Genomic DNA, 72,089 nt, shown 5'->3' with positions numbered 1-72,089 from the left:
GTCTCGTTCTGGTTATTTGCCTGGCTTTTCATTTAATGATTTTGAATTCTGTGAACATTGTCTGTATGGTAAGCAAACACAGCATCCACATAAGCATAGAAGCAGTAGAAGAGATACACAGTTGGCACTTGTTCATAGTGATTTGTGTGGACCTATGCCTAACCTATCTCTAGGGGGAGCTTCTTACTTTATGACATTTATAGATGATTACTCGAGGAAAGTATGGGTTTACTTTCTCAAGCACAAGGATGAAGCGTTTAGTGTTTTCAAAACGTTTGTGACACTTGTGGAGAATCAGAGTGGCAAGAAGCTTAAATGCTTATGCACTGACAATGGTGGAGACTATGTTTCAAAGGCCTTTCAGGACTTTTGTGAGTCAAAAGGTATAAAACGTGAACTTACTGCTCCTTACAATCCTCCTCAAAATGGTGTTGCTGAGAGGATGAATAGGACCATACAAGAGAAGGTCAGAAGTATGTTGTCTAATGCACAGCTGCCAAATGGGTTTTGGGCTGAAGCTGTATCAACAGTTGTTCATCTTGTAAATAGATCTCCTAGCAAGGTTTTGCAGAAGGATTCAGTGCCAAAGATGGCATGGTCAGGCAAAATGCCCTCATACAAGCATCTCAGAGTCTTTGGCTGTGAGGCATATACTCACGTTCCAAAGGAATTTAGGAACAAACTTGAGCCAAAGAGTAGAAAGTGCATCATTCTAGGCTATGGTAATTCTGGTGAGATGGGGTACAGACTTTGGGATCCCGAATCCAGAAAGGTTGTCCGCAACAATGATGTTCACTTTAATGAATCCAAATATCATTCTAAACCAGAGAGGGTTGAGGAGATTAGAAGAGTTGTCTTCCAAGAAGATGGACCTACACGTGCAAGACAAAATGTCAGGGCTCAAGAGGAGCAAGGACAGGATAGAGTGGAACCACAGGTTGTGGCTGAGCCTGAGCCACCTATTGTGCGTAGATCTGGACGTGTCACGCGACCTCCTGATAGGTTTGTTCCATCTATGAACTATGTCATGTTGACTGATTGCAATGAGCCTTCATGTTACAAGGAAGCAGTGCAAACGAAGGACTCCGGGAATTGGCAATTGGCCATGCAGTCAGAGATGACAGCTCTGCATAAAAACCAGACATGGAAGCTAGTTAAATTACCACGGGGCAAAAAGGCTCTACCCTGTAAATGGGTTTACAGGTATAAGATCACCGTTCATGATATTAAACCAAAGTACAAAGCAAGGCTTGTTTCCAAGGGTTTTAAGCAAGAACAAGGCATTGACTTTGATGAAGTCTTCTCTCCGGTGGTCAAGATGACTACATTGAGATGCTTTCTTGCATTGGTTGCCATATTAGATTTGGTGTTGCACCAAATGGATGTCAAGACAGCGTTCTTGCATGGTGATTTAGATGTGGAAATTTACATGCAGCAGCCAGAAGGGTTTGTTGAGAAAGGCAAGGAAGATTGGGTATGCCAGTTGTTAAAGAGTCTTTATGGCTTAAAACAATCACCGAGGGCATGGTACCATAAACTCCACAAGTTTATGCTTTCTCAAGGCTACAAACGTAGTGAGTTCGATCACTGTCTATATACAAAGAAGGCTAAGGATAGCAGTTGGCTGATCCTTATTTTGTATGTGGATGACATGTTGATTGCTGGCAAGCAGTTGGAAGAAATTTCAGCTTTGAAGTCAAAGATGGCAAAATCGTTTGACATGAAAGACATGGGTGAGGCAAGTCATATACTTGGTATGCACATTGAGAGGGACAGATCAAAGAAGTTGATTTGGTTATCTCAAACAGAGTATATTGACAAGGTTTTGCAACGTTTGAATATGGAGAAGGGAAAGGCACTGAGTGTTCCATTGCCACCATATGTGAAACTTATCAAACAAGATTGTCCTGTGTCTGAGGAAGAACAGGCTGAAATGGATAAGATTCCATATGCGTCTGCAGTGGGTAGTTTGATGTATGCAATGCTTGCTACTCGCCCAGACATTGCATTTGCAGTGGGAGTAGTAAGTCAATACATGTCAAACCCAGGCAAGAAACATTGGGAGGCAGTGAAAGGAATATTGAGATACCTGAAAGATACAAAGAGTATGCGTATATGCTATGGGAGTCAGGAGCTAAGTGTAAAGGGTTTTACAGACTCAGATTATGCAGGTGACTTAGACAACCGAAGGCCTACGTCAGGGTATGTCTTTACATTGGCTGGTGGAGCAATATCATGGCGTTCTAGATTACAAGATTGTGTTACTCAGTCTACTACAGAGGCTGAATATGTTGCAGCATCAGAGGCATGCAAAGAATCAATTTGGATTAATCAACTAGTAACAAATTTGGGAATCAAAGAAGAGATGCCTGTGTTATATTGTGATAGTCAAAGTGCTATACAATTGGCTCGCAATCCAGTTTATCACTCAAAGACAAAGCATGTGGATGTGAAGTATCATTTCATCGGGGAAATGCTCGAGGATAAGCAACTTCAGCTTGTCAAAGTTCACACCACAGAAAATCCTGCTGATCTACTTACAAAAGGACTTCCCTCAGAGAGCTTTGCGCATTTTCGCAAGCAGTTAGGTGTAGGTTAGTACATCACTTCTCTACATCTCTTGTATATTAGCTTGTATAGTAGCTTCTCTCACACTTAAAGTACCACATTGGACTTTAAGTGGGAGGTTGTTGGGGTATAAAGCCCAATGTGGTCGCCCAGGTAAGTGGGCGGGCCGCCAGGTATGTACACATATTATTTTGTAAAAACCTAATAAGAACTCACTATGCTCTACACATTACAGTAGAGCGAGTTCACCATATCGTCGTGCTCTTCTTCTCGCACTCTCTCTCGCGTCGCACTTCCGCTCGTACTCCTTCAGTGGCATATATCATTTGATTGCCCAATGCTCTAATAATCCGAATGCATCAAGGATCACACCATTGAAATTAATTGAGATTAACTGAGCCGCCATCACAAAGTACACCGGTGGTACCAATAAATGTACTCACACGATCGATGCTCCAAAACCAAAATTATATTCTTGAAGAAAGAGACATGGCATCAATCGTCCAATCCAAGAAGAAGTAAACACGAAGGAAGATATCACAAAAGGTAACAAAGTCAAACCCCAGTTCAAAGACTAACATAGGTATTGGTGATGATTTCGTGTATATGAGCGACGCTGAAAATGATTCTCATTTAGGTGAGACCATGGAGACTAAACGACCATTAGAAAAGAAAAAAACAAGGAGGATCATGATGAACCACAATAAACATAACCCATGGAACATTGGAAGAAGATCAGAACTTACCCAAACCCTGTAGAGGAGATCGAGCGAGTCAAGCAATTAAGGAGTTTGGTAGATGAGACCCAAAGGGAGCTAGAACCAACACCTAGGTAGATCCAAATTACAAACACAATGTTTCCTACACAAAATCAACCTCACAAAGACCATAGACCACTAGCCATACCTAGTGTCGTCCAAGAAGAAAGCGACTTTAAGTTATTGGGAAGTAGGTGTACTCCTTCTTGTTGGAGATAATGTTTATAGAGGGATTAGCTGACCCTATTGAAGAAATGGAGATCCCATCTTCCCCATGTCAAGGGACTGAAGGCCAAAAAGTTTCATTAAATATTGCCAAATTGATGGATTTCATGGCTTCAAGATAGAACCACCATCATGTCTAAACTATATGGAGACCCCGAGCTATTCCTAGCACTTCGAGCTTTCCTCAATCGAGAACTAAAGGTCAGGTTACCACAGTTTGCACTGATAGATAGGTATAATGAAGTGATAATAGAGGAGGGAACCTTAGATCCACAACCCAACCTGAATGAGAACTTTGTTGTTGAAATACATGTCAACAAGTCAGGACATTACTTTGAAGGCAGTGAATCCAATGCGACCCTACCAATCACTACCAAAGGATTAATTGTGAAGGGAATCCTTGATGGTGGCACTGGGGTTAGCATTGTAACTAAACATTTTTGGGAATCTATGGGGAGACCTCATCTTGGGACTACAAACATACTGGTAAAGATGGCCAATGGGGCCTTTGCTAAACCTATTGTGATGCTAGAAGATCTCAAAATCAAGGTCCCTGGACACAAGGTAAGGCACACCTTAATTGTTATGGATTTTTCCCAGCACACTATGTCATCTGAAATGATCTTAGGATGGCCTTTCATGAGGGAAGAAAAAATGGTTCATGACTTGTCTAAAAACCATGTCTACTTACAGTTCCAAGACTCTGTCATTCGAGTTGATTTTGTGATTGGTCGAGCACATCCTCTAGGAAACAGATTTAAAATTGACCATCGATCTGACACCACAATTCACTCGGCCCCATTGCAGTATTATTACACGTGTAAAAAGGACACCGATGCTGGGGATGATTCCCCTTACATAGATGTCCTACCTGGAATGGTTGAGTCTGACAATGTGGACATGGTCCACCTAGCGGCAACCATAGACACTTGAGGAAATAGAGGGACGACTTGGGTAACACTTGAGGGGGATGAAGTGCCACAACTCGTACCTTTAAAGTTGATAGGATCAATGCATATAGCTTTTGATGACCTACGATGAAGGCTTGACTGGCATTGAAACCAATAGAGTCTCAGAAGACTATAGCCCACACGATTTGGAGTCGGAATCATCAGCTGAAATTGACTTTGAGGACCAGGAATCTAAGTTTAATATTGGTACAAATGTGGGGACAAACCATTCAAGGCTTAGTGGTACCCTAGATGACAATCTATCCTGGAGAGGAGAAGACACGAGTAGCAATTCATCTAGCGACTCTGCACTAGAGACCGACCATAATAAAAATTTAGAAAAGAGGAGTAAGCAATATAAGAGGTGATGATAACGAGCAAATGTACGTGTTAGGATAAATGAAAAGAAATCTACAACAAAATGGCTCCGTTATATGGAGGCATGTGCTGCTCATCGAAAGTTGGTAGATAATTGGTGTGAATACCTTCAAAGCGTCATGTGGTGCAGTCCACAAGCCATTGATATTACACAATTAGAGGCCATAGAGAAGCCAAAGTTGAGCCATATTGCAAGGAGATGCCAAAACCGAGAGTTAGCTCAACAACTAAGGAAAGTGGAAGCAAAATCACAACCCACAACACAACAAGATCCAATGAACTTACACCCATCATTTCAAATCCTACACCTTGGAGGAGCATAAGTTTGTGTATACAAAGGCCCAAAGAATACCTACTAATGGAAGTAATGGAGTCTATGATGGTCCAACGATAGTTAAAGAAATAGAGTTAGCGGACCCAGGTTAGGACTCCAAACCTATATTCATTGCCCAAGACCTGACAGACATTGAGGAATATGTACTTAAGGAGCTCCTAAAGGAATTCAAGGATATATTTGCTTGGACATATCATGACATTAAGGGCGTTCCACCTTCCGTAGTGCAACATACAATTCCAATGATTAGCACTGCTAAATCAGTCTAACAAATATCCCACCCGATGAATCGTAAGTATGCAAAGATTATTCAAGAAGAACTCAAAAATCTTATGAAATGTGGATTCATATACCCTATTGAGCACTCAGAATGGGTGTCTCCAATAGTTATTGTGCCAAAAAGGAATGGGAAATTTAGAGTGTGCATGGATATCAAGAAGGTTAATGCTACCACTAGAAGAGACCATTACCCCTTGCCATATTTGGAACATGTGCTTGAGAGAGTCGCAAGAAAGGAAGCTTATATCTTTTTAGATGAGTACTCTGGTTATAATCAAACCACAATTGCACTAGAGGACCAAGCTAAAACCGCTTTTATAACTAAACTCAGAGTGTTTGCATTTCGTTTTATGTCTTTTGGCTTAGCTAATGCCCTTGCTACATTTCAAAGATTAATAAACACTGTTTTTAGGGAATATTTAAGGGAGTTTTGTGAAGCCTTTTTAGATGACCTTTGTGTTTATTCTTCGTGGAAAGAACATCTATCATGTTTACAAAAAGTGTTTGAAAGGTGCAGATTGTATCGCATCTCATTGTATGCTTCTTTCAAATGCCATTTTTTTGGAATTAGGGTTGGAGGAAAACACACACAGCTTGGAGAAGACGAGGAGGCTTAAGGCACACAATAGAGAGTATATTACTTAGTGTGCAATGGAAAGATAAGTTATGTTTAGAGTGATGGGCATATATACAATGCACAGGGGGAAAAACCTCGAAGTGAGGGAAAAAATGCCTCGGCGGTCCTAAGTGTGTTCACACACTTCACTACCACATGTATATGGTAATAAATCCCCCTTGGAATGATGTGGTGGACAAGTGCTAGCACATAGATTAAAGGGAAGTGCCATGCTCTGAGGATATGATCAGCCCACAAAGGGGAGTAAGCCCAAAACTTTGCGGAAAGCTTCAAACTTCTCACGAGAAAATTCCTTTGTGAAAAGATCTGCAAGGTTGTCATGTGTTGGCACATAAGCCAAGCTGGTCTCGCCTGCTGAGAGCCTCTCCCTGACATAGTGGTAATTCACCTCAATGTGCCTTGTGCAAGCATGAAAAATTGGGTTCCTTGCACGCGTAGAGCTCTTACCTGCGGTTGCAATGCAACAAACACATTCGCAATGTGACAACCAGAGAGGGAGTAGGAAGCGCGAGAAGGAGAGAAGTGAGCGCCGTTAGCTCACGTTGTGTATTTCTTATCCAAAAACTTATTTAAAACTATCAAAAATTGGCTTTTATACCTTAGCCAAGGTTTTTGGGTGGTCAAAAGTAATAATCTGGAGTTCTACCAAAGCTGGGAATTGATTGGTTGATACAGTCTGGAAGCTTGTAGCCTCGGCTCATTAATTACAAAGTTTACCAAGAAAATAAGAGTTACAATATTCCCGATTTATCAAAATAATAATTGTTTTACAAGGAGAACTCCGAAAAATAGTGTCCGTGTTAGCTTGCTGCTGCTAACATTCCCCCCCTCCTCGCTTGTGTCATCCCTTGACACAGCTTTGTGGGTTGAATTAGTCTTCGGGTTGACGACGGGCGAGGCGGTCTTTCAGTGCTTCCATTGCTTTTTGGTATCTGATTTTGCGTTCTTTTTCTGGCACTTGCAAAAATTGCATGGTGACTCGGTTTTTCAGTTCCACCGCCGAGTATCCTACAAATCTTGATGTGAGGTTGCTTATCACCAATGCAAATATCTTCGTTCGCAAGGTGAAGAAGCCAGTGTAGAATGCCTCCTCAAAAGCGAGCATATTATGCGAGGGCAGGAACATGCATCAGGCATAAAATCCATAAAGAATTTCTTATGAGGGTTGCCCACTTAGATCATAGCATAGGCCTTTGTTCCCTTCCAAGAATGAGAGCCAGGGGACTCCTATCTGCTCAGGCGCATTGAAAGCCTGTATGCATGTGAGTAGCATTCTGCAGATCTTATATAGCATTGCACAGGAGAGATCTGGCAGACTCTTGAAGAATGTCATGGCGCCCGTTAGGGTTTTCACCATGTATTCTTATGTTGCTTGGCCTCTCTCTGGAGCTGGCAACCTGCAAAAATTGAGCCATGTTGGCCTCTTCTTCTGCAGTGCTTCATGTGCTTGCCATGTCCTTACTCGAGGTACACGACAGAATGTCGGATCTTTCTGTAGGGCCACAGGTGCTCTTGTGAACAGAATCAGGTATCTTGGATTCTTGTTCAGCCAGCTTAGCCTCCACTTCGGGTGGTCTTTATCTACGCCATCTTCTTGCATATCCTTGTATAGCCTTTCTTTCACCTGTAAGAGTTCTACCTTGATGAGAGGGTATGGCAGGGATTGTTGATGCCATTGAGCGTTGATTTGATTGGGAGTGAGTTGAGTGACGTTGACAGAGTGTAAAACTCTCAACTCCCAATCCATAGCGGCCTTCCACTGCTCATCCAACTCGAAGGTGATCTTTTCTTTCGGTGCGTCCTCTTCAGCCTTTGACAACTGGACCATTGGCACTGTATCTTCGTCTATAATTTGGACCTGAAAGTCTTCGTCACCACTCGGCTCTACTGTAGACTGCGTCTCAAATTTAGCAAATAAGACCGAGGGAATGTCAATTTGGGGCGGCTTTGAAGTGCCTGCCTCTTCCTGTGTATCGGGATTTCCATCTTTGAGGAGTTGATTCATTCTTTTCAGTTCTGCAATTTCCTTTAGGAGTTCCTCCTCTCTTTGGACCTGCATCAGTGCGCCAGGTCTCTGCGTTGTGACTATTCAAGCTTCAACTCCAGTTCTAAATCTTTGTTTTTCTTTTCAAGTGCCTTGTACACTTCATTTGTCCCCTTGATCGAGGCCACGGTTGGATTTTCTCTTATTTGCCGCAAGAAAGTGGCCTGATCATTGATTCTTTGTTCGGAATATTGCAGAGAAGCGTTAGCGACATCTAACTGTACTTGAATTTTCTGAGCTGACAGAGAGGTGGTAAGAAGTTCGTTTGTCACTTATGTCAGCTGCTCGTCTTTCACCTTGCAGGCATCAGATAATTTAGTGAGGAGGTCACCTAGCTCCTCCATTTCCTTCTGTTCTTTGTCCCTTGTTATCTGATGCTGTTCCGCTTCTGTCTTTAGCTCTTTTACTTGCCTTTGGAGATCAGTGATAGTAACCATTCTGTCGTCGAGCTCTCCTTGAAGAGCATCGATGACCATTTTGAGTTCTTTGGCTTTTGTACTGCGGTTGAAGGCTGCTGAGCAGAGTTTCTCCGTTATGATTTGCATCTGCCTTGAATACTCGTTTACTTGTAAAATCACTTCGTCATTGGACTGCAACTCCTCCTATATCACGAAATGTGATGTGCCAGAAGCCTCCTGTGTTGCTTCTTGTTGTGTTGTAAGTGCTGGTGATTCTATAGAGGTGGATGGTTGTTCTTCTCCTTGGCCATCCTGAGGCTTTGATACCTTGGCAGTTTCTGGCTGAGTGGAAATAATATGTGTGGTCTCGACCCTTACCGTTTCTTCGGTTGCACGCCTTTCTGCCTTTTCAGTCTCAGTTTCTTTCTCATGTGTAGTGGTTTGCTCTTTTTCTGTATCTACCTCTTTATCAGTTTCATCCACTGGCTTGTGAGTTTCCTCGGTTGCCTGCTCTGGTTCTGGTTCAGCTTCCTTTTCCTCATGTTGTTCGGCGTGGTCAAATTGTTGTGTAGCTTCCATTTGGTGGGTGAATTTAGAATCTTTCCCTTTTTCGGTCTCGGCTTCTACATTGGTCTCTTGGCTTGGCGGTGATGGTGGTGGACTAGGCATATGGGTTGGTCCCATTGGTCTCTTGGCCTGGCGATGATGGTGGTGGACTAGGCATGGGTTGGGTCCTATTGTTCCGGCAGCAGTGAGGTGGGTCACGGAGATGCCTGGCTTTGCTCTTGGGAAGCCACCTCCTCAAATTTCTTTGCCGCTTCTTCGGCCTCTTTCAACTTTAAGGCTTCTGCCTCTTGGTACATTCTTTCTAAATAGTCTTGTGGATTCTCGGCCTCTTTTCTCGTATGATGCTTTGTTCTAGTGAGGGCGAGCTTTTTGAAATGGGGCCTCTAAACCCAAACCAATGGGCCTACCCTCACAAAATGTTCGTAAAGAGGTACACACTACTTGGAGCACCACCTTCTTTTGGGAGTGGAGAAGGAAACCAATCAAAATAACACTTGCACTCACCCACTCAAGCAACACACTTTGAAAACCCCCTTACTCTATATACACTTTGGACACTTGAACACCATCAACGATTATGCAACCCAATGCCGTGCATCAAATAAAATATGCAATTTGTGGAATAGCATTCACCTTCTCCCCATAAGAATACCCATAATACATCCAAACTCCTCCTCTCTCAAGCACTCATTAAAAAATCATGCGCACAAGACTTGCCTCTCAAACACACAAGAGAATCACTTACAAACTAACACGCTTTGCATAGAGAGCTCATCTCCATCTATGCAATGCCATGACACAAATAAAATCACCATGAGAGGTAACCACATGCATATGTAATGAAGCAAAAGCGAGTTGGAGTGAGAAATTTCTTTAGACCAATTGAATAAGTGTGGAGAAACAAACCAATGGTAAATTGAGAATAGAACACTTACTTGATTTCTCGCACACCTTTTAAGGGCAGGACAGACGCTGGCTAACCATCACGAATTGCGACACTTGAAAGTTTTGAAGATGATTTAATGATCACTAACATAACCATGAGAGAGATCATGATGTATTTACAAGTTATTGAGGTGCTACAAATGATTTATTGGGTTGATGGAGTAAGAGATTGTAGAATAGAAAGAGTGGAGGATAGAGTTGCACTTCCTCCAAAGAGGAGGGTTAGGAGGGAGGATGTGAAAGAGAGAGAGTTGGGGTTTTCTCTACTATTGTTCACGAAACAACATGAAGTTGAAAATATAGGTGTGTGTCATTGAGTCTCTCCAAGGGGGCTATTTATAGTTGTGTAGGAGTGGGATTATGCTACACTTAATTAGGGTGAGTGATTAGCCCTAATTAAGTGTCCTTTGACCACTCATTGAATATTGGACATAAAAGGGACTATTTTTTCACCAAAAATATCATTTTAGACCGTGAAGGCTCCATAGGGGTGCATAATGTAGGTGGGCCCCACCATGAGGCCCTACGGGTGGCTCCTACGGGGTATCTCAACTTGTCTGTCTTGGCATTTAGAAAGCATCTTTAGGTTGGTCCCATCACATGCAAGTGACCTTGAACACTCATTGCTCTTCTAGAAGATGATTAGGGGAAAAATAAGATCTCACTCTCTTGATTTACTTGATTTACAGTTCCCTTTTGCTGCGAATCTGACAGATTTACACGATTTTGACCATAACTTTTTACTTGTAGCTCGGAATGACATGCTTCAAAAGGCAAATTTGACCTTCTCAACATGTTTGATATGAATTTGGACTATTCTTCAGGCCCATGCACCAAGGAATTCGGTTTGGAAGATCCACACTAGGCTAGGGAACCTTTTGCTTCCAAGTCTTCTTGTATGGGCCCTTTGCTTGTATGCATCCAAGGGGAATCATGCTTTTTCAAAAGGCCGTGATGCTTAAACAAATAGAGGAGGGCCCAATATTATTTTCTTGTGAAAAGAATATACAATTGGAGTCTTTTTGAAAAGAGAAAAACTATATATATATTCTTAAAAGATATTGGGCCACCTATGTAGGGGGCATAGAAGACTTGTAGAGATGGACCATAATCTTTGGTAAAGACAAGTGGAGAGTTGATTTCCATGGTAATTTATCTATATGGGATGGAAGATGGATATATTATTTTTCTACTTCTAATTCACAAGAGGTAAGAAAGTTTGGGGGTAGATAGTTGGTTATTGTATGCTTACTTTTATTTACAAAGCAAAAAAGAAAAGGGTGGTAATATAAATATATGACTAAGGTGACATTTTTGGGAAGAGTACAATGTATGTGTCGCCACAAAGGTTAAACGAAGAGGGGGAATTTACTCTAGATAACTTAATAGCGTAGAAAAATATATACACATATGAGGAAGAGGACGTTGAGTAGGCTCAAAAATGTTGCAAAAAGATGGTTACCATTTTATGCCACTCACTAGGTCCTTTCAGGCCTGTGGGTACCCACTTTTCTGGGTCTTTTCCCTATGGTTGCCTAGTGCACTGATACGCCTATTTTTCTCTTTCAAATCTTGCTTGTTTCTGAGTTGGCTCCTCTTGGTGGGCAGCCACAGCTTTCCTCTTCATCTTGTCCCTCCTAGCTCTTTTTTCTTCGTTGTCAGAGCTTTCACTACTGTGCCGCTCTGATGAGCTGTCATCTGATTCATCACCTGATTTAAATGATCTTTTACATGATCTTGTAGCTCTTGGAGAGGGTTGAGCTGCCAAGATCCATGTATTCTGATCTGGGGCAGGCAGTAGGTTGTCGGTCATGCCGATGGCATGATAGGCTATTCTTGTTAATACTTCTGGCGCGCGCAAGTATGTTATTTTACCCTCCTTCTTGGTGGCCTTCAATGTTGTCAAAACGTATTGCGCGTGGTCCACAGGCTGCCTTGTTGTTGACTTCAGAACTTGTGTAAAAGTGGTGGCCACAGCATGATTTGGTGTCATGTACCTTGGTGGCCTTTTTGCCAGGAAATGGAAGTGTTGATGGTACAGACGGGCTAGCTCTTCCACCTATTTATGGATGAGATCGGCGAATGTAGCCGCGGCTGTTTCCTTGGTAAATGTGCCCACTGTCTTCCCGTCTCTTGCCCGCATGGTCATCCCTTCAGTGGGGCAGTCTGAGTGCCTCTGACACAATATCTTTTGTAATTACAACCTCGACCTTGTTTCCTTGGTTGTCTGATATCTGGGCAGTTCCGTCTTCTTTGATTGTGGACAGAAGCTTGTAAGCTTTCTGAAAGTCCACTCAGCAAGGCTCTTGTTCGTAAAAATGTCGGAGCCCCAACCTGCGTTAGCCTCTTTGGTTTCTGGCTTTGCAGCTATATCATAGACCTCTTTAGGCAAGAGTTGTAACTCCACCTAATGCCCTTCTTCACTCTTAAACCTGCCAATGAAGACCGTGGTGTGGTGTTCTTCCATTTGTTCTTTAGAAAGGTAGGATGCTTTTGCGACCTTTACTGACTCCGGGTCCAGTTGATACGGGGGCAGTTCTTGCAGTTTCTCCTTTTGGTTTAACTTCTTCTTGGCCTTCTCCGCGGCTTGCATTGCTCTTGTTTAGTGAATAGAGTGCAAAGTTAGGAGATTTGTCGGATTTTTCTCTGGAATGTCTTTTTAGACTGAATTGCTAATAATCTGGTCCAAATTGCTTCAAATCAATTTTTGAACAAGCAAAGATGCATAAAATCATGCAAGGAACAATTTTGTATGGTGAAAACAAAAATTTGCAACCAAAGTAAATAATCGCAATTATTTACAGCTGGGAAGAATTTCAAATTTTTTGCAAACTTGGCTTTATAGGCTTGAAGTATATGCCAATTACATGCTCTGAGGGAAATATGGCCTCATTTGGATGCACATGTTGAAAATGGTACCAGATTTTGGCTTTAGATCTCTGAAACAATAAATATAAAGAAAATTTGAGATTTTGAAATCCAAATTGACTCAAAATTGGTAGTGGGCTTATCACATCATGTACTTTGGATATATGATGACAAAATATCCAAATTCTCCAATTTTGACCAAAAAGTAAATAATCGCGATTATTAATTTTTCTTCCAAAATTGACATTTTTTGGCATGCATTGGTTCTAGGCATGGTATAGAGCTTGGGTATGAATTATGAGATGATTTGGATCAAGAAAAGTTGTTCATAACCCAGATTTGGCTTTCAAAGACTTCTTTGCGTTTTTTGGCAATTTTGCAAGTAATGGGTGGTCATTTTGGCTCATACTTGATTTTTGGCATATAATAGGTGTGTACACATGATAGGTGAGGTGAATTGACAATTTCCAAGAAAAAATGATGCAAAAGTAAATAATCGTGATTATTTACTACAGTGCCAAAAACTTTGCAATTCTCACAAATTTTGACCTAGACATGTTTCATACACCTAATACAAGTCCTAAATTGAATTTGGTCAAGTTTGGTCATGCCGGCATCACTTTGTGCTCTGTCGACTATGAAATCACTGTTTTTTGTGATTACTCTGTCTGTTGGGTTGGTCGGTCAATTGTGAGGCTTGGGACTTGTCCGTAACATAGTCGTGAAGCTACTTGTCCAACTTTGGCTCATTTGGAGTCAGTTTGGCCTCGTATGTCGAATTTGACGCTTTGTAACCTTCGAGCCATTCTCCGCTTTTCGAGGGCTTTACTTGATGGATTTCACCAATCCACTCATATACATTTTATATGAGCCTCATTAGCAAGCCATCTGTGGAGTCGGGTCGGAATTCTGGCCTTTTCCAAAAACCCTAATTTCTCTACTGGGGACCCCCTTGACCCCATCTGAATGATCATCTGATGGTATGGAAAGGTTCTATTATGTTAGGGCATGCTATGGCTCAAGTCCCATCCAATTTGGTCAAGCTGGCAAGCCGCTATGGTCAGTTTTAGGTCATAGGTCTTCGTGCACTACTCGATTTCTAGGGTTTTTTCTAGGGCTTTAGACTAGGTACCGGCCGTACAAAATGAATCATTGATGAGTAAAGAACTTACCCCTCATGTCTCGTGTGAAACGGCGCTGAAAAAGGTCGACTGTGAGCTCCAGAAATGTCGCACGAAAGAGGCCGAAATGCTCTCTCTGCAAAGGCTCCAAGTAGAAATGAGGTGGTTTTAGCCTACCCTAGATATCTATACTTGGACTTCTCGAACCAAATTTCCCCAGATTCCCCTGTTAGTCCTATTAGGCCGTGAAATCTATGTTAAGCTCAAAAATTTGCAAAATCAGATTCTTGTAGCTCATTCTGCAAGAATTTTGCAGAAGTAGGCTTGGCCGCCTAATTTAAGCTTCCCGCTTCCATCTTCTGATTTTGTTGAAAATTTTTGTGCATGTCTGCCTTGTCTTTCTGATCACCATCATGTCTTTTGTTTTTCCATCTGAGCTTCCCTGCTATGTATTATTAATTTTTGACCTTTTTATTTGAAAAAATCAAAGAAAATAGAAAATTGCTCTAAAAAAGTAAAGTGAAAATCCAATAATTAGGAAAATCCCTTGAAAAACATAGATTTATTATTTTTTGTTGGATTTTTTCATTTTTGAGCCTCCTTATCAACAAAAATGATGAAAATTTTCCAAAAAAGGACTATTTTTTATGATTTTCTTATAGTATATACACTATTTACACTCATCAAGAAGATATTATTAGTGAATTTTTCCTTGTTGATGAATTATAAAGGCATTATTAGGTAATTTTGCAAAAAATCACACATTAACATGGAACTTTTTTCTCCCTCTTCAAACATTGCCCTTAATTACTTAGTACTTAGTACCCTTCCACCCCTCCTACATGGCGTTCTCTGGGATGACTGCGTGCATGGTTGAACAATTGTGTCTATGCATAGCCGTGATTGGCTCTACCATGATATGAAGATCAATGCAATTCAACTCAATATGTTGTGCAAGAGCTGGGTCTTGAGTGAATAACTCAAGGGTTTCCGATGTCGAGGTTTGCTACTGATGTCTTCCAAAGAGCAAATCTTGTAGCCTTTGTGCTCTCTATTTAATAGTACCATCAGGGTGTTTAAGCACGCTGATTGCTTGAGATGTTGGTAGCACATTAGACGGTTGTCGAGCTTTTTCTTGCCATTGATAGCTCGGTCTGCTTGGTGCATGGTGTTTGAGAGCATGTTGCGACTTAACTCGCCACTGTTTGATTGGTTTCACGTTGTGTGGAGAAGATAAGTGCTCCTTTTTCTTCCAAGCCTTTTTCATGTTAGGTTCCTTGTTCCTAGATGCTCGATTTTGTGCTCGAATCCTTGGAATTGTCTTCTCTTTCTTAGGTGAAGTTTTAGGCACCCAGATCTGATTTGGTTTATCCACAAGTTGTGCTTTTGGTACCCAAATTTTCCTGACTCCTTGCATGCTACTTGTAGCATTTGTTTGTCGAGGGAATGGAGAAGATTTGCTTTGTGAATTGGTCTTCTGATTGCATCTTTTCCATTCCTCCTTGCTTGGTGCAACTGGAACAATGAGTTGCCCTCCTTTGGGTGATAGCTTTAGCTAATTCGTATCCCAATCTGGTATTGCTTTGTATGTACGCATCCAAGGAATGCGAAGAATCATCGTCTCATTTATGTGTTCATCTGGCAAGTATACAAATTGATGCGGACATGAACATCCATGTACTATCACGTTCAAGTTGACTACTCCCAATGTTGGAGTTGGATTCTTGTTGCATCCTTTGATTGTCGTTATTCCTGCGGCGGTCAATGCTTGACTTGTTGCCTTCTTGTATGTGGAATAACTGACTGCATTCACTTTAGCTCCCGTGTCTACCAAAGCATTGGTGCTATGATTGTTGAGCTGTACTTTGATGCACAGATCCATTCCATCTAACCATTCGTCATCTGTTGAAACTACGTCTTTAGGTAATTCCCATTGTCGATCATCTAGTTCCAAAGTGTTGATGGGAATCGGTATGTGTTGCTTCTTGAGGGCATCTTTATGCTTGAGTAACCGAAGTCTAGCTTCCTCTTGAGCTTCATCAATAACCTGCTATCGCTTGATCTTCCTTTGTTTGGCTGCATGCATTCTCTCTAGCAATTCATTGGTTAGTGGCAAATTGTATTTCTTTAAACGACATCCACTAATCCAATTAGCCATTGGTTCACCATCTAGGGTTGACAATTTTACTGCTCCACTTGGAGATACATCTTCAATGATAAATGGTCCATTTCCCTTTTTCTTAAACTTGCGAATGTGTTGCTTAAGGGAATAGACTAGAACTAAGTCCCCTTTCTTGAAATTTTTTGTGATTAAGTGGGAATCAAAAAACTGTTTTTGTTTCCGCTTTTGTGCATAGATATGAGCTACGACAGTTAGCCTTTGCTCGTCTAGCTTTTCCAAATCTTCAAGTCTGTCTGACAATTCATGCCCAGTCCACTCAAGAGTCTCTGCTACCCTTAATGTCGGCAATAGAAATTCTATTGGCAATATGGCATCAAGACCATAAACAAGGTTAAAGGGTGTGGCATTTAGAGTTGTTTTGAATGAAACTCTATAAGCCCATAGAGCAGCATGGAGATTCATTTCCCAGTCTGTCCTTCCTGAACTAACCACTTTGGTCAGTGCTGAGCTAAGAATTTTATTCGTATGCTCAGCTTGTCCGTTTGCTTGTGGATGATAGGGAGCTGATTTGTTATGGATAACCATAAACTCATTAAGCAAATACTCTATTACCTCGTTGAGGAAATGAGTTCCCCGATCACTGACAATCTCTATTGGCAGTCCATACCTTACGAATACATACTCATATAAGAATGCATCAGTGGTTCTGGCATCACTCTTTTGGGTTGCTTCAGCCTCGGCCCACTTGGTCAGATAGTCCGTAGCTACAATGATATATTGAGCTTGGGTTCTGTAAGCAGGTGGCTGTATCGGTCCAACAAAATCTATACCCCATTTTGCGAAGGCTCTAGCCCCCATCATTGGTCTTAAGGACATGCTCTTTACTCGTGTTGGCATTTTTGCTCGTTGACAAGCATCACACCTTCAAACATATTCTTTGGCATCTGTAAAAAGTGTTGGCCACCATATGCCTGCCATCAAGATTGCTCTTGCGGTGGTCGACCTCCAGCTAATCCAACATGTGCTTGTTCTATAATCGGAATATACTTGTTTTCATTTGCACAAAGACGCAAATGTTGATCTTTACCTCTCCGATACAATTGGTTCCCAATGAGAGCATAGTCTCTTGCTTCCATTTCAATTGCTCTTTGACGGCGTTTACTCATATCCTCAAGAAATTCGGCTCGATAAGTAAGTAACGAGATAGTTACTCCACTTGGGAACATGTGACATTTGAAACAATGTTACATGAGAAATGGGTGGTTGTTTTTGACACTAAGGGCAATCTTTTACGAAAGATCTAACATCTCTCCTCATAGTCGGCCAAAATACCCCCAGTCTTAAGATTCGTTGCGTAGTTTGGTCTTTTGCAAAGTGAAGTCCTACTATGGTAACATGTGTCTGACTTAGGTATTGTTCCTTTTCTTCAGGGTTAATGCATAAAAGCAATATCCCGTCTCGATTTCTTTTATATAGCCTACTAGCTAGTAATTGATACATAGCCGATTGCTCGATTAAATCAATTGTGATAGGAAGTGGTGAATCCACTTGAGCTATTCTCATCAATGACACAATTTTTTCCGACCATCTAGGTATCATTTCCATGGAGAACAAATAGACATCTGGTAGATCATCATCTACCCCTTTTGGTGATTCCCCTGAAACAATCCTCGAAAAATGATCTACTCGTTGATGTGTAGTGCCTTTTTTTACAACCACAGTGAAATCAAATTCGAGAAGAATGATGAACCATCTCACTATTCTCCCTGTGTTGCATGGTTTGTTGACTAAATATAACAAGGCTTGGTGGTCCACAAAAAACACAAACTTGCTGGCTAATAGGTAATGTCTATACTTTTTAACGGCATAGATCATTCCTAGTCCTTCTCTTTCAGTGGTGGTGTAATTCTTTTCTGCCATGTTCAATTGTCGGCTAGCATACGCAATAGGAAAGTCAATTTTCCCATCTCCTGGTTGGGCTAGTATACAACCAATAGCAAAGTTTGAAGCATCTACATGTACGTGGAATACCTTATCCCAATCGGGTGCTTTCAATATTGGAGCTGAGGTGAGAGCTTACTTAAGTTCATGAAGGATTTTCACATGCTCCGGTCCATTCAAAGTGCGTAATCAAGCTATACATGGGTTTTGCAATTATAGCATACATGTAGATGAACCGTCGGTAATATCCACAATGTCCCATGAAGGCTTGTACCCCTTTGACTGTTGTTGGTCTAGGCAAATCAGCAATGACATGAATCTTTTCAATATCGGTAGCTATGTCATTTTTAGACACTATATGTCCTAGGAGTTTCCCTTGTCTTCCCATGAATGTGCACTTTTCAGGGTTTAAGCAAATCCTGTAAAGTCTATATTTCTCGAATACCTTTTTGAGGTGTTCAAAATGATTAGCTCGGATTGACGAATGTACTCATAGATCATCCATGTATACTTCCAAGAATTTCCGAAGATACTCTTTGAAAGCATGGCTCATCAATCTCTGAAATGTGGCTGGAGCATTAGTTAACCCAAACGGCATAACCCGATAGGCAAATATAACCCATTCTGTTGCAAAAGTAGTTTTATGTTGATCTTTTGGGTCTACCAAAAGTTGATTGTATCTCGAAAAGCCATCTAGGAAGCTGTAGGCTTCTTTTCCTGCCAGTCGTTTTAAAACATGCTCAGTTATCGGAAGAGGAAAGTTGTCTCTAATGGTAGCTACATTCACTTTTTTGAGATTAACACACACTCGTAATTTCCCATTCTTCTTAGTTACTACCACAATTGGAAACACCCAATCAGTGTGTTCAATTTCGTAAATGAATTCAGCTTCCTTCAGTTTTTCAATCTCTTCTTTGATCTTTCTGGGAAATGTTTCGTTATAAGTGTATGGTCTTTGTCTACTTGGTTTCGCATCATCTCTCATGGGTATAGTATGTTGACAGATTTCTGAATCAACACCCTTGAGATCCTTGTAAGACCAAGCGAAGATATCCCGGTATTCCTTTAACAAGCTCAGCAAAAGCTTTCCTTCTTCTTCTGCTAGGTCATTTGCAATGTAAGCCGGTCTAAGCTCTTCTCCTGGTTCAACCAAGTCTACCCTTTTAGCGTTTTCAAGTCCTTCGTAAGACTTTCTTTGTTTTCGTAGTTCCCTAACAGGTTGTTCGATTATGATTTTTCGATCTTGCAGAGTATACTTTTTGTAATGGGATGGAACATACATTACATCCTTACCATCCTCTTCCATGGTTTCCATTTCGGTGGTGTATATCTCCTTTAGAGCTTTTTTCAACTCTTGATATTTCTTTTTCCGCTCGACTCTGGTCATGAGTGGTTTTTTATCCTAATGTTCTTCATGAGTACCCTTCTCTATGTTTGAGACATTTTTGAGTTTCTGTTTGAAGGATATCTACCACTTATTTTATCCTTGACATAATCATTGGCATCTATCTGCATCAGGAATTGTGTTTTACTGGAGACTGATAGCATAGGTCGTGCTTTCACAATTTTAGTGTCTCTCTTTCTTCTATACCATTTTTTTCTTCTTGATTTCTGGTTTGGAAAGTCAAAAAACTTTTCCTCCCCTCCCCTTAAGAGTAATTGAGCCCTCATATGCTCTTTTTCCGATCCCGGATCTTATGAAGTAGCTGAGTGTTCACCTAACTCATCAGTTGCATTGCAATAGAGGTCATAAAAGATTTGTTGAGCTTTCAACAAGTCCTTTGTTTCCTCATCCTTGTTTTCAATGTTAAGGACTGACATCATTTGGATGGGAATTATGTCGTAGCCATCCTCATTGCAAAATTGAGTAGGCATAGACGTATTCACACATACATCCATTGTTGCTAAAATTTGAGTCCACTCGAATGGTTCAAATAAATGCTCTGGAAAGGGTTCAGGATATGTAGGCTTCGTATGTACAATCCCTTTCTATGATACATTCCTCTCGTCTTAAGCTTCCATTTTCTGAAGCTCCGCACATCCAAATAGGAGTGTCTTTGTTTAGCCAAGATGGAAGTTTAGTTTCAACCGAGGAGACTAAATCAAACTCTTGGATGGGTGTTTTCAAGACGTCTCTATAGGTGTGATCCTTTAGATTGACTTTTGTTATAGATCCCACTTGCTTCAAGTACAAATAGTCGTTTCCTCAATCTTGGATAAGCTATACCTGTCGCATGAAAGGTCTTCCCAATATGATTTCATTGTTGAGTTTTTTTCCAAAGTCTACTATGGCAAAAGTGTGTTGATACTCAATTACACAGGAGTTGATTATCACTTTTTCTAGTAGCCCTAGTGGTCTTTCAATGTGTCCATCAGCCAACTGTAATTTCATTCGCGTTTGTCAGTTGTCCCCAGGATTCCCATACTGCTTTAGTGGCTATGGCTATGCCAGCTCCACTATCCAGTATTGCCATGGTTTCAATGCCATTATATTTCACTAGGAGGGTAGTGTTTCCTTCTTCCCCTTCATAATATTCTCCGACCTTGTTCATAGGAACTGATCGAATCTCTTTGTTTTCCGTTTCATTTTTTGAGTTTCCCAGATTCTTAGAGATTAACCCCGTTATCCCCACCTTCTCTAGGGTTTTCTGTAAATCGTTCCATAAGTATGGCCTGAGTTTCAACAGTTCTCCCAAAGTAAGAGTGCATTGGATAGGTGTAGACATGATTGAATGAATGTTGTCTACTTCTAGGGTCTGTTTGGCTCTTTTTACTTGAGTGGTCTTGCAAATGATAGATTCATCTTCGTTATCTCCCAAGTAAGAAGGTAATGTTTTTAATGTCATAGGTTTAGATATTCCTGAAGCCTCCGATCCGCAATCGCCGTACAAGGACTGTAAATCCATGTTCATATCAGGTGGTAGGTTATCCAACAAGACTTCCTCTATAGGAGCTGACTTTAAAGTTAGGCTCCCATCATTGATCTCTCTTACCTTTTCCCATAAGTGTCCTGGCCAGTCTTCCTCTACGAATGGAATTTCGTTTAAGGCATCTTCGCTGTTCGGCACTATGAGCTGTGGCTCATTTGTTTCAAGGTGGGGTTCTGCCACCACATCGGATTTTGCTTTCGTTTCTTCTACCGCAAGCTCTTCTAGTTTTGCAATATTTTCAAGCTTGGGTTTTTGTTTATCCACATTTCTTGCGTGATTCTTACCAAGTTTTGATAGGCTTCCAGCTTAACTGCTTTCATGTCTGGAGATGGATAGTTTTTTCATTTGTTTTCCACGTTTTGGCTTGCTTTGAGTCCTGCTTGGTAAGCTTCCAAGGCAGCATTGATAGGCTCAAAAATTTTATCAACCAGAATGGATCCTCCAGATTTCACGGTTGTTTCCTTGAATTTACTGCCAGTTTCTTTCAACTTGTCCTGGACTAGCATTTTTGCTTTCTCTTCGTTTTCAATCCGTTGTTTTTGTTTTCTTATCTCATATCTTTTGCTTCTGCTCCTTTTGATTCTTTGGGAAGAAACTTTTGTGTTGTCTGAATCATCAGAGGAAATGTGTTTCTTTTTCTTTGCCTGGGCTCTAGTGATTACCTTGATTGGAACAATCGGTTCACTCTGTGATGAGCTATTAGGCATCACTTGGACTACGTTTACTACAGTTTTTTCCTTATTCAAAGGATTCTTAGGAAAATCTTTCAAAAAGTGTCCTCCCTTTTTGCAACATTGTATGCAATAGGCCTCAATTGGTTTGAGGTTTTTGTCAGGCTTTGGACATTCATTCTTCCAATGGTCATCAGCACCACAGTTATGACAGTTTCCTGTTCTGGGCTTCATCATGGGTCTTCCCATGGGAGGTCTGACAACATGATTAGCTACATAATACATTGGTGCGAGCTCTGGTGGAACATAAGTCATGGTTTCCTCCATTAGTGGTGGGTGTGGACTATACCATTCTCTCTCTACCATTACTGTAGATGGGCTAGGCTCTGCATAGGGTGTAACAGGCACTAATGCTTGTTCCTCTATGACTCCTTCTGAGTGCATGTACTTTACAGGCACCGCATTATGTCTTGGATAAGGAGGTTGCTGTCCCAACACAGGTTGAGGTCTCTCCATACCCATTGGTGGTCTTTGAACTTGAGCCATATTAGGCTGACATCTGTACATGGGTTGTCCTTGGGGCCTCATGGGCACGTACTGAACATTCCCATCATACTTTGGTCTGAAGTAGCATTCGTGGGTCTCATGGTTGGTCCATTTTACCCTTGATTGCACACCATTTTTGTGGCCTAATTGGTTGTCCCTGTGGGGTTATCCCCTGTCCTGGTCCTCTCATAGGTGCTTTTTGCAGATTGTTCATCATGTCGTTCATCCTTTTTAGCATGTCTTCTATGGCTGAGAGTGGTGCAGCAGCAGCCGTTCCCACTTGTGCTAGTTTTGTGGATGTTGTCTTCTCGCTTTGATTATCCTTATGGACATCCTCTTCGTTGAAGATCTCACAATTGTCTCCTAGGTCAATAGCATCAGACACACATGCCTCTAGGGTTGTATGCTTTTTACTATAGAGTATATCATAAAGTTCCTTGCTTAGCAGTCCGTCCAGAAACAATGATACAAGTCGTTCTTCTACAGGTATCTCCATCTCTGGGCATCTAGCAATGTATTGTTTCATTAGAGTTGCACAATCCCTAACAGACTCACCATGTTTTTGTTTAAAGCTGTAAATTTGAGCTACCGTATTATGTTTAATCCCCGTTTTAGAACAAGCAGCTACATATCCTTGAGCTAATGTATTCAAGTCCATGATTGACCTTGGTGGAATGTTTTGGAACCATGTCAAAGCTTTTCCTTCTAATGTCATCCCAAACCCCTCGAATTGAGTATGGAAATCGAATGTACGCTTTGCTCTTAGCACTTGCTTAAAGCTTGCTAAGTGGTCATATGGATCCCCTGATCCACTGTATTTTCTAACCCATTTTTGAAAATCAGCTGGTCTGACACGTCTATTCGGTTCAAATCCAGGTCTTCTGGGAGTTGGTCCTGTTCCGAGTCCTTCAAACCAGTGTGTTGGAAATAGTGACTCATGTAGCCCTGGACTGGCCTTAGTGTCACCTGGTTTTCTACATGATGAGGTGATTTCTGGTTTCTTCACATTACTCTCAGATGATCTCTCACGATGTTCTCTTGGAGTGATTTCTGGTCCTTGACCCAATATCCAATCCCGTATGGAATACCCCTAGTATTTGGTTTGTTCTACCTCCTCAGGAGTCATCATAACAAAATTGTTGTTATAACAATCCCTAAACAAGTAAGTTGGTAGATCCGCAGATCCCTTATCTTTGATCTTGAAGATATAGATTATCTTCAAGGTCGTTAATTGTCCTGGTCTAGCATGAGAAGTCCACAAAAGATCTTTTATCTTTCTATCTTCCCAACAATAGACTCTGATCCTAGGATTATCCGTACTAAGCCGTTTCAAAGGCTTCAAATCTACTTGATCGTATCCCTCGAATTCCAAGGTTGGCGGTCCTTCTTTTGCTGACATATCTGGGATTACAGTGTTTACTTCTCTTCCCCATTTGTCTACCACATCAGGATTTTCGACTTGTACATATTGAGTTCCGTTTCGATCCATGTACATTTTTCCTTGTTTGTTTGCCCTAACCTCTTCTTCGAACTCAATACCATGGTCATCAATGCGAATAGCATACTCTTCGTTAGGATCCAAGTAAACCTATGCTCCATGATGGTTAGTCTTGTAAAAAGAGAGTATATGCTTGTAGCGCATTGCCTTTCCGGTTTTCGAGTGAGTCGAGTAAGAAGACATTTAGGATGTTGAATCTGAAAAAGTGTCTGAGACTTCTTCAGGAATTGTGTGCAAGGAGTTGCCTTGATTTACGCTTTCTTCAGTGGATACTCCACTGGTGTTTTCTCTGAATAGGCCTTGATTTCCTATTACACGCCCGGATCTAAGGTTCATATAGACTTATGAAGCCCTGGATTGAGTACTCACCTTGGATTGACTTGTCGTATTCTCGAAATAATTTAGCACCAAAGAAGGGAGACCATGGCCAAGAGTTCGAGGCGACCCGGTAACCTTTGGCTTGGGCAAGATGATAGAAGGAACACCTCTCAGATTTTGGAAATAATTCTTTGGCTAAGGAGATGAAATGGTACACCAGTAATTCTAAAATGTGGAATTAAATATAGTTATGGCAACGGTTTTATTAGGCCCTTGGTTGCCTGAATGCAAATCTTGAAATTTCCACAGCAAACTCATTTGCAAGGCGGTAGCCAAAAATAGATTTGGCGAGGAGCCAAATTGTCGTCTCAACTGGGCTGTTGGAGTGTTGGGAGAATCCAAATGCATCCAATGGGATCCAGGCATTTCGTGGTTGTCTTTGGCTGAAGGTGCAGTCTACAAAACGGACAAGAGAAGCCAATGCCTCGATTATTGAGCAAAGCATAGTATCTTATGCTCATAGGAGAAAATGACTATGTTTGAGACAAAATCACAAGAAAACTATTGAAATCGGCTTCTCTAAACACAAATCCCGAGAAACAAAGAAAAAAGAAACCTAAGGGCACAACGAAAACATCAACAAAAATATCCTAAACTAAGCGAAAATGTAAATACCAAAAGTAAATAGACTTTGAAAGAAGTTTGGATAACAGAGATGGAAAGTGGAGAGGAGTCCGACATAGAGAAATTTGGCTTACTCTCTCACTATAAAAAGTACACCATTCATGATAAACAAATTGTGTTTCAACAACCAATGAGGGAACTCAAGGAACCATGTACATCTTATGATGGACCTAAGAATACCAAGACGATTGACCTAGCTAAACCAGGGAAAGAACCGAGACCGGCATACATAGCCACGGACCTCATTGAGGAGAAAGAGCAGCTCTTAATAGCTACTCTCAAGCAGTATAGAGATGTGTTTGCTTGGTCATATAAAGACCTTAAGGACATGGATCCAAGTATATGTCAGCATATTATACCCCTTAAGTGTGATGCCAAGCCGCACAGACAATGTCCCTACACTTACAATGAGATATTCGCGAAGAAATTCAAAGAGAATATAGATAAGCTTAAAAAGGTAGATTTTTATCTATGAGATCGAACACACAGATTGGGTGTTGCCCATCGTGGTGGGGCCCAAAAAGAATGGAAAATTGAGAGTGTGTATGAATCTCAAGCAGGTAAACACTACCACCATTGCCTATTTGAGTGCATTATCTGTTGGATTGTACGTTACTTGTGGAAACTGCCATTGTACGCATTTGTGGAGCCATACTTGGTTGTATTTGGTAGTCCCAGCCATTTCTGAGACTTGGTCTGGAAGATAGTCATTTCTGAGACTTGACTATATGCGATTTGCATTAGCCTTCGTTTGAGGGTCGATAGTGTGAGGTTTTTATTGAGCTGGAGGATTCTCAAATGTGGAGATCCTTTCGGTGATACAGGTAGCTGGAGCACCCTTTTTGTGACCTCGCCATAGGCTATGTACTAGTGATTCTTACTTGATGCTCGAGTTCTATTGTTGACAGTTTATGCATACATAGACAGTCTATATTTTGGGTTCCTACTGCGCTACTTATGGGGAAACTCTGTCGAAATTTTCCCAAGTTATGATGGCTGGTTTTTTGGTATTTTGAGCCATTTATGTTGTTATGCTGCTGAAATTTTGGCAAAACCAGAGGTTGAGTCAGGTGTGCCTTCTTCGGAGCTTCATGGTTGGCTTTAATGGATGATCAAAATGGCCCTCAGTTCACTCATTTTCATTTAACTCAAAGAATTCAGATTAATGTTCATGTGTCCAGGAAGATCTTTTTCCAGCAGCGCATAGTCTTTATGTTTGGGCCAAGAAGATTGAGAGAGATCCTGGAATGTCCTTTGCCTGTTGTAATTCCAATGATCAACTATGAAAACTCATTTGATGTGCATGTGTTTGTTCTCATCTAAAGCTGAGCTCCATTGAAGTTTCTGGGGATTGGGTAGTGAAAAGTTTTGGGTTCTTGCACGTGTGTTTGAAGGGGTCCTCTAGCCATGGCTTTCTCTTATCCGGAGTTTCATGGAAGAAGTGATGAAGATGTGGAAGAATTTTTGGAAAAGATGGAGGTTGCCTGCATTAGCAACCAGATTCATGACCCTGCGCAGATGTTACGCCTTCTCCAAATTTGTTTGAAGAGTGATGCACGAGTTTGGTCTAAAGCATTTGAAGAGGAGTTGCGTGTGGCTGATCCACCTGTAAGGTTGAGTTGGGACAATCTAAGGCATGGATTGGAAGTGGAGTTTGTGAAGATAGAAGATCCTGACAAAGTGTGGCAAGAAGTACAGGCTTTGGTACAAAAGGAAGGTGAGCCAGTAGATGTGTACATACGAAAGTTTTCATTGGCATGGGAGCGAATGTGCAAGGCTTTAGCACCACATGTACCCCCGCCTGACATGATGAAGAAGGACAAGTTCTTGGTTGGTCTTTGGGAGAATATACGTTGGAGAGTAGAGCTAAAGAAGCCTAGGACATATGAAGATGCACTAGAGGTAGCAAGGAACAAAGAGTGGAAGCTGAGAAAAATGAGCCAGTTAGGGGTGGAGTCTTTGCCCATGAGGTCTGAATTTCAGCCTATGGACTCTTTACAAGGTCGTATGTCAGGGGTTCATCATGAACCAGTGGTTCCTGTTACTACTCAGGTTATGCCAACTGTGGTCACTACAGCACTGCAAGATGATGGCCTAAGGCAAGACATGAGGCAAGTGGTTGATTTGATGAAGAATCTCAGCCTAAACATGCTAGGTCAAGTGGGAAATAATCGAGGTCGAGGGCGGTTTGCAAATCATCCAGGAGGTGAAGAAAGACCTAGGAATGGTGCTGGACAAAGTAATAGTAGGTTTTGGAGGCAGACGCCCACATGTTATAATTGTGGAGAGTTGGGTCACATCAGCCCGCAATGTGATAAGCCACCAAGGATGGGGGGAGACATGTATCCATTGCCAAAACAGGTGCTAACTAGGTCGCATGATTATGGCATCGAAATTAAGGGAGACGAAGGAACCAGTGGACTGACCCAGGAGGAAAAGGGAAAGACAAAAGTGCTAAGTGTAGTCACCTTGGAGAAGGCATCAAAGCTAGAGGATACATTAGTGATGCCTATTGGGAAGAGGACCACAGAGGATAAGGAAGGAAGAAGTGCCCCAGGTCCTAGTAAGAAGAAAGGAAAGAGCCATGAAGACGAGGATGTCAAGGCCAAGAGGAAAAGGAGAGCTCATCGAAAGTTTCATGTTTCAGATTTTCCACTAGGGGATGGGCAATTAAGCTATGACTTGAAGGAGGATCTGACGAGCAGGAAGGCAGATGTTACTTTTGGGCAGCTTATAGAGATCGTGCCTAAGCTAAAGCGACAGTGGAAGAGGATGGTTAACCCAATGGAGAAAGAGCCAGAGAGAGGTTCAGTAAAGGTGTTGGCAATGGATGAGCTACCAGACATTTGTCCAATAGTAGATGTGTGGCATAAAAGGAAAAATTTGGGACAAGGTTATGTGGATGGCGGAGCCCAAATATGCGCCATAACACACTCATGCGTTGAGAAGATGGGTCTCACAGTGGCTGGGGTGTCAGGGTTTCGGATCAGATTGGCAAACCATCAAAAAGTAAAATGCTTAGGTGTTGTAAAGAGCTTAGAAGTGGAGGCATATGATGCAAAGGCAGTGGTTGATTTTCATGTGATGCCAGCAGGGTTGGGAGCATATCCTATTATACTGGGCAGACCATGGTTACGTGCAGTGGGAGCTGTTCAAGATTGGCGACATGGTACAATTAGCCTCTATGGAAAGACAGGTACCAAGAAGCTTTATAATATGGACACAAGGAAACGATTAGAGGAGCTTTATGAAGATGAGGATGAGTCTAGTGATGAAGACTATTCCACAGTGACTGATGAGGACAATGATAGCACTACCAGTAGTGATGAGGATGCTGATGTTGCATTTCTTTTGATGGATAAAGAAATCCAGGAGTGTGGTTTAGTTGCATTTGCGAATGAGGTTGAAGATGAAAGTGAAGGGCCTTATGAAGTGATTGAAGGGTTGATGCAAACCAAAGTTGAGTTGTCAAAGAAGCAGGAATTAATGACGCAAATGATTAGTGGAGACCTCTCAGCTATGGAGAAGGATATATTTTTGCATATGCTGGCTAGTTTTCCTGATTTGTTCATTACTTCATATGAAGAGATCAGAGGGTTCAAGGGTGAAGAGATGCATATAGAGCTGAAAGAAGGTGCTAAGCCAGTGCGTCAAAGGCTAAGAAGGATGGGTCAAGAGCAAATGGAAGCCTTGCGGGTAGAGGTGGACAAGTTATTGAAGGCAGGGTTCATAGTTCCAGTGGAGACCACAGAATGGGTGAGTCCAGTAGTAGTCAGTCCAAAGAAGGATGGGAAGTGGAGAATTTGTGTAGATTTTAAACCCTTAAACGCAGCCACTAAGAAGAACCCATATCCTCTTCCATTCATCGATCAGATCTTGGATTCAGTGGCAGGTTATGAGAGGTACAGTGTGTGTGATGGTTTTTCAGGCTATTTTCAATTGAAGATTGCTCTTAAAGACCGCACAAAGACATCATTTATTACGCCATGGGGCTGCTATTGCTACACAGTGTTTCCGTTTGGGTTGTCAAATGGACCATCTTTCTATCAAGAAAGATCAAATTGGGTGCTGGAACCATTCATTGGTAGTTGTGTTAAGGCTTTTATGGATGACTTCTGTGTTTATAGCAGTAGGGCTGAACACCATGAGAAGCTGCAGATGGTATTGGCTCGATATGATGAATGTGGAGGACAACTAAATCCAAAGAAATGTCATCTAGCACAGCCAAGGGTGAAGTTATTGGGCCATATGGTGTCAGAAAATGGTATTGAGGCTGATCCAGATAAGGTGAAGTCTATTATTCTTCTTCCATCACCTATGAGTACGAAGCAATTGGCAACCTTTATACACAAAGTGAAGTACATGGCACGGTTTATTCCATTGTCTTCGCAGCTTCTTTATCCATTACAGCAAGTGGCAAAGCATGATCCATTGCAATGGGATGACAAGTGTGAAGAAGTGTTTCAAGAGGTGAAAGAGGTGTTAGGGGGGTTGTCAGCCATGCAGGCTCCTGATTGGGAGAAAGTTTTTTATGTAAATCCATCAGTGGGGGATGATGCCATTGGAGCCATGCTATTGCAAAAGGGGAAGGGCAGCCATTATATGAGGCCAGTGTATTGTGCAAGCCGAGTGAAGTTGGTAGCGGAGAGAAAGTTATCGGAAGTAGAGCTAGTGATGGCCAGTGTAATATTTGCTTGTCGACGATTTCGTCATTACTTGCTACCACGGCCTTTTGTTTTCTTGACGAGTTATGCCTTTTTGCCACAGTTAATTAATGGTACTAACATGTCAAATGTGGTGAAGAAATGGGTAATTGAGCTGCAAGAGTTTGAGTTCTCTTTTCTAGTGGAAGATAGTACAAGGGCTACCCTAGCTGATTTGTTGACCTACAAGGAGAATCCCCTTATTGTTAAGGAAGAGGTGGTGAGAAAGGTAGTTGAAGAAGTGCCACAGATCAGCAATGCACATGTGTTGTTCTTTGATGGTTCATACAGAAAGAGCCATGATGCAGCTTCAGAGGGTATAGCACTTTATGATCCAGAGGGGAAGCTAGTATGCAAGAGAGGGTTCAAATTGGATGCGCATAGTAACAATGAGGCTGAATATGCTACATTGGAAGCCGGATTACACATTTGTTTGAAGCATGGGGTTCGAAGGTTGAGCATAAAAGGTGATGCCTTGTTAGTGGTGAAGCAAGTGCTGGGTGTGTGGAAGAGCAAGAACACCTCATTGAAGGAAATGTGCTTTAGAATTAAAGGCCTGTTAAAAAAGTTTGAAGCATGGAGCATCAAATACATTGACGTGCTCTAAATGGAGAGGCACATGAAGCAGCTCAAGGCATGATTGGGGAGCTATTCGTGTTGAGGACCAATTTACCTCTTTATCATGGCCGGGAAAGTTTGGCTCAAGAAGAGGAGTTTTTGCTAACAGGAATCATTCCAAAGGAGATTCAGAAGTCTAAGAAGTATGGCTTTGTGCGTAGAGCATACAGGTACAAATTGATTGGTGATGTCTTATACATGAAAGGGGCTGATCTTGTGTTGAGACGTGTACCTTGGCGGGAGGAGCTTTACAGAGTGTTGGAAGAGAATCATGAAGGCGCATGTGGTGGCCATTTTGCGCTAAAGATCACCTTGCATAAGATTTTGCAAGAGGGGTATGTATGGCCTAGTTTGCACAAGGATGTTCACCATTGGTGTAGGTCTTGCAATAGGTGTCAAGCATTTGGGAAGAGAGTGTTGAAGCCAGAGCTACGAAAAACCATTATGGCGTTTGATGTGTTTGAAAAGTGGGGAATCGATGCAATAGGCCCGTTACCTATCACAAGCAGGGGCAAAAGCTATATTTTGTCGGCAGTGGACTATCTCTCTAGATGGGCAGAGGCTATAGCAGTAAAACAGATCACTGCAAAGGATGTGGCAAAATTTGTGTATGATGAAATATGTTGCAAGTTTGGGGTGCCACTGGAGTTACTTTCAGATAAGGGGCTTGGCTTTAGAGCTAAACTGCTAGATTTTTTATGTGCAAAGATGAAGATTAGGCACCAGCATACCACTCCTTATTACCCGCAGTGTAATGGCTTAAATGAAAGGTTCAATGGTGAGTTGGTACAAATTCTTTCTAAAGTGACAGAGCACCAAGGAAAGAATTGGGATTTGGAATTGCCTAGTGCATTATGGGCTTACCGTACTTCAGTGAAGACAGGTACAGGGTTTACTCCATTTCATTTGGTGTATGGAAAGGAAGCACTATTGCCTGTGGAGGTAGAGTTGCCTGCGGTCAAGATGTTAGAGAAGTTGCTTGGGCCGCCTAGTGATGCATTCAAAGAGAGGCTCTTGCAGTTACAAGAGGTCCAGTTGGATAGGATGAGTGCATTGGAGCATTATGGGCAGATGCAGGATAAGGCTTTGGCAAAGATAAATGAAAAGGTCAAAAGTAAGGGTATCAAGAAGCATGACTTGGTTTTGCGCTACAACAGCAAACTGGACAACACCTTCCAAAAGAAGTTTCAAATTAAGTGGGAAGGCCCTTTCAAGGTAGTGGAGTGTTTCACGAATGGTACATATCAGTTGGCTAACCTGGATGGGATTTTACATACGTCAAGGTCAAGGGTAAATGGATTGCGTCTTAAGTTGTATCATGCCAGGTTGATGATGGTGGAGCAAGATGAGTTTTCTGAAGAGCGAGTGATGTCTGTGAAGGATGAGGAGACCTGTGATGCGGCGAGTCTCATATCTCTCTTTGCTGCTGCTGATCATGAATGATCTAGCAGGCTAGGGGATGGGCAAATTATGTTAGGAGTTTTTTGGAGCAAGGGATTGCGCATATGTACATATACATGCATGGTGCATTGAATAAAGGATTGCCCATTTTCTAGAGCCAGGTGGTTATGTGGGGCCCACATGTGTACAGGTAGGACAGGGTGTATCTACTGCATCGTTTTTCACTATTACCAATACTAGTGTGTTTTTTCTACAATAAGGAGGAGTTTTAGCGCGTAAAACTTCTTGAGGAAGCTATCCGCGGGTCGACGACGTGAGGTCAGCAGGTGCGTCAGATGGCATCTAGTGGCGTCAGGAGGGCGAACGAGGTCAATATTTGCACGCGGATGAGTACGGACACGACGTGGGTGTTTTCTGGTGAGAGTTATGCAGAAAGGTCATCATTAGGACCACTTTTTGGGGCCACTTCGCGTGGTGGCGAGATGCATTATTGGAAAAAAGCTGAGTGCCAGGTGTGCGAATGATGCAAAAAGGTGACAACTATGCACTGCGAAGTCAGTTTTTGGCATGTTCGGGGTCCGTTTGAGGTCATCTAAAAGTCCAAGGGTGCCCAAGTAATAAAGCTAAGTGTGGGAACTGAAAAAACAGAGAGAAGACCAGAAAAAACGTGGAGAAGAGAGGAGGAACAACCGCAGGTGTGTTTTTGCTCATTTTGGAGCCTGTTTTGGCCGTAAACTGCTCATCCGATGTCGGATTTGAGCACTTTGACATTGTAGACTGGGGTTTTGGGCCGTTCCGGACGCGATGGCGCTGTCCATTTTGCCAAATTCCTCACTCTTTTTCTGCTGTTTTTCTGTGTAATCTTCTCCGGTGAGTGAAGCTTCTTCTCCAATTTGTGATTGTATCTGGTATCTTTTACCCATATTGTGTGAGCTGTTTGCCCCATTGGTGTTGGCCCAAGCTCATTTGTATCTAAACATCAGAAATTCTCCTCTTTTGAGCTGAGTTTTTTGGGTGTGTGTGTGTGTGTGTGTGTGTGTGGAGTGGACAAGTGGATAGTTTCTCTCCTCTCACTCCAGAGGTGTGTTCCCTGTCTCGGCCAGGTGTGTTGTCTAAGCCGAGTGGTGCCCCATAGTGTGTGTGTGTGTATCTTTCCAAGAGTGTGTGTCGGGTCGTTATAGAGGCGCTGTGTGTGTTTTCATCCCGCTCACACCGTCAAAAAGCTCTCACGAACAAATTTGTATTTTTTGTGGACCATCAATCGCTATTGTACTTGGTGAAAAAACCATGCAATCAAGATGAATTGTTTGATGGTTTATTATATTGCTAGAGTTTGATTTCATAGTAGTAGTCAAAAGGGGGACTACGCATCAAAGGGAGGACCATTTGTGTCGATTGACTCATGGAGAAGCACCTCTCAAAGTTGACGATTATTTGCCAAACTCATATCTATTCAATGATACCGAGGTGGATCAGACATGTAATACCATTGCTCACTATTGGTTCTCTCTAGATTGAAAGACAACCATCATTCATTGAGCAAACACGCTCACTTGTGATAATAGTGAGACAGCTATATAAGCAAGGAAATGATGGAATACTTAGGCTATGTATAGAGCCAGAGGAGAAAAATGTGTCCTTGAGGTAGGCTCATGTACAAACGAAGAGGATTTACAATGCAAAAAAGAAAACGTTATATAGATTGATGAGACTTGGAGTGTATTGTGCTCATATGCAACGAAGTGTTCATGACTATGTTAGTTCACGTGACGCTTGTGCAATCTACGTACCGATTGAACATGCTACATTGTTCAGGTTAGCAGGCGCACCCAAGTGGGGAAAATACATTGTGGATTACCTAAAAAAGGGAGTCTTGCCAAAGAACATGAGCAGATCCAAACAAAACTCAATCCAGAGGGAGACAAAATACTACATAATTGTTGAAAATCACCTCTATTGCAGAGGAAATAATAATAATTTGAGAATTTGTGCCGCGAAAAGTGAGTACCTACCGATTCTTGAGCAAGCACATGCCAGACCAGTAAGAGGTCACTTTTCTGTAGACAAAACTGCGAAAGCGATACTTCTTGCAGGAATATGGTGGTCAGCCCTGTATATGGATGTAGAACAACATGTGAAACGATGTGATGAGTGCAAATGAACCAAAGCACCTATGAGACGTAATGAAATGCCATTAAAACCGATTATGGATGCAAGGGCTTTTGCCACCAACCTTCGTCCGGGACGACTCAGAATGGGAAGGGGGAGTAATAATAGCTTGAGCACTTATTACAAGATTGAAAAGCTACAAGATGATGAAAGATCATGTGTATAGTGTATAAAGTGTGTTTGTCTCTTAAATTTTGCTTTTTATTAGAATTTAACACTTATCAAGCATAATAAACATCTATAATGACAAATTTTGATGGACAAGATGCCTAGAGTGAAAGTATGTACCTAAGAGGTAAGGAATAATTTTGGATGAACTTTTGGCCGACTAATAATAATTTTCTTTCTTTTTTAACCTAAGTAGGATAAAAAATTAATAAACAGAGCCAGAAAAGTCAGAATCAAGTTTTGAAAGCAAACGCCGAATCTACAAAGCAAGAGCTTCGAGCATGTCAAGTTTGGAGGGATTTAGCACATGTTAGAATTCGGACCAACTTATGACAGACCAAAATTGCAAAATCGAGGGCAATCAACGATTCGACATCCAAATGATGAGGCATTTGAGCTGCAGGTGGTATGCCATAGAAAATGTAAGCAAATAAGGTAAGTATACACTTGGCACCCGGGGTAGGTCGGCGGGCACATATATACTCATTACAAAAAAGGTGCTCAATAATACAATACCTTTAGCATAGCATAGGCTTTGAATATGTACAACAAGACCTTTTATTTATAAGGCTAGGGATGAGTATCTGGTTCAGCCTTTGACTTGCATAAAGGCACACAAGGATACTATCTAAGATGCTAAAGGCTTATCTTCCACATAAGAGTAGGAGATAGTTCTCACACCAGCTATTGGCATTTGGCCAAAGGCCATAAACCCAACATTTCCCAGCTCCTGGCAATGCAAGATATGCTTGCTCCAGCTTCCACTTCTTAAGCACCACCATCTGTTCTAGAAGAGCTGGCACAAGAAAAATATGACCGCCAAGTGATGACAGCAGGCCATATGGCCCTTCAAGTCAAAAAGATCATGAGATCAAGGAGCTAAAAGAACAGTTGGCAAATGCATAAGCACATCTCGCCACCCAAGCTGAAAAGCATCCATACGAGCTACAAAGTAAAGAACTGGAAATCAATGCCCTTAAAGCAAAATCAGTGGTTCCTGCTCAACAAGTTATAATATCAGCACCAGATCCTGCAAGAGTCTACCTTCCCTCGGTGGACCTACCCAATACATCTATTGAGGGTGGGCTACCAGAATTTGAAGAAGCTGCAAATCTAGCAGATGCAAGAGAAGATTAAAGAAGTGAATTTGCAGAGATTAGACCCCTCTCACAAGGAATTCATGCTATGTGAGCTCAAGGTCTTGGAATCTGCAACCTCATTGATGATAAAGCCAGATGAATTGGTCAAATTTTTTGGCCACGAGATGATTTCCCTCCCACTGATGAAACAAGAGGCTATACTATGGAAGAAGAAGCTTTTACCACCCCTCAAACGATATCAACGAGGAGATTACAAAGATGTTTCCATCTTTGCACACCAAGTACTCACAATACTCTGGCGCAAGAAGTGGTTCAAGAAGAGGCCACATGATGAAACAACGTATCGCAATGCGCCTAAGCACCTTAGGATCGACCCTACTTTCTGTCCAATCCCGAGATGGTGATCCTGGGATAACTACTACAGACGGAGTGGAGGTTTGAAGTCGCGTGTACTCTCTTCACAAACCGATTAATGCACACACTAAAATTGAGTCCTATTGCTTCTCTTTTGCTTTTCATTAAAGTTGTGTATTAGTGTCTTAATGTGTGTGTATTAAGAAGTAATTGCTCTCTAATCACTTGACTGCATATTATGTGTTTGATTAAGGTGTTGTGTTGATGACTAGTGTAGTGTGTAGATTAGGATTCGTAAATATAGCACTCTAATCATAACCCCACGAGCTTGGGCGAGCTTGCATTTAGGATGTGCCTACAAGGATTAAAACGCAAGCTCACCCAAGCTCATGGTGTTACGATTAAAAATCTATCAATTAAAATATGGCAAAGTGGGAGTAAACCTCAATCACACTAGTCACTGAAAGGGGACTCAAAACCATAAACCAAAACCACTACTCAATGCCAAAGAGTAATGCCAAAATGGCTCCACAATGTCACATACAATGGCAACCTGCACTCAACGTACATCAATGAAGTGTCCGCACATAAACAAGCACCAAAAGAAGTGCAATCTAGAAAATTGATCAATGCGAAGACAATACTATCATCAGCACTCAAAAGTGCTTGCCACAATGCATGTACAATGAGCAAAATTAAGATATTTTATCAAAATACTGCATCCCACCTTTTTCACTTATGAACTTCTATTAGAGCAAAAAGGGCCTCAAATTAGGGCTAAAACTCTTAGCACAACACTTATGGTGTGGTACCTATAAACCTATGGTGAGAGAGAGCTCAAGCACTATAAAGAGGACATCTTGTATTCCACCTAACCAGCAATAACCCTTTTTGGCATTAGCATTGTTAGAAAGTCTTCACTTCACTCCAAAGTGTATGATTCACACCCTTACATTCCCCTTATTTTGTTGCAAAATCCAATAAGTGCTCTTCAACTATTCCCTCAAACCTCATGCGCATTTGGATCCTGAGGGTTGTCTCCTGGTTTGTCAAGTCTGGACTTTGCTTACCACAATGAGTACACTTTCACTCTCAACGTGACATTAACGCCTCCTCTTAATCAATTCTAGGACTATAGGGTGAAAAAAGTTTGAATTGGTGTAAATGACGGGCGAGGTGCCACTCAGACGAAAGGTTTTCCTTCATTCCTGCTAGGGAACTGGTTATGTCTTAGGGACAGACAGTGTGAAGGCTAGGGTTTGTCTGATCTTCGGCTTCGAGACATGGTGAGGACCGTAGTGTCAGCTGCATTAAGAAGGACCAAGATCGTCCCCTCTTCGTCATCTGCTCGCAGGGTCGCTCCAACTCCTCTTCCTTGCGGCTTGAACGGCAGCTCCCACAGCTTGTTTCTGGTGCCTGGCTGCGGATGGGGCTTTCAGAACTCTGTTGCCACCTTCTTTTCGAGCATTGGAGCTGCTTCCGGTTGTGAGAAATTTTTGCGTCATTCGGTTTTTTTTATTGCCGAGAATCGTGTAGGGATTGGGTACAGTAAGTCATCTAGACTATTGCATAGTACTGGGTTTCAGCTGGTTTCGCATGATAGGATGCATGGGCCTGATGATACTTCCGGCCTTGTGCATTGATGAGTCAAGAGGACTCTATCAACAGGTTACAGATATATATTGTGCCTTTCTGTCATGTGCATTGATCAAGAGTGGTCCAGAGGAGTCTCTGAATACACCAAGTGATCTTGTTCTTAATTCATAGTGTCAATTAGTTGATGGTTGCCCACTCTTCAAACACTTTGCATAGGCAATTTTGACGAGTTTCTTGAACCCCTAGGTGGTTATGTCAGGATGATTTTTGTCTCATATTTCCTCACTTCGGGGTGTATGTGCAATGATGCTAGCTTTGGCTAATAGTCCACCGCTTATGTGCGCAGATGCCAGATTAGTGGAATCATCAAGCCTGTTTGCTGCTCTGCCTGCTAAGAAGGTAATTCACAAGTGATACTGTATGACATTCAATACTAAAGTGGCTATTGTGAGCTATTCCATTATAACTTGTCATAGTGACATTTTGCAACGCATTACCAAGGCATGTATTGTGGAGTAATTCCCAGGATATACAGGGCAATTATAAGTATGTAGCTTGGAAAAAATCTCGTCTGGCCGTTGAGCTGGCTTATTGCATGGATTTGACCCCCTTCGTTTCTGAATTTGGGGGATCCATTGAGAAGCATGGTTAGCATCCTTTGATCAATGTCACATGGATTGTGAACTGTTCCCTTATTAACCTGTCACTTTCTATTGCTATGAATTGACAGAAAGTACAAGGTTGTACCAGTTAGCATCTTGTGGTTATGATTTTGGCAGCTGCCATGAAATTTTCTCATGGATGTGGGCAATGTCGTCACATTTGCAGGGACTGGAAAGCTGTTCGCTTGGGTCTGAGACTTTGGCTCCAAGAATGTGTTTTCGACAGCATCCTTCTACTTTGTGCAGGACAGATGCCAGACCATACAGTACAGCAGCAACCACAGCCACCGTTAGTGAGACAGTTAGCACAGCTGACTTACTCAAGGAGAATGGATCCGCCTCATCAGAGAGCATGGGGAACGATGATAGTGCTGCAGAAGTTGAGCCAGTGGCCGTGGAATCTAAACTGAGGCAAGCATATCTTTTTTATCACTTTATGGACATGTTTGTTGGTTTGTTCTGCTTATATGTAATTTTTTTAAATCTGGGTGCAGCTTCAATCCTGAACACCACAAGATTGGATATGCTGGTGTTTTTGGTAATTTCAGAAAGTTAATAGAAGAGGAAAATTGGGAGGGGGCCCATGCAGCACAAGCGGACATACATTCAAAGGGGATGCGCGTAAACAGCAATGTATGGGCTCTTGTAATACAGCATGTTATTGCAAAGAAAGGTCTAGATTCAGCTCGGCATGTCTGGAAGCTGGTCCAAGAAACCAACTTTCAGCCCAACGCCTTTGTAGGAAGCCATCTTATCCGGATGTTTAATCTTTTAGGTAGCGTTGATGAAGCAAATGAAGTCTTCTCACAATTGACTAGGCCAAATATTTACACATGGAATGCAGTAATCTCAGCCAATGCCAAGCATGGACAGGGTGACTTAGCTATCAAGCTTTATCATCAGATGGTCGAAGTTCATGGTGAACCTGATGATTTTGTATTTGTTAGTGCTTTAAAAGGTTGCGTTGGTGTTGGAGCTTTGGATGAGGCAAAGGTTATCCATCACCATCTGTCGCGAACAGAATACGAGCCTGAGGGTATGGTGACCGGTGCTCTACTGGACACATACGCAAAATGTGGGAGCCTTGCTGATGTGAAGAGAGAGTTTGAATTGTCTCCCAAGCGGGATCCCATTACTTGGAGTGCTGCAATAGCAGCTTATGCACAACGAGGTTATCCTGATGAGGCATTGAAACTGTATCAGCAAATGATAAAGGCAAATGTGAAGCCAAACAATGTTGCCTTTATGGGTGCTCTTAAAGCTTGTGGCAAGGTGGGGGCTCTTCAACAAGGGAAGACAATCCATGGTCACATTATCAAATGCAAGCTAAACACTGATGTGTTGATTGAGAGCAACCTTATCGATATGTATGCCCAGTGTAAGAGCCTGGTGGACGCAGTTGAGGTATATGAAAAGTCTGCCAAAAAGGAAGTAGTTGTATGGAATTCAATGATATTGGCATATGCACATTTTGGAAAGCTACATGATGCTGTGCAAGTCTATGAAAATATGGTTAAGAAGTCCATGGAAGTGAATGGGCCTTCATATGTTGGTCTTCAGAAAGCTTGTACTAGCCAATACGCCCTGGATCAAGGCAGAGAATTTCATAAAACAAGTGACTACTGGGATTTTTTTGACAAACCGGAAGTTGGGGCAGCGATAATTGAGATGTATGCCAAGTGTGGAGGTTCTCTTGACGAAGCGCACGCAGTTTTCAAGAAACTTCCGAAGGGTGAGTTGCTACCTTGGCATGCTCTAATTGCTGCGCATACTCAGCAAGGTGATGCACAAGGGGCTCTCGAAGTTTTTAAGCAGTTGCAGCAGGATGGGCCCCAACCTGATGCAGCCATTTTTGCGATTGTGATTAATGCTTGCTCCATCATGACAAATCTGAGCGAGGGTAAACGGATCCATGAGCAAGCGAGAGAGAGGGGACTTGAGACTCAGCAAATTGTGGGGACTGCACTGATTGACATGTATGCAAAGTTTAAATCATTTCCTGATGCTAGGCTAGTATTTGACAATCTGCGGAGCAATGAAGCTGCTCAAGCATTGATGGCAGGGTATGCTCAGCATAGTTGCGGCCAAGAGGCTCTGCAGTTCTATGAGGAACTTCAGAAAACTGGAATTGAGCTGTCTAATGGTGTGTATGCAAGTCTTTTAAAAGCCTGCTCCCGAGGTGGATCTTTGGTGAATGGAGAAATGATTCATGAGCACATAAAAGAAAGAGGATTGGATACAGATCCATTTGTGTGCAGTGCGTTAGTGGATATGTATTCTGAGTTTGGGACTCTAGAGAAGGCTTGCATGGTATTTGATAACGTGAAGCCAAATATTCTCTCAGGAAATGCTATGCTGCGTTCACTGGTCAAGCATGGTCAGCATGAGGCAGCATCTCATCTTTTTCTAGAAATGGAACAGGAAGGTTTGAGTTGTAATGAAACCTCTGTGCTTCCTCTACTCCAAGCATGTACCCGCGCAGGATGCATAAGGGATGGCAAGCGTCTTCATGCTCTCATGATTGAGAGGGATTTAGAAGCAAATCAAGTTCTATGCAGGGCTCTTATAGGCATGTATGCAAAGCTGGAAGGTGTTGAAGTGGCACGGAATCATTTTAAAAAATTACCAATGCAGGATTCTGCAACCTGGAATTTCTGGTTGGATACTGTAGCTCAGATCAAGGGCTATAGTGCAGCGCTCGAATGCCTTCAAGATCTGAATGAGAAGGAGAAACCCAATGTTGCAATTTTTAATTCCCTTCTAACTGCTTGTAACGAGAAATGCTTGGTTGATGAAAGCTACGGGGTTTTGAAGATGATGAAAGAGAAGTTTCATGTCACGCCTACTATGAATCAATATGCTTGGTTTATTGGTCTGCTTGAGCGTGCCGGACGTTTGAATGAGGCAGACAGCCTTTTAGAAAGCCTCCTACTCCCTTCCGATGTGGAGAGCTGGGCTTCTCTTCTCAATAACTTCAGATCTCATGCAAGTTTGGGAAATTGGCAGGGTAGTCTTTATTTGCGTGATGATGAGCTCCTGTCAGATGTGTATGTAAATGAGGCTTTGCGAGCGGAGGCTACCAAAGCACATGCTTTGCATAAAGCTCTTGATGCTTGGAAAAATCCTGGGGCAGCTGTGATTGAGAGTGAAGAAGAGGTTGCACTTATGCGTGGAACTGAACTCACTGCTAAGATAGAGAAGATGAAGATGTTTTTCAAGGATGGCCGTAGGCTGATCAAACGGAGTCCAAATTCTGATAAGGCCAAAGAAGAGGCTTTGTGTGGTCACTGTGAAAAACTTGCTATTGCTTTTGGTCTCCTTAATACACCCCCTGGCACTACTCTTCGGGTGTCGAAAAATTTGCGAGTGTGTGCAGATTGTCACAATGCCACTAAAATTATATCAAAAATTGAGAAGCGTGACATAATAATCAGAGACGCGTATCGTATCCATCACTTCAAAGCGGGCGAGTGCTCATGCAATGATTTTTATTAAAACAATCAAGTCTCGCTGTTGCATAGTTGCAGTAGAATCATTTTACCTGTCTTGGCTATGTTCGGGCTATCATTAGTTCACATCTTTTGCCAGACAGCCTTGTTTTCCAGGTGAAAGGTCAATTTTGTCCCGTTACTGTGAGGCTAACCATATCCCAAGATGGGAGTGCCAAAATGACATTTGATGTAAATATGGCTATCAAGGTTCGAGTGAAGATCCTTAACAGAAGCGATGTTCGAATCGGAGATGCATTGTGGCATTTTCTGTTATACTGGGAGTAAGGCGTCCATGTCAAAGATGGTCTCTGTTATTGGAAGGATGTATAGAGCAAGTTTGTGTAGTTTGTTTTCTCTCGGACAGTTTTGTTGTGTACATATTTCTCTACTGTGTGTTCCTCACCTAGTGACTTATTCTTTAAAGACAATGTCAGGTTTTTACTCCTTAGGTAGCTATCAATCTAACCCTTCTTGCTTCAGGTTAGTTAATTGTTACTCAAATAAGTTAGGTATTCAAAACTGCCAATTTGTCATATGTAGGGTTGCTAAGTGTTTCCTTTTTCAAAATGCATCCAGTATTCTGCTCTTTGGCTGGCATTTCTTTCAAGCAATGAAACTTTTTGACAGTAAATACGTAAACGGAGCCAACTGTGAGACATGTGCCCATTGGAAACACATACATTCCCTTTTAGAGACGAAAATTTGGAATATGCTTGGAATCTTGCTTATGTGCTCTTGTGATTTGCTAGATCGTGTAGTATTACAGTGGCTTGAGTGTTTCTAATCTCTCAAACAGCATTGGAGCTGAATTTTCTCATATAGAGCATCAAGATAAAATCTAAACAATATCAAACTCGGTATTATGTAATTTGACCTTTTAAGATATGTGAATTCCCCCCCCAAAATTACTATTATTCAAATGGTGTCTCTATACTAGCTCGTCCACCGTTGTATTCATCAGATTGGCTTCCTTCTAAGAAAAGGGTATATGGTCTATTTAATTATTCTTGAATCCTACAATCTCACCCATCAGATGCAATCTTTTTCAGTAGCACAATAAGTGAAAAGTTTCAACGTGGCTTCGCTCGAAGCATTCCTACCCTATACATGCATCATGCATTTCAATTCCCAAGGTTGATTTAGGGGTATTGTATCCAGATAAACAGGTTCAACGTTGTATGTTTGTACAAGTAACTATAATAGTTTAAATCCCACAAATGGCATATGAAAACGGAGAGATCTCCAGTCACTGCCTTTTAACGCGTAGCTGTAGTCCCCAACAATGGCAAAAGTTGTGTCGTCACCGTGAGTCCTCTTATTATAATGGGTACCTGCACCAGTGGTCCATCATATGATGGTTGGGAGACCCAACCATCATATGTATACTCAATTGTTGGGAGACCCAACAATTGAGTATACATTTGATTATTCTCTTGAATATCCATCTGTGGAAGCTATGTAGTACTCATAAGATTTTTCCCTCCCCCGTAAAAACCAAAAATTTGTAATTACATTTCGATGAGAACAATATACAACCCATTCTAGAGATTGAACATATGATGCCTCCTCTCCTATTTTGGGCATGAAATCGGGTCTTCCCTAACTTTGCCTTGAAGGATATTTCATGGATAGCCATTCTTTAGCAATAGTTTATGTCTAGAATTGCCTTGCTCCCTCAATGGCACAATCACCAGGTCATTCAATGTCTAACAACATGCATCAAAGGGCCTTAATCCCTCATGAGCTCAATAAATCATAGCATCCAAGCTTTAATGAACAAAAAAACAAAGGGTTAGGTGATCTTGGGCTTTGAGAAAGCAACACCAAAGCAGCTTGAGAGTATACCAAAATTCAAGAGGCTAAAACCACTGTCTTCTCACACTTTAACACAAATGAAATCCAAGCTGATGGTGGTCTTTGAGATGGCATCTAATGCATAATGCGTCCAAACCTTTCCATGTGGGCAAAATGAAAGAGAAACCATTTGAGCTCTTCCATGGGAAGCTTTTGAGCCTCAATGGGAAGGGGGAGGATCCATCATTCTGCCATCTTAACATACCTCCAAGCATCATCCGTTACAAACTTCCAATTGTCATTTGTCATCTGGCTGATCCCAAAACGCCTCTGCCTGCCGATGCTCATGCTCATGCTTTGCTTAACTATTCAATTGTTGTAGATCAGCCTCTAGTAACCTCACATCAGGAGGTCTATCTCGGGGATTCTTTGCCTCATCAATCCTCTCTCTTGCTACAAGTCTACAAACAAGGATCGAGTACCCCTAACCCTGTCTGCCGGTCTGACTCTATTTCGTTGATCAGTTTGCTATGGCCGACTCTGATCCCTCTAACCTCTATCATTTTTTCTTCAAAAGGTGAGTTCACACCTACAAAGTGTCGTTTTTACCTCGAGTTGCATATGCATTGTTTGGGTGCCCAAAACTAATAGCACTCTAATCACATAATTAATCACCTAAGGTTCACTAATCTCATAGCTCTTATGATTTGGAACTCACCATGAGCCCAATTGACATTATTCTACACCATACCTACAAAAAGTAACATGGAATATATTATGTACAAGGGGATTTTTATAGACCACTTTTGCACTTCTAACTCCAATTGGACATTCACTTCAATGGTTGTAGCTTGCATTTGTGTAGCATGAAAAAATCACTACACATCCCTAAATAGTTGCTAATTCTCCTTACTGTTGCTATGTATGAGTTGGTGTAAAGGAAGCACTACCTAGGAGAGACGGTGAATAAATTTGCTCGAATACCGAACATTTTGGATAAAAGAGACAGGCTCCTCGGCACCTATAGGTGAAGCCAACATTGTCAAACTTAACATTTTATTAGAGTTGGTCTCATTTCCCCTTGTAGATACTACATGACCAAGAAAAGTCACATGAATTTTTAGAAAAGATGATATAGGCAAAGGATTTCATTCTAGTAACTTTACCTAAGGAAGAAGAGACGCCTACCGGGGTGCAAAATGAAGAAGCACATGCTAAAGACACAAGGTGTGCTTGCTTTGCAAATGTGAGTCCATATGAAGATGCACTTATTGAGGCCTTGAAAGGCTACAATGGAAAGCAAGAAAATAAGAATCAAAAGCATCTACAAGTTGGTGAATTTTACTCTTTGGGAGCAATTAAATAATTTGCCACTATTGACTATTTATTGGCAATTAAGCGAATCTTCTACTAGCTTAGTGGCACTATACATCTTGGGTTGTTTTATCTCAAGGGGGGATCATTGTTGTGCTAGATTCACATGTTTTCTAGACTCAAATTGGACTGTTTTCTATGACATATGAGTGCCCACTAGTGGTTGTTGTTTCATGCTAAGGAGCTCATGCATGTCTTGGTTGAGCAAGAAGCAGCCTATAGTGGCCAGTTCTAGTTGTGATGCTTAGTACAAGGCAACTTTCACACCTATTGTTGAGTGAGTTTGACGCATACACCTTTTGACTAAATTGGGTGTTGTTTGCCACAATCATCTTCACTAACAATCCGATTGCTTTGGCAATTGTGAGGAACCTAGTGTTCCGTACGTGCACAAAGAACATAGAGGTGCATTAACATCATGTCAGGGAGATTGTAAGATAGGTCAGCTTGGCTTATGTGTCAACGTAGGACAACCCTGGTGATCTTTTCACAAAGGCTTTGCTTCATGGAGAAGTTCAAAGCGTTTCAGAAAGCTTTGGGCTTACTCCCCTTTGTGGACTGCTCACATAGGCTATGGCACTTCCATATACATCAGTACCAGTTCATGTTCATTGCATCACTTTAGGGGGAATTTGTTACCATATTATGGTAGTCACATGTGTGAACACACTTAGGACCATCAACACTCTTATCCCTCTTTAAGAGGTTACCCCTTGGCTTGCATATACAACCCATCACTGTACAACAAGCCTTATCTTCGTATTGATAGACTCAATAGTAATACTTCTAGGCAAGTGTGTAGGTCTAGGTCATGGCTGAAAATGTGAGGGAAGCAAGTTTAGATGTGACCAAAAATTGAGCACTCTAGTAGTGTGTGTTACTCAGACTTTTGAACTTGCAGTGACCATAATGTGCACACTTGATTTGACTCTTCTCCATTTCCCCAACACCATGTCTTGCATTGAAGGGAGTGGGAGCTAAGCCGAATGGTTGCGATAGTGTGTATCTCTTACAAGGGGATAGGCTCAAGCATGTAAGGGTGAGTACGATTTCCTCTTTCAGCAAAGAACATGGTTTTGTAGTTGGAGGCAATATGGGTGGTGTAATGTATGAAGCGTGACCCCCCAGATTTCTCCCAAGCTATAATACATTAGTGTTGTAGAAAAGCTTCATTCACTTGAGAGTTTATTGAGGCATCATGTAGCACATGTAATGCCTCCCATCTTCCAACCCATTTCTTTATATATGGCATCCATCCTGTACTCAAAATCTTACTTTTATGCACCTTTTAAACTTTTTTTCTTGCTTCCCATGCAATTGTAGGAAGTCGATGTGAGGGGTTTTGACGCATCTTTGTCATGTACTCCACAACCCTTTCCATGCCCATAACCAAAATTGGAAGAGATCCCAACTCAAGAAGTAGGAGCATATATGGTATTTGTGTCTTAAGTTGGAGAAAGTTTGTAAGAAAATGCTTTTGGACATTCTCAAACCCTTTCCAAGTAGAATTTGAGATGCTCCCGCCCCACACTTCAACTCCATAAGGAAGAACCGGTGTCACCAATGTGTCAAAAAGGTACTTCTTGAGAACCCAACACTTGATGTTTCTCACATTAGACATGTTCTCAAATGCATAATATACTCTCTTTCTGGCTTCCAAACGATGCATAGCACATTCATGCCATGTGATTGGCCAGAACCTCAAGGCCAAGGTACTTAAATCTCTCAACAACTTCAAGTGTCTCATTGTTATACACAATGCATGGCTTCTCCTTATGGTTGATTTTCACAAGTATAACCTTTGTTTTGGATTCATTCACAATCAGCCCATTATGCAAGCAAAAGTTCTCAAGGACAACCATAAGCTTTTGTGCAGCCTCTAAAGTGTGTGATAGAAGCACTACATCATCCGCATACAACAAAACCATGATTATCGCATTGCAAATAGTGACCTCTTCAATGCATTCTTCTTTCATAAAGTCAAGTACCATTTGTTCCAAGTTGTAAGATCCCCAAATTTTGTTTCTCTTTTAAGAGTAAGAAAAATAGATTCTAATGTGTGTTTTGTAAAATTTTGGTTTAGGTTGTCTATTTGATTGTGTTGTAAGGTTTTAAAGTAAAAAGCAAGGTCGTTTCCATGTTCCAATAGGTCAAATGGACGCTTGGTTCAGTTTTGAAAAAAAAAAAGAGTTTTTTCATGCTTTTTGGTGCTTTAGCAAGGCTAGATCCTTAATCTACGAGTTCCAGAGAAGCTATGGTGCTGAAATTAGGGTTGCAAAGAAACACACATAGCTTGGAAAAGACAAAGGAAGCTCAAGGCACACAATAGAGAGTGTGTTACTTCGTATGCAATGGAAAGATAGATAACCCTAGAGTGATGGGCGTATATACAATGCACGGGGGGGAAAACCTCCTAAAGAGGGAAAAAATGCCCCGGTGGTCCTAGTGTGTTCACACACATCACTACCACATGTATATGGTAACAAATCCCCCCTGGACTGATGCGGTGAATGAGAGCTGGCACATGAGTAAAGGGAAGTGCCATGCCCTAAGGACATGATCAGTCCACAAAGGGGAGTAAGCCCAAAGCTTTGCAAAAAGCTTCAAGATTCTCACAAGACAATGCCTTTGTGAAAAGATCTATAAGGTTGTCCTGTGTTGGCACATAAGCCAAGATGATCTCTCCTGCTGAGAGTCTCTCCCTGACATAGTGGTAATGCACCTCAATGTGCTTTGTGTGAGCATGAAAAATTGGGTTCCTTGCAACTACTAGTGCACTCTGACTGTCAGTGTAGATAGAGTTGGTAGTGTCCTATCCAACACCCAAATCAACCATAAGGCATCTGAGCCATACACACTCAACCGTAGCTGTGAAGACTGCCCTGTACGCAGCCTCACAACTAGAAGTGGCCATAGTCGGTTGCTTATTGCTCAACCATGATATACATGAACTGCCAAGCATGAAACAAAAACCACTTGTGACAGTCGTGTGTCAAAACAACCAGCCCAATCTGAGTCCGAAAAAGCATGTAAGTCAGGGGGCAATGATCCCCCTTGGGATATAACAAGCCAAGATGTAAAGTGCCACTAAGGTAGCAAAAAATCCTCTTGACAGCCTTCTAATGCTTAGACCCTGGGCTATGCATAAATCTGGTGACCTGTGAGACTGCAAACTAAATATCCGGCCTCGTGTTGCATACATAAATGAGGCAACCAACAACAATTTGGTAAAGAGTGACATCAGTAGGATCACCAGCATCATGTAGACTTAACTCAAAACATGTTTTCATGGGAGTGGCAATAGGTTTGCAATCCTCAAGTCCAAACTTACATAACAATGTTTCTATGTAACTTTTCTAACACAAAGCAATACCGCCATCACACTGCTTAAATTGTATGCCCAAGTAATGATGCAATAGCCCCAAATCTTTCATCTTGAAAGTAGCATTCAAATCAGCCTTAAATTCAGCAATATGTCTTTCATTTGGTCCAGTGATCAGCAAATCATCTACATAAAGAACCACAATGAGAAGTACATGTGCGCGTCTGTCGCACATGTCAATGCAAGGAACTTGCCAATACACTGTGTGTGAGCCACAAATAGCTCCAAGCACACAACTAGCCTAAACGAGTAAGCTCAAAGATGGCAATGGTGTGTCACTCACCGCTCTACGCTTGCTGTTGTGGAGGATTCCTCGCCGCGAAGAAGAGGGAGACGCAGCTACGCCGCGCTTAACCGCCTCACCGCCATCATGCCGCCATCGCAATGCTCGATCACACACACACACACACACACACACACACACACACACACACACACACACACACACACACTCTCTCTCTCTCTCTCTCTCTCTCTCTCTCTCTAACACATAGACACACACAAGGAGGTGAAGAAGAAGAAGATGGAGATGGAGCAAGAGCACTCTTCAATTGCACAAATGAGAGAATGAGTGAATTTTAGGTTTAGTTGACTTTTATATGAGCTCACCCAATTCACACTTGGACGCCCATGCTTAGCCAACTAATCCCTTGAATGTTCCAGTTAGAGTGCGTCTCTCATCGGCGATCACTCTTACCCTTTTCCTATTGGACCGACAAGCCCGGTACCTGACTCTACCAAATAAATAATACGGCATCTATCTTAGGTGATAGGAATGTGCGTGAGCGTTAACATGCCCGCCTTCTTGATGTAGATTCCGTCCTAGGAAGCTATTGAGTTGAAGCTCGTTCGTCGAGGTGGAAGAGCATTTGAGATGAATGTCCTTAGCCTCCTTCAGTCACTGCAAAATCAAACAACATTGGAACAGTAATTGCATTCTCATATACAATTAAAAAGAATATGCAGTTGTAGGCAGACAATTTGATTGGTAACAAAATTTTAAACCATTTGTCAGCAATAAACATTAAATTGTAATATAATCAAATGCATAAATAGTTGTAAAGGTAAAAAAAAAACTAAACAATTTTGGGGTCGCTAATTTAACGGTCAAAAGGCACTAAAGATAAACTATTAATACCATGGGCAAGCTTCTCAAATTTTTTGGTCAATTAAGTTGTTGAATTGCGAGAGCCAAGTATTTCATGTCCGAGGGCTGACTAGAGGCTATACCTAGAAGACCTCGTAGTTAAGCTACGATAAAAGGAATTCTCATGAAATCATCACCTAACTTATTTACTTTTCTTTGACCCCCGAAAGTATTTTCACCTTGTTTGAATTTTGATGTGTGTGCTTATTTTGTATGCCTTGGGGTTTTTGCTTTTCAAGGAAAAGCGTCCACACTGGGAACCTCTAGGGCTCTAGTACCATAGGCGATACATGTGAGTGAAGTACCAAATCAAACTGATATTTCTCTTCCAGCTTAAGATTTTACATTGTGGCACTTTAATTTTTTTTTTTTGTACGTTTTCAGCATTTTAAGTTTGTAACTTTGGGGGGTCATATAACACTGTTACCCTCCCTAGGCTCATCACACTAGTAAACTCCCTTTATAATACTTAAGCTAAAAGACAATAGGGACTAAGCCCACTAGAAAGCCCTAGTACAGTTCACACAATGCTTTCTAAACCGGATTAAGAACCTAAGAAACCATTGATTATTAGGAAGGCATTCCCCATGGTATTAAGAGAAGATCTCTAACACCTAACTTGGTCAAACTAGCTTAGTCGGACTGCTTGATTTTTAAATCTAGACAAGTGATTATGACAAAAAATTACATTGAATTTAATGTTTGATACTAAGAAAATGTGCTAGATATTATGCTACCAATCACAATTAAAGCATACAAACATAGAAGCAAAAAAGATAAGGGTGCATGCTAATGAACAAGAAACACATGTTTGTGTTGATGATCGCGCTTGATTTGAAGTGTGAACGAGAGAAAGATTCCATGAAGGTCCAAATCCTAACCACATCAACACGTTCCTGTACACACGAGGAAACACAAAGAATACCTCTAGGAGGCACATCAGTGGGAAAAAAGAACTTTGCTAATCACTAAACTCTAAAACAGAAACACTCCTATCGTACTAATCCTACCTACCCCCCATCACTCGAGTGATGAGGATCAAAGGTGTTTGATGACATAGGTTTCGGTTTTAGTGTACCGGATGTGAATGTGTAGGTCTGGTCAATGTTTTGACTTTTATTGTGCATACTCGTTTGCTAATTGCCCTTGCTCTTTACTTTTTTTTTTCTTTTTTGTGAGTATAAGGATTTATATATACATTCCCTAAGATTGGTGATTGAGAGGTTAGGGAAAGAAGGGTAAGAGGGAAATAATTCAATAGGCTGACGTGAATGAAGACTTCCCCCCTTCCTTGGGTAGGTCATACTGTTTGAAATGTGCCTGCTACCCTTTGAAAACAATTGTTCTAGTTGGTAATAGGTGAGGATTTTTGCGAGTAGTTTTCTATTACCTTAGGTGCCTCATCGAGTTGCAAGGGTGGTAAGGTACTCTCCCAGGATCGAACTTGAAGTGGTTCATCAGGTGATTCTTGAACATTGGGAGGTGTGGATTCCTTTGTAGCTTTATGGAGGTCCACTATTGTATGTGGAGGCTGTGGAGAAGCTTTTACCTCTATGGATGCATTACATGAGGAGCTAGAAGCTTCATGGGACTCCCCCCTTCCTGAGCTAGGTGGAACAAATTTCTCTTTCTTTGGTACCCAAACTAGCTCCGGAGCGGGTGTGTAGCATTCTATGATTTTCTTGTTTCCGCGATCGTTGATTCATTTTGGAGCTATGGGATTGGGCTCACATGGGTCAGGTGACAGGTAAGAACACAATCTATTTTTTGGCACCCAAATATGATCATTTCCTTGATAGTAGCCTTGGGCTTCCAATAGTTGTTTAGGAATTAGACACCACGTTTCCTTACATTTCTTGGAGCGAGTGGGACGTTTCTTACAAGGAGCCAAAAGTGTGGGCTTCTGTTTTTTAGCATTATCTATGGTCGCTAAAGAAGCTTTAGGGACCCACTTGTATGTTTTCTTCGTTATATTAGGATGAGTCTTGTCAGAAGCTATATGCATTGCTTATAGCATATTTAAGGGTACGAGTGGTGGCATTTCATCCCCCTCAGGTGTTACCCAGGTCATCCCCCTATTTCCCCAAGTGTCTATGGTTGCTGCTAGGTGGACCCAATCCACATTGTCCGACTCAGTCATCCCAGGTAGTACATCCATATATGGAGAATCTTCCCCAACATCAGTGTCCGCTTTACACGTGTAACAATACTGCAATGGGGCCGAGTGAACTGTGGTGTCAGATCTATGATCAATTATAAACCTGTTTCGTAGGGGATGTGCTTGACCAGTTACAAGATCCACTCTAATGGCAGAATCTTGGAACTGCAAGTAGACTTGGTTTTTAGAACAGTCATGCACCATTTTTTCTTCCCTCATGAAAGGACCTCCTAAGATCATCTCAGATGCCATAGTGTGCTTGGAGGAATCCTTTACAATGAAGGTAACTCTTATTTTATGTCCAAAGACCTTGATCTTGAGATCTTCTAGCATCCCAATAGCTTTAACAATAGACCCATTGGCCATCTTCACTACTATGGTTGTGGTCACAAGGTGAGGTCTTCCCATAGTTTCCCAACAATTTTTAGTCACAATGCTAACCCCAGCGCCACCATCAAGGATTCCCTTCCTTAGTGCGTAGGAGCTGAACGACCTACACGTTGTGTCGGGGATCTTGCCTTGGCTTTGCATAAACACCCGATGTTGGGCATCAAAGAGATGTGGCACCTAAACTAGTATAATTAGTGTTGATACCCTACCGCCTGGTGGTATTTGGGATCCTTTCAAAGTTGAGGGAGACGAAGTGGCCTCAATCGATGTCTGGCTCATGTAGGTTGGAGCTGTTCTGGCTCAATTTTGATGAAGTGAAAGTCTCTCTGTTCGTAGTAGAGTGGAAGTGGATGGGTGGACCTGTCAATCCCTACACTGGGTCCGGTGCTTTGCTAGTCATTTTATATTTTTAATGTTATGGTATGCCCAAAATTTGTTATTACAGTAATACATGATTGCCCTTTTCATTTAGATGGAGTATTTAAAGATTCTCTTTTGTCGTTCTCATGTGTTTGTGCACTCTATTTCACCCTCCATAATTTTATCTCTCTCTATTCTTACAATGTGGTCTACACATATATTCACCATCCACAACGTTGTACCTCTAGATGCAAGCTAGATCATGGCCTAAACTCCGTGCTAGGTTGGACACTAAGAACTCCTCCCCTATGCAAACTCTTCCAAAACTCTAATGTATATTGAAAATTATATAAAAGAGTAGATTATTTATTTTGTGCATAGACTCCTAGGGAGGGGTATCTCTCACCTGGTATCAGAGCCTAAGGTTATGGGGATAGCGTGAACCCTGACACTAGTCGAGTTAGTTATACATCAGGCACACAATTATGCATGTTGTTTGAGAATAGATACTATATTCACAATTCATCTATGAGTGACATTGATTAGTGGTACCTGCTTGACTTGTCTTCTTGTATGGGATTATGTGATCTTGAGTTACAATGAAATGATTGAAGTGTTCAACAAATGTATTAAGAATTTCTTTGAATGTTTGTTTTGTAGTAACAAATGGCTCCTAAGGTGAAGTCTGAACGCTTTAGCAAGGGGAGCGAGGTTTTGGACATAGTATTCAATAATATGGAAATGCGGTTATTGAGGGATGCAAGGAAACTCTTTTACCTAGAAATTAAGAACAAAGTCTTTGCAATTCCAGGAAACACAACTTGTTGGAAAAGTGTTGACCGTAGTTACCTTGTCATCAAGAGCCCTTCCATCAGTTCTTTATATTACATCGATGATAGTCCAAGAGATTGGTTTGCCATCCTCAACTTATGATGTAGTTGGGTCTAGAAGATAGGTAGTACTACTTTGAAATTCCCTCACAGATGCTAAGTATTGCCAAAGTTGCCAAGAAGTTTGAAGCACTTGCAACTGTCATAGGGAACAAGAAGCTAGAAGATAACTATAGACCACGTTGTCGTGTGGAGGTCTAAGGGAATACCCAATCATGGGAGTTAAAAGAGTATTTAGAGAGTTGGCCCCAAAACATTAGTAATGTTATAAAGAAATCCTAACAATAGAATTTTGATGAATACAGAGCATAGAATTAGTTTTGGTATACATGTGTACTAAGTCTTCTCTCTCCTTATCTTGTTTTTAATTGGATCTTCTTAACGTCTAGATGAACTCCCAAGTGATTTGCACAAAATGTCTTTTTCAACTATGCGATTAGATTCAATGTTCATTTAGAAGTTGAAGTGGTTTGAGCTTCAAAGGGAATTAGAGATTCAATTGTTTCAAATACTTAGATAGCATGGTAATTGTATGTCAAAGCACAACCTGAACATCGGACCCAAGTGCATGACAGGTACATGGTTGACACACAACTTTGGGTCAAGGAGAAGATTCAGGAGGGTGATGTTAAGATACAAGGATATGTTCTTTATCTTAGCATGTGCTCACTCCTAGATATACCAAGCCATCAAATCATCCTTAGTAAGAAGGCACTCATGCTCAACCAAAGATATGGCTTCTGTGAGAAAGTCATAATCCGAGTCTGGAAGAAGTCAAATAGCGGTAATCGATTCTATTATGTACCTAAGGACTGGTTCAATAGAGGCTACAAACATATTCTTAAGTTCAATTCTCACAATGTCATTATCACTTTCGATGACTATGAGAAGCTTAAAGTATTTGCAATTTTTCTCAGGCATATCCAATGGTAGTGAACTCAAGCAAGTATTTCTATAAAGATGATTTCAAAAGAATGACACACTCATGTAAACTAACTTAATGCAATACCAACCACGGACGTATCTCAAGGGGAAGAGTGGTATGAGCAAGATGTGAATTTCATCTCACATGTAGAAGCTCTAAACTTTGGAGATGTAAACAAATACAAGGGTAGAACCTCGATTATAGGAACCAAGAATTGGTTCATAGGACCTTTTTGCATTTATGTACCTTCTTCAAAGTAACATGTAACATTTTGACTCTTATGGTTATAAAAAATTGATTTTGATATAGTTCATATTGTCTTAAGGTCATAATCTTTGAGTTTGAACTTTTGTTTTAGTAGTTCTAACTAACTTGAGCGATGGGGTGTGTGTGTAGATGACTAACATTTTACCTCAAGGGATGTGAGTGGATATACTCTCTCACCTTATGGTGGTTCAAACAGAAGTGGAAGTACAAACGGTTTATCATGACTACACGTGATGGAGTGGAGAAGAAGAGGTTACTATCGACGGATTGTATTGTGCCAAGTACATTCCGAGCATGGTACCATTACACTATGGGACACGCAGAGTTTAGAACACTAGGGCATAGTGGGTGTGATCCAAGCTGGGGAAGGAAATCATTGTCACTAAGCAATTGTTGAATATAAATGCTCATGAACTTACCCTAAGAACAACAAAGGAAATGTGGATCGATAGGAATATACTTTTCTTAGTAATGGCCATAGGGTGTTTCAATATTGTTATTTTTGATGTATGGGGTCGTCAATGTCAAACCAATGATAAGCATTCCTTCAGCCCAGTATCTGGAAGTTATTCTTTAACTTGTTTGGGAAATCCATAATCCACAACCCACACATTACAATCGTGCCTTTTGGACTTACTAGTGCTCCTCCAACTTTTAATCGCCTTATGATTGACGTGTTTAGAGAACATCTTGATGATTTTGTTCTTTTCTTCTTTGATGATATTCTGGTTTACTCAAAGAACAGATAATAACATGAACAACATGTGCAACGAGTACTTGAACTTCTACATCAGAATCAACTTTATACTAAGCATAGAAAATGCATCTTCTTCATTGACAAAGTGGATTACTTGGGATTTATTGTATCCAAGGATGGTGTTTTTACTGATCCAAGTAAGATTGAGGCAGTCATAGCTTGGCCTACACCTAAATCTATCAAAGACGTATGCAAATTTCTTGGTTTAATAGGATGGTATCGCACTTTTATTGAAGGCTATGCTAAGATTGCATCTCCATTGACTAATATACTTAAGAAGACCAAAGTGTTTACTTGGAATGAACGTGCTTAAGCTAGTCTTGAGAAACTCAACGAAGCTTTGGTGAATTCTCTAATGTTACAGCTTCCAGGCTTTTCAAAGACATTCATTGTGCTCATGGATGCAAGTGGACAAGCAATTAGTGGCGTTCTATCTCAAGAAGGAAGGCCGATAGCTTATGAATCTCGTAAGTTACGTACTCATGAGTTGAATCACCCTACACATGCTTTGGAATTATTGGCCACCGTTCATCCTTTTAAAGTATAACGAAATTATCTTCTTGCTGAAAGGATATTTGAATTACATGCAGATCATAAAAGCCTCAAATGGATTGACACTCATCCTGATCTTAATATGTGACAATGGAGATAGATGGAGTTATTATGCAATTATGATTTTGGAATTGAATATAAGCCTGGAAAGAAGAACCTAATAGCCAATGATTTAAGTAGAAAGAGTATTGTAGTGGTTGTCACAATTTCTACTACCTCTTTAATTAATCTTATTTGTGAAGGTATGCCTCAGGATCCATATTATACAAAGATTTTATATTTAATGAACTTGAATAAATGCACAAAGAAGCAAGAAAAAAAAATCAAAGGCTTTCATGTTGAAGACAATAATATTTACTTCAACAACTGTCTTTGTATTCCAAATCATGGTGGGATTAAACTTCAAATACTGCAGGAAAAGCTCACGATATACCTATTGCAAGACATCCAAGATATATTAAAACTTACACTACTGTAAGGAAAAGTTTTTTTTGGCCAAGATTAAAGCGTGATGTGTTAAACTATGCTACAAGATGTTTAACATGCCAACGTATTAAAGTTGAACGAGTTTGATACCCTCGTAAACTTCAACCTATTGATGCACCACATATAAAATGGGAATGCATATCCATGGATTTCATTACAGTATTGCCTACATCTCTGGGATATGACTCTATTTTAGTGGTTGTTGATATGCTTACAGTATGACCCATTTGTTCCTAATCAAGACAATGTTTATTGCTAAGGATATAGCTCAAGTCTTCATGAAAGGTGTCTTTATGTATCATGGTTTACCTCGTCGTATAACTTTTTGCCGTGATGCAAAGTTCACCTCAAATTTTTGAAAATCCTTATTCTTAGCTACAGGAACCCAATTGGTCTTTAGTACTACTTATCACCCTCAAACATATGGACAAACAGAACGGAACAACCAAATTATTGAGGATATGTTGAGAGCTTATTGTATGCATAAAAAGAGTAAATGGACCAGATAATTGTAGTTGGTTAAATTTGCATATAATTTCTCATTCCAACGCTCCTTTTCAAGTGTTGTATGGACAAGAGTGTCTTGCTCCATTAAAATGGACAGGACCTCTAATACGAGTTCAAGCATCTAAGGATGTTGGATGAAATGCAGCTATAGACAAACCTTATACGACAAGATATTAAGACTGCTCAAGATAGACAAAAAAGTTACCCTGACCCTAAACGATCTACTCGACTCTTTGAAGAAAGAGATATGGTATTTTTGAGAGTGAAACCCAAACGTAGCTCTTTATCAATGGGTAAATGTAAGAAGCGCAATGCCAGATATTGTCGACCTTTTGTAATCACAAAGAGGATCAATGATCAAGCTTACAAACTCTTGTTACCACCACACATAAAGGTACATGATTTTTTTACGTCATCTTACTTAAGAGGTATGTACTTGATCCAAATCACATTCTTGATGATTCTCTATTGTCTTCCTCTACCGATAAAATTTTTGAAGTGTACCCTATAGAGATTCTTCAAAGTAGAACTAAGCCTCTTTGTAATCAGACCATTATTGAACACCTTGTTAAATGGTCAACATATCCTGAGGAAGATGCTACTTGGGAATGCGATAACGTAATGAGACTAAACTTTCATGTCGAGGTGAGGACACCTCGAATTTTTCAAGTATGGAAAGATGTAAGATTACCAAATTTTGGGTCTCTTTTAAGAATAAGAAAAAACATTATAATGTGTGTTTCGTAAAATTTTGGTCTAGGTTGTCTATTGAGAGTGTCGTAAGGTTCTAAAGTAAAAAGCAAGGCCGTTTCCATGTTTAAGTAGGTCAAATGGATGTTGATTCAGTTTTGAAAAATTCCACTTTTTTTTAAAAGCTTTTTGGTGCTTTTTTATAGAAAGCAAGGCCGGATCCTTAATCTACGAGTCTTGGGGAAGCTATGATTCAATTTTGTAAAAATTTACCTTTCAAACACTATTTTTAGATTCTTATGATTTTTAGTGTTTTTTTTAGTGAAAATCGAGTCCGCTTTCTTATTTCGGTGGACAAGGAGAACTCGTAGCTCAATTTTAGAATTTTTCTTTTCTTTTTAGGCTATTTTTAGCTTTTTGTGCTTCTCAATGTTTTTGAAAAGCAACGTGCTTTTTAAGATGACCTAAATGTAAAGTTATTATTTTTAATCATCGTCGGATTTAAAAATGACCACCCGCAAAAAAAACAAGATTAAACAAAAAATTTATAAAAATTTGTTTTAAAAAAAGGCAATAATTATGTCGGGCATCACGGTGCAACATAGTTTAGTCACTGTCGCATTAGTTGCCAAGATTCTATCCAATTAGTCAAATTTTATTGAAAATTTGAAGGGAAATTGGGAGAGTTGACCACCAAAAGCCAAGCCATGTTTTTAGAAAAGTCCAAAAATGCATGCAGCTATAACTAGAAAAGAGGGAACGCTAGTAGCTGGCTTGAGCACTTTCATCATGTTTAGCACACTGATTTATGCACACAATGTGTTTACGGTCATGTGTGTATATAAAAGTGCTTTTTGTTTCACATCACGTAGACGATAAGAACACTGTTTTGGTCATATCTCACAAACCATTATGAATCAGGCCGAGCCCTTTAAACCAGATATAAAACACATCATGTAGAACATTTTATCTCTAGGTATCATGTGAAAATTCTGCACGAGCTAGACTCATGGTCTAAAAACAACTTGTTTCCCACTGCACAGTCAAATTTTGGACCCCAGGCTCCTTGGAGAACCACTATATAGATTCATTGGATGAGCAAACCCAACTATATAGATTGTACTGCACAATCAAATTTTGGACCCCAGGCTCCTTGGAGAACCACTATAGATTCATTGGATGAGCAAACCCACGTAGCCAACTAAAAATCTTGATTAAACTTGATGATAATTGTATTTAGGTCTCCGATATCACTTCATGAGTGTGAGTTATTAACCATTCCAAGACCGGGTTTACCTACGCGTGTAGGGGTGCTACCAAGGGGGAGTACCATATGACATCGTGAGTTGGTCAAATTGTTTATATATGATTTATGGTTTGTTTTTTTTAGTTGATTTCAAGTGTTAGATGTCTGTAAACTTATGTGAGGATATATGGTTAGTCACACTGAATAGTATGGGCATATATGAATATAGTGGCTTTTTTTCGTGTTACTGTTTGTTGCATGAGTATCATGTGGGCAAAGTGATGTATTAAGGTGTTATTCATATTATGGATCTAAGCTTGATGCATTTGTTTGAGGTCAAATACTTTCGTTTGCGTGTTATGCATGCACCCGAAAATGACAAAAAGTTGTTTTTTGCATATATGGGAAGTTATGGTTTATGGTTGATCAAAGTGACAAAGTTGTTTTGCATCATGTTTATGTTGATGGAATTATGTCATATGATGTACGAAAACTCACGGATGGATGTGGATGCCTCATGTGCATGTAAATGTTGCATTCCGCCCTTCGAGGTCAAAAACTAGCTCTATGTGCTAGGGAGGTGAGGTGCAGTCATAGTGCATCACTTATGCATGGTTGGGTATTGTCAAAATCATATTTTCATATCATGTTTAGTTGTTTTTCGGACTTATTTTTATGCATAAAAATCTCATGTCTTAAGGGCCATGTGTGTGGGCTCAGTTTGATTGCAGTAGATATGTCAAACTCCAAGTGTGGGAGTCGGTTCAGTATGGAATATGGTTTCTGGTCAAGGGTTGAGATCCCTCATGGATTATGGTTGTGGTTTTTTTTATTGTGGACGCCCGTGTGGCTCTTGGATATTTTTTTGGAATATGGTTATGCTGTTGAAATTTTTGCAGCCATGTTATGTGCTAAAGTGGTTTGCAGGATTGGATCTGCATCACCCTTAGTTGGGTGGAGTGCTCACCCATGTGATGTGATTGGATTATGGTTTATAGTTTTGGATTGGATCATGAAGTGGTTTTGTTGGTTTATGGTGGACGTGTAAGGGTAGAAACCATGTATGATGCGATTGCTTGGAAAAGATTGTTTGTGCATATGGAAGATGCTATTGTGATTGGAGTCATGTGTTATGTTTCTCATGGAAGTGTTGCTACAAGACTAAGAACACCTACATAGCTTAGTATTAGACAAAAGGGTTGATGACCTGGGGGCATTGCTGGATTGGGAGTGTTGTCTAAGTCTTCTATTTTGTTAGGCTTATCTACATGGTTAGTGTGCGAGGGGTTGAACAACCTACATGGCTAACGCGTTGGGGATCTTACCTTGGCTTTGCCTAAACCCCCGATGTTGGGCATCGAAGAGGCATGGAAACTAAATTGATATGGTTGGTGTTGATACCCTACCACATGTTGGTATTTGGGATCCTTTCCCAGCTCGGGTTCATGGAGGGAGGCAAAGTGGCCTCAGCCTATGTCTTGCTCAGGCAGGTTGGAGGTGTTCTGGCTCGCCCGTTGAAGTGAAATTCTCTATGTCCATAGTAGAGCGGTGGATGGGTGAAATGGTCGATCCCTACAAAGGGTCCGGTGCTTTGCTAGTCATTTTATATTTTTGATGTTATGGTATACCCAGATTTTGTTACTGCATTAATGCATGATTATTTGTTTCATTTAGATAGAGTATTTTAAGATTCTCTTACGTCATTCTCATGTGTTTGTGCACTCTCTTTCACCCTCCACAATTCTCTCTCTCTCTCTCTCTCTTTTTTTTTGCAATGCAAAGTACACATATATTCACCCTCCACAATGTTATTTTTCTTGAGTATGCTTTCATTCATATCACCCATTCAGAGGTAGCACTAGTCACTAGGTGCCTCTAGATGCACTTCGGCTCATGGTCTAATCTCCATGCTAGGTCGGGCACTGAGAACTCCTCCCCTATGCAAACGCTTTTGTAAATCTGATGTATATTGAAAATTGTATAAAAGTGTAAATTGTGTATTTTGTGCATAGACCCCTGGGGATGGGTATCTTTCACAATGATTGATGACCAAAGAGAGTTGGTGACAACGGACATACTTGTTTAACCCCAATAGTGCTTGCAAAAAAAAATGAAATTCCTCTTTCCATGTGCAATTGACACATCACCTTCTCATAGATTCGAGAAACTAAAAGCATAAACTCACTTGGCACTTGGAGTTCTTCCATCCTTCTCCACAAATTGTTACATGGAATCATACCAAAGAAAATGCATGCTCTCTTAGCGTGGCTCATACCGACATATTGAAAAGTTTCCCCGAGTTTATATGCTGCTAGCATATTCCAAACTTTGGAAGCATCTATTCAAGAAGACTAAAAGTGAAGCCTTGCTTCACATTAAAAAAATTCATCAAGTTACTATGCTCATAGCCATCTTATGCTTTTGCAGACATTCACCTAACATGGAATTTGTAGGAAAAATGTATGCAGTCCCATGGTTCATGCCCTCAAAAGAAAATATAGACTGACAAGGCATACCTTGTCCTACTGGTACAAGAGAAATGTTTAACAAAAAAAAATCCAAGTAGCACAAAGAGATTCACCACATGAATGTGGCAAACAAACCTTCAAGAATAAAAAAGAAAAGCAACTTTTGCAATTTCTTAACTACATGTTCTATTTCTATCAGTTTATTGCATCATATTCAAATAACTAAAAAACGTAGATACCTAATGGATGATGTGTAAATGATGGTGGAAACTCCTTAATGGCATCCGGGAAAGCCATATCGATCCATGCAATGCATGGGGACAATGCTTTTTTTTATGTTATCCCAAAAAAAAATTTGGACCTTTGCTCTTTGAAAATCTATAGTTGACAATCTCTTCTTGGCCACATTGATTGAACCGTTTCCCCTTGGGTAGCTCCTACCTCCTTCAAGATGAAAGAGATGATTAGCTTAGTAAGTTGCTCCAGCTGAGTAGCAAGCAATTGGACACATACTGCCAACTTACAAAACCAGTCATCCAAATTTTGAAAATCAGGTCATGTGACATATTCCTTTGCAATCATTAGTATCCTCCAAAATTTCAAGCACACTCTGGGGAGGAGGAGTGGATATCGGGTCCATGAAATACTACATCCTAGATGTTGATAAATGAGGACCTTGAAGAAAGACCGCCTTGCAAATCAAAGAACAATTGCCAAGGAAATCAATTAGCTTTGCTAACTTGATACCATCAAGTGGTAAGAAATCGATGTCGACCGCGAACTTGCAAAACTCACAGCCTAGTTGAAACTTCATCGTTATTGGAAGGCTCATCAAAAAAGACCGTAACTAATCCAACAACTAGTAATTGTCACTTGTAAATAGTAAGCATGTGTTGCTAGAATTGATCGACTTGTATGATGCAACTCATGGTTGATGTCATTTTGGTAGTCAAAAACATCACAGTAAAAAAAATATAAAATAGGTGTGTACTCCTAAAGTTCTTGGAATTTTTGATAACTTGCTAAGATTTATGGAATTGGCTACACCTCGCAAATAATTTTTTATTTATTTCAAGCCAATATAATATTTGTAATGTGTTACGGGCTCAATGAGAGTTCCAAACAGTAAAGAATAGGTCAATTAGAGTGCCTAAGTTGCAGATTCAGTAAGGTTGTGGAGCCCTAAAGGCCTTGGGCAGCCGGACAATGCATATTTTTACCCTACATATATAAGGCAATGTGCAAATGGAATTAGGGTTCTCAGCCTCATTTGTTGAGACCACTCTTTAGTGAGAGCTCATGAGGTGTGTGGCTATGGAATCCTTGAGCTTCTCCTTGCTCATGTGACTTGATTAACAATAACTAATGCTTAATTCTCTTTCACTATGCCTTTCTCATACTCTCTTATGATTTTTAATGATGCTTGATTAGCTTGATCTTAATTCATTACTGGTTAATCTTGTTGATTGCCCTCTATTCTTTGTGTGTGCATGTAGGTTTGATTGGAGTGCAGATGCTCAATAGATCTATGTGTGTGCACTTATGATTAGTGTGTTGCATGATGGGATTAGTGATGTATGTGTCGTTGCATCATTAGTGTACGTGATTGGGTTGATTTGAGGTGAAGAGAAGTGGATGTGGAGATTGCCAATTTTTGTGGCTTAGCTCCTCCATAGGCTGAGAAGCTCACCTCCTAGAATCGTCATTCGTGCTGCCATGATTAGCTCACTAGTTGTGTGAGTGTTTCAATGCCCTAGTTGGGTAGCTCATCACTCCGGATTGACAATTATTGTTGGTCATTGGAGCTATGATACAATGGTAGCCCCAACATTCGGCGCCATTGTTGAAGAACGATTGCCTATGCTAGTGTAATTATGGCATAATTGGATATGTTTTCTCACTAGTTTCTTCACTAATTTCGCTTGTGGGTTTGTTATTTTGTGGATTTTGGATGTATGTGCATATGGAAATGTATTCAGTTTCTCCTAGTTTGTTACCAAATCTTGCTAATTGTGTGCCTACACACTCTAATTTCACACTAACTTCTTGCTAATTTCACTAATTTTTGCTAGCTTACATACTAATTTTGACTAACATTTTGTGTTTATGCTTTGACATTTGCTTAGTTGATCAATTGCAATTGTGTGCACTAAAATTGAGTGTGTGTGCACTCTAATTGAGTGTGTGTACGCCTAATTTTAGGTGTGTGTGCACTATTTTGCTCTTGTGTGTGTACCTAAAAATCAATGTGTACACAATGATTTGGCTAATATGATGTTTGATTTTGTGTGGTCATGCTCAATTAGAGATTTGTGTGATCAATTTGCAATTTCGACATGATTAACACGTGTGTGCACACTTAGAAATTGGTAAAAATTATCAATTATTAATGTGTGTGTGTGTGTGTGTGCACCTAAAAGTTAATTAGTGTGCATGATTAAATCAACGTTAATGGTTAATTGTTGCATTTTTAAGCTCAAAACAGGGTACACACCAAAATGCGTCAAATTTTTAACCTAATTTTGTCGGTTTAATTGCTTAGTTTTGAATTTTATTAGCAAAATTAATTGGAGATTGGATCAATGTGCTAATTGAGTTTTGATTTGGTTGCACCATTCCTTTATGTGAGATATCTTTTTTTAAAAACGTGTATTTTTTGGATAATTTTTGCAACTTTTTGCTCATTTTTGCATTAGTTCACAATTAATTCTGTAAACATTTGATAATTGTGATCTTGAGGAGCTGTTTTGTGTGCATATTGAGAGCATGATTTTGAGAACTTTTGTGCCCTCATTGGTCGAATTTTGTGTGTTTTGCTATTTTTGAGGGTCGGGTTGGTGACTTTGTCATAACTACCATTTTCGATAAAAGCTACTACTTTTGGCTTACTTTTGCGCATCAAAAGTGTTTGAATACAATTTCCAATGATTTTATGGTGTTTATGAATTTTTCCAAAAAAAAAAAAGATTTTTTGGTAATTTTTTGGAACTTTTAGCGTTTTTGGCATTTTCGAACATTTAAAAAATAAAAATTGAAACTTGGTTCCAACTCCAACTGGCGGTTGATCATGAGCATCAAAGTACGCTCTAGAAAATTTTCATCGATTGTGTGGATTCGACGACGAAATTTTGGGCTTTTCGATGCGAAAATCGGATTTCGACGATTTGTTTTGGGTGAGAACTCTCTCCTATGGTAATTAAGGTTTTAAAAAGTAAAAAAAAAAGACCCCTCCCCCCAAGCATATAGGCACGCTAAAGATATACTTTCTCTTCTTTCTCTCTCATCTCCACTCCCACTCCCTCTCTCTACTTGGTCAAGGTGGGACCCACCAACCTTAAAAAAAACTGTCTCTCTCACCCTCTCTCTAGTGCCTCACGATGCAATAAGCAAGCCCTTTTTATTTTAAGTCAACTCTCTCTTTCTCTCTCCTCGTGATGAGGCCCCACACAAACACACCACTCTCTCTCTCTCTCTCAATCTCTCAAAACTTTGCATTTTTGTTGCCGACTTGAAGGCAATGTCGGACAAAACTTGCAAGGGTGGAAAATCCACACTTGCCATGGAGAATGATGCAAAATCTCCAAGGAATTTGGGTGCTAATCCAACCACATCGTCTACAACAACGGAAGCAATGATCATGGCCTACTTGGTCTCTACGACATAATTCTCATCCAAATGATTTCAACCCTTCACATTGAAGATGAAATTGAGGAACCCACGGACTTGATGAAAGCTCAACAAGTCTTTTTAGACCTCTACTACGATGCAACAGATGAGTTAAATGAACACTCAGCTATCTCAGAAGATTCGGGATCAGAAAAAGAACATGTGAGAGCTAAGCTACTCCTGAAAGGAGGGGAGGAAAAGTTTTTTGACTTTCCTAACCAAAAATCGAGAAGAAAAAAATGGTATAGACGAAAAAAAGACACCAGAAACGTGAAAACAAGACCTATGCCATTAGTCTCCAGTAGAACACAATTCCTGATGCAGATAGATGCACATGATTGTTTCAAGGACAAAATCACTTGCAGATATCCTTTAACAAAAATGCAAAAATGTCAAGAACATTGAGAAAAACAAGGAAGGATACTCAAGCAAAGCCAAACAAACAGGACAAGGAGCCAACCATGACACGAAGTGAGTGGAAAAAGAAATATCGAGAGTTGAAAAAAGCTCTAAAGGAGGTATATACAACCAAAATGGAAACCACAGAAGAGGATGGAAAAATGTAATGAGTGTTCCATCCCATTACAAAAAGTATACTCTCCAAGATAAAAAATTCATTGTCGAACAACCTGTTAGAAAACTACAAAAATAGGGCGAGTCCTATGAAGGGCCTGAGAACGCGAAAAAGATAGACTTGGCTGAACTAGGGGAAGAACCTAGCCCTGCCTACATTGCAAATGATTTAACAGAGGAAGAAGAAGAGCTTTTGCTAAGCTTGCTAAAAGAATACCGAGATATCTTTGCTTGGTCTTACAAGGATCTCAAGGGTGTTGATCCAGAAATTTGTCGACATACCATACCCATGAGAGATGATGTGAAACCAAGTAGACAAAGGCCATACACATACAATGAAACATTTGCCAGGAAAATCAAAGAAGAGATTGAGAAACTAAAGGAAGCGAAATTCATTTACGAAATTGAATACACAGATTGGGTGTCTCCAATTGTGGTAGTACCCAAGAAGAATGGAAAATTACGAGTGTGTGTCAACCTCAAAAAAGTGAATGCAACTACCATTAGAGACAACTTTCCTCTTCCAATCATTGAGCATGTTTTAAAACAAGTTGCAGGAAAAGAATCTTACAGATTCTTAGATGGCTTTTCGGAATATAATCAGCTTTTGGTTGACCCAAAAGATCAACATAAAACTGCTTTTGCAACGGAATGGGGTATTTTTGCGTATCGGGTTATGCCCTTTGGATTAACTAATGCTCCTGCCACCTTTGAAAGATTGATGATCCATGCTTTTAAAGAGTATCCCAGGAAATTCTTGGAAGAGTATATGGATGATCTATGCGTACATTCATCAATCTAAGCTGATCATTTTGAACACCTCTAAAAGGTATTCAAAAAATGTAGACTTTGTAGGATTTGCTTAAATCCTGAAAAGTGCACATTCATGGGTAGACAAGGAAAAATTCATGCACATATAGTGTCTAAAATTGGCATAGCTACTGATATTGAAAAAATTCATGTCATTGCTAATTTGCCTAGACCAACAACAATCAATGGGGCTCAAGCCTGGGGCATTATGGATATTACAGACGGTTCATTTACATGTACGCTATAATTGCAAAATCCATGTATAGCTTGATTACACACTTTGAGTGGACTGAAGCATGTGAAGAATCCTTCATGAAGCTTAAGCAAGATCTCACTTCAGCTCCAATATTGAAAGCACCAGATTGGGATAAGATATTCCACATACATGTTGATGCTTCCAATTTTGCCATAGGTTGTGTACTAGCTCAACCAAGAGAAGTGAAAATTGATTTTCCTATTTCTTATACTAGTCAACAATTGAACATGGCAGAAAAGAATTACACTACCACAGAAAGGCATGGATTAGGAATGATCTATGCCATTAAAAGGTATAGACATTACCTATTAGCCAACAAGTTTGTGTTCTTTGTGGACCACCAAGCTTTGTTGTACTTGGTCAACAAGCCATGCAGCACAAGAAGAATAGTGAGATGGTTCATCATTCTTCTGGAATTTGATTTCACTGTGGTTGTAAAAAAGGGCACTACACATCAAAAAGAAGATCATTTGCCAAGGATTGTTTCAGGAGAATCACCTAAAGGAGTAGACGATGATCTATTAGATGCCTATTTGTTCTCAATGGAAATGATACCTCGGTGGTCGGAAAACATGGTATCATTGATGACAATAGCTCAAGTGGATTCACAAATACCACTTCCTATTACAATCGGATTAATTGAGCAATCAGCTATGTATCACTAGCTGGTAGGCTATACAAAAGAAACCGAGATGAAATATTGCTCTTATGCATTAAACCTAAAGAGAAAGAACAATACCTAAGTCAAGCACATATTACAATAGTAGGACTTCACTTTGCGGAAGACGAAACTATGTGACGAATTTTGAGACTTGGAGTATTTTGGCCAACTATGAGGAGTGATGTTCGCTCTTTTGTAAAGGATTGTCCTCAATGTAAAAACAGCCACCCATACCTCACATAATATTGTTTCAAATGTTGCCTGTTCCTAAGTGGAGTAACTATCTAGTTACTTACTTATCAAGCCGTACATTTCTTGAGGATATGAGTAAATACCGTCAAAGAGCAATTGAAACGGAAGCAAGAGACTATGCTCTTATTGAAAACCAATTGTATCGAAGAGGTAAGGATCAACATTTGCGTCTTTTTGCAAATGAAGACGAATATATTCCAATTATAGAACAAGCACATGCCATATTAGTTGGAGGTCACTTTTCTAGTGAGACCACCACAAGAGCAATCTTGATGGCAGGCATATGGTGGCCAACACTTTTTGCAGATGCCAAAGAATATGGTCAAAGGTGTGATGCTTGTTAACGAGCAAAAATGCAGACACGTGTAGATAGCATGCCCTTAAGACCAATGATGGGGGCTAGAGCTTTCACAAAATGGGGTATAGACTTTGTTGGGCCAATACAGCAACCTGCTTATAGAACCCAAGCTCAATATATCATTGTAGCTACGTACTATTTGACCAAGTGGGCCGAGGCTAAAGCAACTCAAACGAATGATTCCAGAACCACTGTCGCATTCTCATATGAGTATGTATTCACGAGAATTGGACTGCCAATAGAAATTGTTAGTGATCGGGGAACTCATTTTCTCAATGAGGTAATTGAGTATTTGCTTAATGAGTTTATGGTTATCCATAACAATCGACTCCCTCTCACCCACAAGCAAACATATAAGCTGAGCATACGAACAAAATTCTTAGCTCAGTATTGACTAAAGTGGTTAGTTTAGGAAGGACACACTAGGAAATGAATCTCCATGCTGCTCTATGGGCTTATCGAGTTTCATTCAAAATAGCTTTAAATGCTATACCCTTTAACCTTGTTTATGTCTTGATGCCATACTGCCAATAGAATTTCTATTGCCAACACTAAGGGTAGCAAATAATCTTGAGTGGGTTGGACATGAATTGTCAGAAAGATTAGAAGATTTAGAAAAGCTAGATGAGCAAAGGCTAACTGTCGTAGCTCACATCTATGCACAAAAGTGGAAACAAAAACAGTTTTTTGATTCCCATCTCATCACAAAAATCTTCAAGAAAGGGGACTTAGTTTTAGTCTATTCCCTTAAGAAACACATTCCAAGTTTAAGAAAAAGAGAAATGGACCGTTTATCATTGAAAATTTGTCTCCAAGTGGAGCAGTTAAGCTATCCACCCTAGATGGTGAACCAATGGCTAATTGGATTAGTGGATGTCGTTTAAAGAAATACAATTTGCCGCTAACCAATGAATTGCTAGAAATAATGCATGCAGCCAAGCAAAGGAGGATTAAACGACAACAGGTTGTTGATGAAGCCCAAGAGGAAGCTTGGCTTCGGGTACTCAAATGAAAAGCTGCTCTCAAGAATCAACAGATACCGATTCCCATTAACACTCTGGAAATAGATGACCGACAATGGGAATTGCCGAAAGATGCCGTATCAACAGATGATGAATGGTTAGATGGAATGGACCTTCGCATCAAAGTACAGATCAACAATCATAGCATAAATGTCTTGGTCGATACATGAGCTAGAGTAAATGCAGTCAGTTATTCCACGTACAAGAAAGCAACAAATCAATCTTTGACAGCCGGAATAGCGACTATCAAAGGATGCAACAAGAACCCAACACCAACATTGGGAGTAGTCAACTTGAATGTGATAGTACATGGATGTTCATGCCCTCATCAGTTTGTATCCTTACTAGATAACACATGAATGAGACAATGATTCTAGGAATCTCATGGATGCGGACATACAAAGCAGTACCAGATTGGGATACAAATCAACTCAAGCTATCACCTAAAGGCGGGCAACTCATTGTTCCAATTGCACCAAGCAAGGAGGAATGGAAAGGAAGCAATCAGGAGATCAAACTATGAAGTAACAATCTTCTCCATCCTATCGACAAGCAAATGCTACAGGTAGCATGCAAAGAGTCATGAAAATTTGGGTACCAAAAGCACAGCTTAAGGATAAGCTGATTCAAATCTGGGTGCCCAAAACATCATCGACAATACCCAAAACGGTTCCAAAGATCAAAACACAGAGCCGAGCATCTCCAAGCAAGGAACCTAACACAAAATGGGTTTGGAAGAAAAAAGAGCACTTATCTTCTTTGCAAACGGGAAAACCAATCAAGCAACGGAGAGTTAAGTCTCAGAAACCTCAACCACACCATTCTGACCAAGACAAACCAAGGTATCAATGGCGAGTAAAAGCTTGACAATAGTCATTACTGGTACCTAAAGCCCAGGAGATTTGCGTGCTAAAGCATCTTGATGGTACAATCAAGCAAAGAGCACACAAGCTACAAAATTTACTCTTTGGAAGACAACAACAACAAGCCTCGACATCAGAACCCTTGAGTTAATTACTCAAGACCCACCTCTTGCACAACATAATGGTTTGAACTGCATTGATCTTCAAAGCATGGTAGAGCCAATCAAGGCTATGCATAGACACGATTATTCAACCCGTGCACACGGTTGTCCCGGAGTACGCCATCTAGGAGGGGTGGAAGAGTACTAAGAAATTAAGGGCAATGTTTGAAGAGGGAGAAAAAAGTTTTATGTTAACGTATGATTTTTTGCAAAATTACCTAATAATGCCGTTATAAATCATCAACATGGAAATTTAATTGATGATATCTCCCCGATGAGTATAAATAGTGTATATACTATCAAAAAATCATAAAAAATTAGTTCTTTTTGTTTTTTTTTTTCATTTTTCTCGATATTGAGACTCAAAAATTAGAGAAATCCAATAAAAAACAATAAAGCTGTGGTTTTTAATGGATTTTTTTAATTATTGGATTTTCACTTTGCTTTTTTAGCGCAAATTGTTATTTTCTTTGATTTTTCTCAATGAACATATAAAAAATTAATAATAAATAGCAAGGGAGCTCAGATGGAAAAACTGAAGACACGGTGGTGAAAAGACAAGGCAAACAAGCACAAAAATTTTCAATGAAATCGGAAGATGGAAGCGGGAAGCCTAAATTAGGCGGCCAGACCTACCTTTGCAAAATTCTTGCAGAATGAGCTACATGAATCCGATCGGGGAAATTTTTGAGTCTAACATAGATTTCACGGCCTAGTAGGACTAACAGGGGAATTTGGGAAAAATTGGTTCGGGAAGTCCGAGTATAGATACCTAAGGTAGGCTAAAATCACCTCATTTCCACTTGTTGCCCTTGGAGGGAGAGGATTTCGACTTCTTCGCGCATACTTTTTGGAGCCTACAGTCACCCGTTTTCAGCGCCGTCTCACACGAGACATGAGAGGTAAGTTCTTTACTCATCAATGATCCATTTTGTATGGCCGGAAGCTAGTCTAAACCCTTAGAAAAAACCCTAGAATTTGAGCAATGCACGAAGACCTACGACCAAAAACTGACCATAGTGGCCTGTCAGCTCAACCAAATCGGATGAGATTTGAAATGTAACATGCCCTAACATAATAGAACCTTTCTATATCATCAGTTGACCATTCGGCAAGGGTCGAGGGGGTCCCCAGTAGAAAAGCTAGGTTTTTGACAGATGCCAGAATTGCATTCTGATTCCACAGACAGCTTACCTAAGAGGCCTATATACAATATATATGATTGGTTTTGTGAAATCAATCAAGCAAAGCCCTCGAAAAGCAGAAAACGGCTCGAAGGCTACAAAGCGTCAAATTCGACATACGGGGTCAAACTGACTCCAAATGGGCCAAAATTGGATGAGTTGCTTCACAACTATGTTGCGAACAAGTCCATAGCTTTAGAGGTGACTAACCAACTCAACAGGCAGTGTAGTCACAGAGATTGGTGTTTTTAGAGTCCACAAAGCACAAAGTGGTGCCGACAAGATCAAAGTTTACCGTATTCAATTTAGGACTTGTTTTAGGTGTATAGAATGTGTTTATGTCAAAATTTTTAAGTTTTGCTAGAAAAATGTGACTGCTGTAAATAATCGCGATTATTTACTTTTGCACTATTTTTGCTTGAGAGTTGCATCATCACCTCACATATCATTTGTACACACCTAATACATGCCAAAATTCAAGTATGAGCCAAAATGATCACATATAACTTGGAAAATTGCCAAACAACGCAAAGAAGTCTTTGCAAGCCAAATTCTGAGTTATGAGCCACATTTCTTGATCCAAATCACCCCATACTCCATACACAAGGTCTATACAATGCCTAGAACCAAGTTGTGCCAAAAAATGTTGATTTTGGTAGAAAAGTTAATAATCATGATTATTTACTTTCATGCCAAAATGGGGGAATTTTGCTATTTTGCCATCATACATCCAAAGTACATGATGAGCTAAGCCCATTAGCCAAGTTTGAACAAATTTGGAGCTCAAAATCTCAGATTTTCTTTATATCTACCGGTTCAGAGACCTAAAGCCAAAATCTGGTATCATTTTGATCCTATGCATCCAAATGAGTCCATATTTCACTCAAAGTATCTATTTGGTATATACTTCAAGCCTGTAATGCCAAATTTGCAAAAAGTTGAAACTTACTCAGCTATAAATAATCGCGATTATTTACTTTTGTTGCACTTTTTTGTTTGGACTTTATAATTTTGTTCCTTGCATGTTTTTATGCATCTATACTTGTTCAAAAATTGATTTGAAGCAAATTGGACCAAAATTGTCAGCATTTCAGACTAAAGGTGTAACATTTAATGGCCTAGTAACTTGTGTGTAGCGGAAAATAGCATGAACATAGTGAGCATTTCATTAGAATAGATTTCTAATGAGATTAACATGAGTGCTTGGGTGGAGAGAGCAACAAAAAGCATAACACCTAGTTAGATAGCATGAACAATACTTCAAAAGAGAGAGAAACTAAGCAATTGACAACAGTTGAGGACCGGATTTGAATGGAGCCGGTCCCCCCTCCAAAAGGCTTTGTATTATGGTTTCTCCCATCAAGAGAGACATTTTACAATACAATTTCTTGTGTTCCTTCAATACTAGCTAGTGCAATGAAGATGGAAACTTCATGCACTACGCAAAACACTTATCAAACACAACATCAATTCCCTCACGGTCTCAGACCCAAGACCTCACACACCTTCAAAGATGGTGAGAGCTAGCGGGGTATGAGAGTAGATTGAGAGGAAGGAGTATTCTTACGAGAAAGATGTACATCTCCTCACATAATCACTCATATTAGCATAGCTTAGCTTAGTAATTAGCATGGTAGAAGATATGAGCATGCATTGAAGCTTGGCTCTTGGTTGGATTTGCATCACAAAACCAAGAGTTGTTGGTGTAGGCCTTCCTTCTCACAAGCTTGGAGTAGGTGATAAGATTTCCATTAAAGCTTGAGAAGGAGAGAGAGTCTTCTTTACTTTACACATGAGATTGTGTGAGTGTGTGTGTGATAATGCCTTGCAAACATCAGCCCCCTCT

General features: G+C 40.5%; 1 protein-coding gene across 1 annotated transcript; it reads left to right on the top strand.

Moving 5' to 3' along the window:
- The first annotated feature begins 36,419 nt into the window (after window positions 1-36,419).
- On the top strand, window positions 36,420-41,398 carry LOC147430463 (pentatricopeptide repeat-containing protein At3g57430, chloroplastic-like). The gene is made up of 4 exons (XM_086493090.1): window positions 36,420-36,777; window positions 37,238-37,290; window positions 37,720-37,964; window positions 38,048-41,398. Exons 1-4 carry the CDS (start codon window positions 36,579-36,581, stop codon window positions 41,046-41,048), a joined length of 3,498 nt encoding a protein of 1,165 aa, XP_086349216.1. The 5' UTR covers window positions 36,420-36,578; the 3' UTR covers window positions 41,049-41,398.
- Window positions 41,399-72,089: the final 30,691 nt, after the last annotated feature.

The sequence above is a fragment of the Adiantum capillus-veneris genome, chromosome 21 (assembly GCF_014529385.1).
Source record: "Adiantum capillus-veneris isolate H3 chromosome 21, ASM1452938v2, whole genome shotgun sequence".
Taxonomy (NCBI): domain Eukaryota; kingdom Viridiplantae; phylum Streptophyta; class Polypodiopsida; order Polypodiales; family Pteridaceae; genus Adiantum; species Adiantum capillus-veneris.
Note: the sequence above shows the minus strand (reverse complement) of the source record. Positions and strands in the feature narration are given on the sequence as shown.

Coding starts and splice junctions, on each gene's coding strand:
- LOC147430463 (XM_086493090.1), top strand. CDS start 36,579: ATGGTGAGGACCGTAGTGTCAGCTGCATTAAGAAGGACCAAGATCGTC. Junction 36,778..37,237: donor GAGCATTGGAGCTGCTTCCG/GTTGTGAGAAAT, acceptor TTATGTGCGCAG/ATGCCAGATTAGTGGAATCA. Junction 37,965..38,047: donor GCCGTGGAATCTAAACTGAG/GCAAGCATATCT, acceptor ATCTGGGTGCAG/CTTCAATCCTGAACACCACA.